The 72,089-nt window shown below is 36.3% G+C and overlaps 4 protein-coding genes and 1 pseudogene across 5 annotated transcripts; 1 reads left to right on the top strand and 4 right to left on the bottom strand.

Moving 5' to 3' along the window:
* Nucleotides 1-3,174: 3,174 nt before the first annotated feature.
* On the top strand, nt 3,175-4,137 carry LOC308635345 (olfactory receptor 1Q1-like; the record flags this gene model as incomplete). The annotated part of the gene is made up of 1 exon (XM_081269685.1): nt 3,175-4,137. The coding sequence occupies one exon, from the start codon at nt 3,175-3,177 to the stop codon at nt 4,135-4,137; it is 963 nt and encodes a 320-aa protein (XP_081125811.1).
* A 20,695-nt stretch (nt 4,138-24,832) lies between these two features.
* LOC308640119 (olfactory receptor 1J21-like) lies at nt 24,833-25,771 on the bottom strand (the record flags this gene model as incomplete). Its single annotated transcript, XM_081278446.1, has 1 exon — nt 24,833-25,771. One exon carries the CDS (start codon nt 25,769-25,771, stop codon nt 24,833-24,835), a length of 939 nt encoding a protein of 312 aa, XP_081134572.1.
* A 14,348-nt stretch (nt 25,772-40,119) lies between these two features.
* On the bottom strand, nt 40,120-41,103 carry LOC308640031 (olfactory receptor 1M1-like; the record flags this gene model as incomplete). The annotated part of the gene is made up of 1 exon (XM_081278439.1): nt 40,120-41,103. One exon carries the CDS (start codon nt 41,101-41,103, stop codon nt 40,120-40,122), a length of 984 nt encoding a protein of 327 aa, XP_081134565.1.
* Nucleotides 41,104-50,327: 9,224 nt separating this feature from the next.
* Nucleotides 50,328-51,299, bottom strand: LOC308635334 (general transcription factor IIF subunit 2-like; annotated as a pseudogene). Its single transcript has one exon. The product of its transcript is annotated as a general transcription factor IIF subunit 2-like (transcript).
* A 4,394-nt stretch (nt 51,300-55,693) lies between these two features.
* OR1B1 (olfactory receptor family 1 subfamily B member 1) lies at nt 55,694-56,647 on the bottom strand (the record flags this gene model as incomplete). The annotated part of the gene is made up of 1 exon (XM_081278441.1): nt 55,694-56,647. One exon carries the CDS (start codon nt 56,645-56,647, stop codon nt 55,694-55,696), a length of 954 nt encoding a protein of 317 aa, XP_081134567.1.
* Nucleotides 56,648-72,089: the final 15,442 nt, after the last annotated feature.

Here is a 72,089-nt window from a genome sequence, read left to right as displayed (position 1 = left end):
CATTTTTAACACAAGTCAAACTTATAACTCTGGTTTGCTATGACATGGTATAAATGCTTGTATAAACCTCTCTTACCCAGATAGGCAAGGAAATGATTATTTTAGTTATGGGAATTCTGTTAGAAAATTATAAGAGAAAGGCTAAAAGTATTTTTATGGAAACATTAAAAATTTTTAAGTCATCAAAATATTGGATCTAGAATGCAAAACTTTATTTTAATACCAAATAGCCATTCTTTCATCATTTAGAAATTATAAGTTTTTTGTATTTTCACTGAATTACATAATTTAAGACACTCTCCAATTAATACTGTGGATATGTGTTGTCTCTAAAACCTTTCATAATTACAAAGAACTGTTACCAACTTATGACCTAAAAATTACACTTTTGGCATAGTTATTTTAAATTTTATGCATCTATCAAAGAATAACTTTCAACCAAGATGAAAAAAATAGTTTTAAAAAAAACAAAGTCAAGTTTAAAATAAGAGACTGCTATTTGCCTTCTTGCTTTGTTCAATTGTGTGATATACTGAAAATATTTGTGAAAAAAATATGTTTGGCTTTGTAAAGCAGATTCCAAAAATGTCTCATGAATAGTTTTATTGGAATCAATCAATATATACAAAATGTTGAAATAAATAGAAGACAAATGATCCTATATTGTTTTAAATGCTGATTGATCGACTCAGGGAAGAGTTTTTACTGCCATGTATAACTAAAGCAATTAAAAAAAAAAAGATTTACTATCTTGTTACTCCAGTTCATGATTTTTCTAAACAAAAGGAATGGTTAGTGAATGTTCAGTAATCAAAGACAAAAATGAGGGTGTCATTTAAAATTTTTCACCAATATGCACACTGTATACAAATAAGTTTGAAACACCAAATGAAAAGAAATGATTATCTATAACTTTTGCTTGACAAGTATGAACTCCAGTTAAAATTGAAACTTTCCATAAAACAAATCAATATTAACTATATTACATATTTTCCCAACATGAGTCAATATATACTTTTAATTGTGATTGATAGTATGTTTTGTATATTTGTAAACACTATAAGAAAGAAACATTTGAAGGGAACTGTTTAATATTAATGTTTGCAGTTGGTTTTAAATTTATACAACTCTCCTCTCAATTTTATGTTAATAATATTGAGTTGACACAAAATTATTTAATTCGCTTGGACAGTCTTTGTCTTGAAAATGATGTGGTTTTCCTGCAGTCAAACCAATTTTGCTAAAAGAGACAATCAAATTTTGTCAACGTGGGGGATAATATTAAAGGAAAATGATTTTTTGCACTTAATTCAAGTATTGGGAATAACTTTTTAAACAAGTAGAATAATCCTAACTCTTAGGAAAACTACTAAATCAATTATATTACTTTTTCATGTGTTTCTAATGTGTTGGATATGTAAATCAAATTTTCAACTGTGAAAGTTTTTAAAAAGCAACAAAATAATCCTTAAAAGCTACAATTTTACATCATTTTCTTTCCATTTAAACATGTACTTTGGTACTTCTTCCTATTGTGCATTTTATCCCATTGTAACAAAATTTTATGCTAAAAAATTCTTTTTAATCACCTATTTTATTTTCTACAGTGACTACAAAATTAATATTTAATTTCTGGTAGCTATAATATTTTATGTTAAAAATAATCAGAAATATTTCATCTGAATCAAATTGTTATTATAATTCGTAGTAGTAAAAAACTGACCAAAATTATGATTACAAAGCTCAATTATATGAAATTGCCAATAATTACCTATTTTGACCTACAAATGGTAATTTTTTTTACTTTAAAAACTTTTAATGTTAGTTTTCCTAAGTTGGCATTACCATTTTCTTCATATTCACCTGAGTCTCATCATTATGCATAAAATTATTTTCAGAATCCTGCAAAGTCTTAGTAACATATATTTTGAGAAAGTGGAAAATAATCATCTATTGGTCTGGTGACTCCTACCCAATTTTACAGTCTATAAAATAGCAAAATGGCAATTTCATATGGCAATATATCATACTTTTTAAAAATAACTATCAAACTTAAATATAGTCATTTCATCATCTCCATTAGGGTGTGAATCCAGAATTCCTGTGAATGCCAAAATCTATAGATGCTCAGGACCTTTATATGAAATGGTATAGTATTTGCATATGACAAATTCACACCCTCCCATATACTTTCTCTAGATTACTTATAATACCTATATAATGCCCACTCATCACTTTATTTACATGGACTTAATGTAATATTTGGTACCTGGCAAATTCAAGATTTGATTTTGGGAATTTTATGAAATTTTAAAAAATATTTTTGATGCATAATTGGTTGAATCCATGGTGATAGAACTTATAGATACAAAGGCATGACTTTAAGAAAGTTTTATGTAAAGATACCTAATGGAACAATGCTTTCTTTTTTATTAGTTCATGTATCCAGAAGTGAGTATCACTTATTACTAGATAAATCTAACTACTAATGTTTTTTTTCCTTTGTTACATGGGAGACAGGATAATGCATAAGGAGCCATTATGAAGACAAGATGAGTTTAGAGACAAATTATATGGAAATTATTAGGAAATTATATTCCTAATAATCTGGAAACCTACTCTCTTAAAATAATGTGTACTCATTGAGAAATATTTGGGCACCAGCAAGAATACCCTTGTGTGCATCTCCTAAAATGAAAACTGAATATTCCTTCCTTGATTATAGCTAATCAACAGGTCTACTACCATGAATAAGATGTCTTGGTTTTAGTTTGTAGACTCATGGTATTTAGTGGTTAACAGTGTAACATTTGGGGCCACATATACATGACTTAAATTTTGCTTTTCATGAGTTTAAAGTGTGAAAACCTCAATTTTCTAATTTACAAAACTAATAATAACAACAACAATAATCCTATTCTAAGATTTTAAGAGCATACAGCAAAGTCCCTGCTCAAGGTAAATGCTCCATAAATATTAGCTATGGTGATAGTGATGCTATTAATAGTAATGAAAAATTATACAACATTTTGGGAAACTATAAAGCACTTAATCCCCTCCCTTATCAGCATCATGTGTAGTTTGTACTGGGGCACAACAGTAAGAGTAACTAAATAGCCTACTCATGAGTCTATGAAAATAATCTTTTTTTTTGTTTTGTTTTAATGGCAACAGATGGGCAACACCAGCTGGACCAGTGTGTCCCATTTTGTTCTCTTGGGTATTTCTACTCACCCAGAAGAACAGATCCCACTCTTCCTTCTTTTTCTACTCATGTACACAATCAACATTTCTGGCAATTTTGCACTCATCATACTTATTATCTCCACTCCTCACCTCCACACCCCCATGTACCTCTTCCTCAGTAACTTGGCCTTGGCAGACATCTGCTTCACCTCCACCACGGTCCCCAAGATGCTGCAGAATATATTTTCCCCTACAAAGGCCATTTCCTACATGGGCTGCTTAGCCCAGACGTATTTCTTCATTTGCTTTGCAGCCATGGAAAACTTCCTCTTAGCTGTGATGGCCTATGACAGGTACATTGCCATCTGCCACCCGCTCCGCTACCCCATGATCCTGACAGGAAGGCTGTGTGCACAGATGGTGGCTGTGTGCCACATCCTCTCCCACCTTCATGCCCTACTGCACACCTTTCTCATGGGCCAGTTGGCCTTCTGTGCGGATAACAGGATCCCCCACTTCTTCTGTGACCTCTACCCTCTGATGAAGATCTCCTGCAGCAGCACCTACCTTAACACCTTGATGATCCAGACAGAAGGTGTGATTGTCATCATTGGAGCGCTGACCTTCATCATCACCTCCTATGCCTGTGTCATTTCAGCGGTCCTCCGGATCCCCTCAGCCAATGGCAAGTGGAGATCCTTTTCTACCTGTGGCTCTCACCTCTCTGTGGTGGCCTTATTCTATGGCACCCTCACATGGATCTACTTCCGGCCCCTTTCCAGCTATTCGGTGATTAAGGGTCGCATTGTGACAGTCATGTACACTGTGGTGACTCCCATGCTGAACCCCTTCATCTACAGCCTGAGGAATGGTGATATCAAAGGAGGTTTCCGGAAATGGATGAGACTTTTTACTTTTGATAAAACTCCAAAACACAGTTCTGAGTTTTAACTATGATTCTAAGAAAATTGTTCCATCCCTCAGATCTTCTTCCTTTAGAATGTCTCAGAAATATCTTAATTAAATCCATATTATGAATTTTTTTACCAAATATTTTCCTGGGATGTCTCGTAAACCCAAAGAACATGAAACAAAAGAGACTACTGTATCATTAGTACAAAATACCAGCATGGCTTCAACTGTAATTGAGGGTGTTCTGTGGGCCTACAGTTAAACAACATCTGTAATTCTCAGGAATTCTTAGACTCAGGCAACAGAAATCAATGCTAGTGATTCATTGGAGGAAGAGAGTATCTCAAAAGGCTAAGTGGAGCTCAGAAGTTACCAAGACTGAGGAAACAAGAAAATGGACAAGAATAAGAAAAGTCACATAGTCAAAACCACAGTCAAAATCATAATCGGGAACTAGTCCAGTGAGGATATGGCTGTAGTTTCCAAACTCTGTTCACTGCCAACTTGCAACTTGTACCCCTGCTAGCATTTCCAGCAATAGTCACTGGGTATAGCCCTCAGAGACCTACAAACTGGATATCACCATCTCCAGAAACACCTGCCCACATTTTCTCTTCACCACTACATCTAGATTCAAAATGAGATAGTGCGATGGTGCATCTGACTGGCCAAGAATGGGTCATTTGCCCATATTATATCTGCCAGGAAACTCAGAGAACAATATTAATGTTTGTATTTAATATAAATTTCTGTAGGACAGGTGAAATGGATTAGCTACTTCAATATGGGAAGAGGGACATAAGGACAATGTCTACTCTATGGGGTCAAATGCTCTCAGTACCTTAGAATTAGATGTGACCACAGCTCTCCAACTTGCATTTTCTCAACCTTCTTCAGCTGCACAATGATGACTAAAACTCCCACATCACAGCATGCCTCTGGTCTTTTCTGCAGTTGATATGTGGAGCTTGACTAATACCAGATGATTGCTGACTAATCGATCCTGTGCATGGATAACAGGTTCCGGAGCCAAATCTCATAAGTATAGGGCCAAAAGGAGAATGTGAGAGGGGCCTCCCAGGGCGTGGGGCAGAAGATGCAAGTGCAGGCTGATTTCGATAAAGTTCCCTACAGAATACAAGTAGTTATGACACTGAATTAGAAGGAGCTAAAATTGTGGCAATTTGTCATGTGATAGAAAAAAATTATTTCTTGTAGCGTAATTATATATTAATAAAAATTTATTCCATTGGGGTGGATTTGAGAAGCTATATTTCCTATGTCTTTTTCTGCACCAAGTTAATAAATTCCATCAAGGTAAAGGGTGCTCTGACACTTATAAGTTGATGACAACAAAGAAATCATGCCAGGTTTCGATTAGTTAACTCTGGTTCCTCATATTTTGTAGAAAATATCTTATGTACTTAACATTTTTTTCTGCTGGATTCTTTGTTTCCTCCTACTTTGTATCTCCATCTCAAGGTGGCAGGCAGTTCCATTACTGATCCCTTTTATTCTTTACTCTCTGATTAGACTCGATTCTTAACACTGGAGCCTTTTCTAAGAATCCTCCTTCTTCCATTAAAGAAATGTCTAAAGCTGGAGAAATAAACATGAGAGTATATGAATTCAGGAGTCATGCACCCCATCCATAATTTTGCTTTCCAGTTTCAGCTACCCACTTCAACTGCTGTATGAAAATATTAAATGGGAAATTCCAGAAATAAACAATTCATAAGATTTAAATTGCTTGATGTTTAGAGAAACATGATGAAATTCCACACTGTCCCCCTCCATCTTGCCCAGGACATGAATCACCCCTTTGACCAGCATATCTTTCCTGCATATGCTACACTCCCATTAGTCACTTAGTATCCTTTTTGATTATCAAATTGAAAAAATAACCACATAATATGCAAGTTGGCACTATCCATGGTTCCAGGCATTCTCTGGAGCTGGGGAACATATCTTCTATGATGAAGGGTAGACTAATATGCAACTTTTTTTTTTTTGGTACTGGAGATTGAACTCAGGGATGCTTAACCACTGAGCCACATCCCCAGCCCCTTTTTAAATATCTTATTTAGAGATAGGTTCTCACTAAGTGGACTATACAACATTTTTAAGGTTAATTGAGCAATTGTTACAAATAGCACACATACACATTTTATGTTCAATACACTATTATTCATGACAATGAAAATTAGAAATAATCCAGAGGGGAAAGATGGCAGAGTAGAGGAAGGGTGTGATTTTCACTTGCTCTGGGACTCCAGATTCAGGTAGTGGAAATACTGCTTCCCAGTAAGGAGGATGACAAAGGAATACACCAAAATTCAATATCAGAATAATAGAGATGCATAAATTCAGGTGCTTGGAACATAGAACAGGAAAGGATACCTCAAGAACCCAGCCCATAATGCTAGCTCCAGGGAGGGGTGACGCAGGCAAAAAGAGAGACAGAGTCTGGCATTAGAGCAGATTATGCTAAGTGAAGCCAGCCAATCCCTAAAAAACAAATGCCAAATGTCTTCTTTGATATAAGGAGAGTAACTAAGAACAGAGTAGGGAAGAAGAGCATGAGAAGATGACTAACATTAAACAGGGATGAGAGGTGAGAGGGACAGGGAGAGAGAAGGGAAATTGCTTGGAAATGGAAGGAGACCCTCAGGGTTATACAAAATTACATACAAGAGGAAGTGAGGGGAAAGGGAAAAATAATACAAGGGGGAGAAATGAATTACAGTAGAGGGGATAGAGAGAGAAGAGGGGAGGGGAGGGGAGGGAAGGGGAGGGGGGATAGTAGAGGATAGGAAAGGCAGCAGAATACAACAGACACTAGTATGGCAATATGTAAATCAATGGAAGTGTAACTGATGTGATTCTGCAATCTGTATACGGGGTAAAAATGGGAGTTCATAAACCACTTGAATCAAAGTGTGAAATATGATATGTCAAGAACTATGTAATGTTTTGAACAACCAACAATAAAAAAACAAATAAATAAAATCAGAACTAAAAAATTCACACCATTTACATCAGCATTGTACCAGATTTTCATATTGTTTATTCCATTAAAATCAGACAAGGAAAAGACATTTAAGCCATAAGGATTAGAAAAAGAGAAAATAAAATTTTCTCTACTTGCAGATAATGTGATAATTTTCATAGAATATCCAAAAGAATCTCCAGATAGATCATTGAGAGGCATGTTACAGAGAAAGAAACACACGTCAGTCAACACAGTAGTAGATGTTCATTTAAAGAGTAACAGGTGAAGCAAACCAAAACTATAGTAAGGGATCATTTCATACAAATCCTGTGGTCAAAAGGAAGAAACATAATAATATCAAATGATGGAAGGAAAACAAAGCTTTGAAGTTTCTCATGCATTACTGATGAAAGTGCAAACTGGGACCATTACTTTGGAAAATGGGTAAGAATAATTTTGTAAATATTAAACATTTCCATATCTACAACTAAGGAATGCACTTTGGGTAAATACCCAAGAGAGATTAAATGCACATAGTAAATACACACAAGAATCTGCAAAAAATATTATCATGTTTGTAACAGCAACCTAAATGCCTAATGAAATAAGAATGAATAAAGTGTGATATATTTTGAAAAAAAAATAATAAAAATAAAAAAGCCCAACACTTATGTTCAGAAGATATATATATAGATATAGATATAGATATAGATATAGATATAGATATAGATATAGATATAGATATATATCTGAGGAGCCACATGAGGACAGAGCTTGCTGTTAAGGACTTTGGCTTATTCCTTGCTTGAGGGGGAAAAACTCTGAAGTGTAATACTCTACTTAGCTGCTTGCTAGCTTTCTAACAATGTGAGCAGCTCATAGTGCTTGGCTAAGAGGAGCCCCCAAAAGGTTGTCATCTTCCATTTCATTCCTTAAGGCAGGGGGTTTATAAAGAAGCAAGATGAAAACCTCCTTTGTTTGGTGAACCAAGCTGAAAAGAGGAGTTAACAGGTAGACTTTAACTATTTAGAAAGATATTCTCATGACGGTTTCAAGCTGGGCTGATTTTGTAGCACACCCAATAAAGCACAGAATGCTCTAAGTTAAAAAGAAATAAAGAAAGAAAATGTGGCATGGGGGAAAACCATGGAAGAGAGGGGTGGTCTGAACTTGAGTGACCTGAGGCTGGGTGGGGAGTTGGTGTGGGAGGGTCCTTGCATTTGACTGGAGGGCAGAGAGCTGAGGCAAGACACCATCTCCAAGTGGCCTCTTGGGGACTTTCTGTTGCAGGAACAGGAATTCACAATAAGCTTAGCCAACTGCCCCTGCATGCACCTGCCCTGAGATCTAGGGTCCATCTGGAGGGTGCACTAACTTAGCACAGAATGGATTTCCCACCAGGGAATGCTCAGGCTGGGGGAGTGGAGCAGGATGAGGCTCACTTTCCCTTGGGGTTAGGAGGCTTGTGGAATTAGCCAGAGAGAACCTAGAAACTGAACAAGTGGCACATTTGCACTTGGGTCAAGACCAGTGGAGAGTTGGTCACTTTCTTCCAACAGTAAATAGGGTCCTGATGCATATTAAAAAAATAAAAGTATGATCTGTGGGTGAATAGGTGTATACCCACATAAGAAACAAGTACATACAAAAAACTTGAAATGATACAATTGGCTTTGCAGAGAAGTGGACAAAAGATGAATTATTAAAAATAATTCTACTATCATGTATAACTATTTAAAACAAATTGTACAAATGTTTAAAAGAGTAAGTTGACTTACTTAAAACAAAATCACTTACCCCATAGTAGAAACCCTTTCTACACCTCGAATGCTTTGCTTTTTAGTTGAGAGGTTATGCCATATTGCAATGCACTGTATAGCTAATTAAAACAAATTTAAATTAAAAAAAATTAAATACTTTATGTTAAAAAGAAAGCATTTAAATGAGTTTGTACCTCAAACTACATTAAAAATAACCACCTCCCTTCATTTTTAAGACTTTCAAGGACCAAAGGCAAAGTTTAAAATTTTACATAAAAATATGGAATACTATCCTGAGGTTTGTAGGACAAGGGAATTGGGGGTTTTTTTATTCAGATATATTTGGTTAAATATACACAGAACACTGCATTTATGTAGTTGGGTTAGGAAGTAACTATTTTCATTTTAAAACAAAACATAGTTGGATTAAACTGAAATGAAGACCTGCTTGAGCTCACTGCATGTTGCCCAGACTTCCTGATCTCCTGCCCAGCCATTCTCCAGTCCACAGCCAGAGAGGCTGAAACCCTTACTGGAATGGGCCCATCTCCCAAATAACATCACCACCTGAAAGGCCTTTCAAAAACCATCATTCTCACTGCCACACCCCACACCCACATGGCCCCCGTAGGGCCTGGAGGTCTCCAGTGAACTTCCTGTTCACCACTTGAGTCCTGGGCCCATTCTATGTAGACCATTGGGCTACTCTCAATTTGTGACAAGGGCCATTCTATTTGAGAAAAAAGTTACATGCCTACTTATCATCACTCTAATAACACACACAAAATAATTGTTGACAACGATTCAGAAATAACCAACAGTTTAGGAAAATAGAAGAAAAGGTAAGGAAAAGCTAGTCGTCTGGTACCAAAATAATCAAAAGTTCTACTGTCCTACTACTTGGTACATTGACTAGAGACAGTAATGCTAAGTTATGTACTTCTAGAAAGCTATAATAAAGGCTTTTGAATGTTTCAAAGAAATAGAAAATAAGGAAATAAATATGTTTGCCACCATTTGAACATTACACAATTATCAAAACTTCACACAGCACAGCATGAATATGTATGATTTTTTAGGAGTAATTTAAAATAAATGAATGAATAATGGGCCCAGGTTATAGCTCAGTGGTAGAGCACTTGCCAACCACGTGTAAGTCCCTGGGTTTAATCCTCAGCACCACATGAAAATAAATAAATAAAATAAAGGTATTGTGTCCACCTACAATTAAAAAATGTATTAAAAAATAAAATAAAACAAATGAGTGAATAACAAATTAGAAATAAGAATGACATTTCTTATTTCCCTTACAAAAGAAAATAAAATACAAAAAGCATTACAAAATTATACACAAAAGTATAATCATAAACCCACCAGTAGTAAAATTATAATCATCTTCAGAAAGCCAAAAAAAAAAAAAGCTTTGCTACAACCAGTGGGGGTGTGGAGAGGGGGGAGACAAAGATAAAAGCTGAGACTACATAATAATTTTAAATGTATTTAGGATGAAAACAAATGAAAAAGAAAAATTAGGAGTAGGTAATTAGGCAGTAATATTTATAAGATTTTCAACATTAACAATTAAACATAAGACAAAAACTATGTTCCTTGTATAACACAGTTGAATAAAGTATGTCACATCAAATTCACTAAGGAACAGGTTTGGGGGTGTAACTCAATGGGCGAGCTTACTTAGTACTGTGAAAAAAGATTTGCTAAGAAAGAGTAATTCAGAGAGGAAATGATACATGTACAGTATCAAAGAAAGTCTCACATCCGGCAATTGTGAAAACAGTGGCCGTCACGCTGAAAATATTCCCCTACTCAGGACGTTTCTCAGAGTGCCTCTCATATCCCAATTCCTCAGATTGTAGATAAAGGGATTCAGCGTGACGGTGACCAGAGTGTAGAACACAGACACAATGACATCTTGTCTTTACTGCTATTGGATGAGGGGGGAAAGTAGAGTGCAAGAACTGCTCCATAGTATAAAGAAACTACTGCTAGGTGAGAACCACCTGTGGACAAGGTTTTGTAGATTCCCTTGACTGAGGGTCTTCTCAGGATGGTGGCCGCAATATGGCCATAAGAGACCAGAATGCATACAAATTGCGCAGAAATGGCCACAGTTCCTACAGTGAGGATGACCAATTCATTGATGGTGGTATCAGAGCTGGACAGCTTAACCAAGGCAGCAAGCGGAAGTGGTGGAGAGTGTTGTCTCTAAGGAAAGAAAGATGGGCTAACAAGAGGGTGTGCACAAGGGCACCAGCAAAGGACAAGACCCAGGACATAATGACTAGCAGCAAACAAAGGCTCTGACTCAAGATGGTGGTGCAGTGGAGGGGATGACAGGTGGCCACATACCTGTCATAGGCCCTTGAGGTCAGAAGGAAGCTGTCAACACCTCTGAATAATAATTTTTTTTTAAATCCTGGCAAATGCACCCAGAACAGGAGATAAATTTATTTTGCATCAGCATGTTCATGAGCATTTTTGGAGCCATAACTGAGAAGAAAGAGATGTCAGTGAGGGCCAAGTGGCTGAGGAACATGGGGGTGTGCAGGCGAGAGTCCAGCCTGATGAGCAGGTTCCCCAGCACCGTGGTCAGGTACATGCCCAGGAACAGGGCATAGAATATGCCTTGCTCCTCGGGCTGGATGGGGAGGAGGAACTCAGACACACTGCTCTGATTATCCTTCCTCGTGCTCTTCTTGTTAACTTTTTCTACACACAGAAAAGAGATGGAATGTGAAAGAATCATAAATGATTGTGACTATTATGTAATAAAAACACGGCTTTAAACTAGTCAGTAAGTGCATTCCAAAACTTGAATATCTCAAGTTTTTTGCCACTCTAGTGGACTAGTGATATTTTGGAGAAAGGATGTGATTTGTATACTTAGGAAGACATAACATCTTTGAAAAAGAATCCATGAAACATCCAAAGGAGCATAATATCAGGCCAAATCAACTCAAGGACTCATGATGGAGATCTGAGATTAGGAAGGGCAGGTCAGTAATCAATTAACAGAAAAATGAGTGGACGATCTCTAATGATTTGTTAGCTTCTCTGTCTTAACCATCTCCTTGCCTCTGAAATACACTTTGGCTAATGCTTTAATTCCAGGAACCAGATCAAATGCAGAGAATCAAGTGGGAAACTTTCAATCTGTAAGATTTCAGCATGTACAGAGGTGGTGGAAATATCCTACGGACAGACTTAAGGTGTAAACATGAGTCAATAACAAAATATCAAATGGTATACCTTGTCATACACCCATCAGTTCTTTCTTAAAGAAAATTCTTTCCCATTCAACACATTCAATCTTTCATTGCCCTTTCTACAGGAATTTCCAAGGAACAAAGAGGAAAAGTAGGTTTCTCTTTCAAATTCCCATTTTGGTTGCAACTTGAACTAGATCATTTTTATTCAAGTCCTTTGAACAACAGTACATACTTGCCATTTCAAGTTAGACCCAGGATCTGCCAGAGAACAGACACTGTAAATGTCTATCTAGCATAAGGAAATAATAACTTCTCCATTTTTTTCTCTTCTTAACCTAGTTTTTATGCTGAAAATTCTTAACTGATAGATTTCTTGTCATGATCCTAAGATTTCCTACCTTATAATCATCAATCCTCTCTCTTTCTTCAAGTCAATTGGACTCACACATACCCACATGAACAATTATAAAGAAATAAGGACAGAGAACATGATGTCTGTCTATTAAACAATAGAATCCATGTTCTATACAAAGTCCTATTCAAGCTGACCATCTATAGGAGAGCTAGAGATTTAAGTAAATAACATAAAAAATTTTAAAATAGCTTGCAGTTTACTGGGTCAAGATCAGATTATAGCAAGACAGGAGGGTCATCAGGAATCAAAATTAAAGGTAATTACAGCAGTTTAAATACAAAGCAATATTTGTCTACACCTGGATTATGGCAATGAAGATGAATAAAATTCCGGAGATTAAGTATAAAATTTGGAAGATATCACAAGATCTAATGAAATTTGAAGATAGACAAACAAAAAGTTTTCCAAAATCCTCTCAAAATGAAATATAAATCAATTTCAGATAAATAATTCTATACAGATATTTGATTTTATCCTATCTTTTCAAAATTTGGTTAGATACTCAGCTGGAGATAAAATACCCTTCAGGGAACCATCTGTCAGGTTTCAGTGTGAGGAGGTGTAGAGTCTAGGAATGAGAAGCACACACTGGATACACACACATATATAGCACAGAAACACAAACAATGATATTACCAAATGTAAATTCCATTCCTGTTGTGACTGGGCCGCTCCTATGATGAGCACAGATACCTTCAGCTGATAGCCACAGGAATGTTCTTGCATTTTTCTCTAGCAGACACCGAATGCAGAGAAGCAAGTGGAGTCTCTAAGGGGCTTAAATTTCCAAAGCAACAGGAAACCGAGTTATCAGTTCAGAATCAAACTACACACACACACACACACACACACACACACACACACACACCTGTTCACAGCTTAACTATGGGGAGGTTATGGGACGCCATACCTCTATCTCCATCTCCAAATTAGAGGGGGGAAAAACAGATACCTTGCTTTATTGCTTTCTCTTCCCTTGGGAGAAGACCTAGATATTGCAGCAGGCCTAAGGGATTTAACTCTTGGAAGAATGCTGAGATTAAGGGCAAGACAGCTATTGGAAACCTGGTGATGCACAAGGCTTTTTGCCTTCCCAGTTTACCTTGGGGAAAACTCGAGTCAAAGTGCATCATAAACCAGGGTAAAGATTGAGCATGATAATCCAAGGATCTTGGTGATGAACTCCATATTATTTAAAAAGCACCAGAAACACTCTACTACCTTCATTCTCTGACTAAAAGAGTGAAGAAGAATATATGTCATGGTCACCACTGGACCCTGAGGAATGGAATAGAATTTCTGTGAATCTAACTCGGTGGAAAACTATCATGTCATCATTAGATTTCAGCAACATTCTTACAATAACATAAAATGACCACTCAATATACACATTCTACTAATTACCTTCCAAAACTGATCTCAAGTCCATTAAGTACATTGCCAGTTCCATTTCTTCCTGGTAGAAAATGAATATCATGTGCTCATTGTTCAAGGTGAAGATCTATGAATATTTATAAATATTACTATTCAGATTTCCAGTTTTCCCAGCACCATTTTTGAGGGGATTATCTTTTTTTCCAACACATGTTTATGGCACCTTTGTCTAAGATGAAATAACTGTATTTATGTGGGTTTGTCTCTGTGTTTTCTATTCAGCACCATTGGTCTTCATGTCTGTTTTGGTACCAATACCATGCCATTTTTGTTATTATAGCTCTGTCGTGTAATTTAAGGTCTAGTATTGTGAGGCCTCCTATTTTACATTTCTTGCTAAGTATTGCTTTGGCTATTCTGGGCCTCTTATTTTTCCAAATGAATTTCATGACTGCTTCTTCTATTTCTATGATGAATGTCATCAGAATCTTAATAGGAATTGCATTAAATCCATATAGCACTTTTGGAAGTATGGCCATTTTGACAATATTAATTCTGCCTCTCCAAGAACCTGGGATATCTTTCCATCTTCTGAGGTCTTCTTCAATTTCTTTCTTTAGTGTTCTGTAGTTTTCATTGTAGAGATTTTTCAACTCTTTTGTTAGATTGATTTCCCACTTTTTTTGAGGCTATTGTGAATGGGATAGTTTTCCATTTAATTTCTTTTTCAGTTGATTCAATGACCATGCCAGTGATCGTTCTCTTTCTTCTCTCCTCCTCCTCCTCCCCTTTCTTCTTCTTCTTCTTCTTCTTCTTCTTCTTCTTCTTCTTCTTCTTCTTCTTCTTCTTCTTCTTCTTCTTCTTCTTCCTCTTCCTCTTCCACTTCCTCTTCCTCTTCCTCTTCTTCCTCTCTCTCTCTTCAGTGTGAAGATATAATAAGTTACCTATCTGAAAACAAAGACAAGAGCATCAAATCAGTTAAAAATTTGATCTTGGATTTACAGCCTCCATAACTGTGAGAAAATAAATTTCTGTTTCTGTTGTTTGAGCCAACCAGAGTATGGTGTATTTCTGTCAAACCAAGAAAATGGAGTCATGTATGTACATATGTACAAGTATATATTTTAGAGATGCATATACATAGCAATAAAATGAAAATGATCAATAAAATAAAATAATTAAATTCTGCCTGGTCATTTCCTCCTGAGGAGAGACAGGAAGATAGTATGTGGATAGCTCAAAAGTAGATTCAAATGAATCTTTTTAAAAAATAAACATTTGTTAATGGAAGTTAACATTCATAGATAAACATGAGCATGCAGGAAATGCACAAGTTCATGAATTATGACAAGAGAAATACACTATGTAAATATCAGCTGGATAATGAAATAATCCTCCAGATTGTCCTCCTAGTCATTTCTTCTGAATGTAAATCTTATTCTACTACCACAATTACTCTTGGCTGATTTTTACCTCATAAAATGAAATGCAAACAAAGTCTGTATTCTTTTTATATTTTAAACCGTTTTATATAATTTCATGTAAGTATGTGCTCACATACCAATGAACCAGTCCATCCAATTGGGGAAATACATATCAATACACAAAATATCGACATCACTTCAAAAAGTTTTGTTGAGCTCCTTCTCAGCCAATATCATCCAGAAGCACCAGAAATTTTACTGCTTTAACAATACATTAATGCATTAAAGGTGGGGGGGGGTCTGTGGCTCTGGTACTGGATGTAGAATTTGTACTGGAGCCAGAACTAGATCCATATATAATACTATAGTGATGCCAGGCTTGGTTCTAATTTGAAACTACAATTACAGTTGACATGACATGAAATAAGGAAATTCATACCCAACCAAAGAACCCTAGAAAAATGCTTGAGGAATACTATACTCAGAAGAAAGATAACTAACATGATAGCATAAAAAAGTATAAATCCCACAAAAGGAGTAGACATAGAAAACAGGAATAAAAAATAATCAAACATTGTCAATACAGTAAACCATCAAACACAGTAAGAATGGAAAAATGAACAAAGCATATTCAAAACAACTGGAAGAAAATCAACAAAAAGACAGGCAAAAATCCATACATTTTAACAATAACTTTGAATGTAAGTGCTCTTGATTCTTAAATTAAAATTTTCACAGTGGCTGAATAAATTTTAAAAACAAGAATCAACAATGTGCTGACAATAAGAAAGTCACTTTACCAGTAAAGACACACTCAGAGTAAAAGGGAGAATAAGGAAAATAATAATCTAAGCAAATGGAATTCTAAACCAAGCAGGAGTATTTTGTCATATACTTATATATAACAAAACAGATTTTAAGACAAAAAAAATAAGGGACATGAATACATAATGATCAAGGGATCAAGAAATCTATATGCAGCAAATGTCAGAGCACCCATTTTTATAAAACAAACACTATTAGACCTTAAGAGAAAGATAGGCTCCAATAAAACAATAGTGATCTACCTCATTATCACTGATGGGTAAACCATCCAGATTTTTAAAAATCTACAAAAAACATTAGAATTAAACTATACTATAGATCTATAATTCTTTTTACACACATATAAAAATAAGACACTTATTATGCTAAAGAATAGATTTTATTCTCCATTTTCCTCAAACACTAAAAATAGCACATGGCACAGTAATTCAACACACAATATAAATTGACATATGCAATCAGTTATCCCACAAATAACTCTTTTAAGTCCTTAAAAACTTATACTTTTAAATGACCTTTATTAATAAAATTATCAATGAACAACCAAAGAGTCACTTCAAAAAAAAATCTTACTGTAAAAGACCTCAACACTTAGGACTTTTGTAAAGAAGATTCTTGCTTTGCCTCTCTATGTCTGAGCCAGAGCAAAGAGTCTCAAGTTCCTTTTTGCTTAAAGTAACACTGCTAGGTTCCTAGTTTGAGAGGATTCAATTTAATATTGCAACTTTCACCATAGAGCCCACATTTAAACAGCATTTCAAAGTGGAAGGAGTGTGAGGAAAAAAACTCAAATTTTGCTGCAGATCAAAATTATTCTATGAGATGCAGAAATGGCAACCGCTTGCCATAAGCTCAGCAAGATTCAATAAAAGTACAGTGGGTAGACTTTACAAACATTCGCGTGCAGGAGGTGATCAGAGACAAGCTGAGGATACAAAATGATGTCTGGGACAATAGTCCTTTGGAAAGAGTAGAGATCTCAAGATGCATAAAGGATTTCATGTTAAATCACCATGTGCTCGTCTGATTTTAAACTGGCTATATCAATAATCACCTGAAAGGCCTTCCCAATTCTGAGTGTCTTTTAAGCACAATTTCAAACATGCTAAAAAAAATTTCCTTCTGCATCGATCAGCTTTTGGTGAGTGAACTCGGCTTACAGGGATCCCTGCCTGGTCACACAGAGCTGAGAACCGACCCATGGCCTTGGTTGGAGCAGCTGCGGGAGCTAAATTTGTTCCCATTGATTTCTTCAAATATGGAAGCTCTTTGTTGCCATGGTGAAGCAGGAGATTAGTGTCACTCGGCTCGTTTTTCATTTCCAATGATAACGACTTACTCTGTGAATTCCCATTTACATCAACCACAGACTTATCCATCCAGATGGGTACATCTGCAGGCAAGGGCTCCCCTTCAGTGATCTTTCCTTAGGGGTACGCAACTGTTTGTCACAGTCACCTCCACCCTCCCCCTTTGCTTCTGTCAGGCAGGTGCCCAGGGTCCCTCCTCCGTCCCTCATGCTTTGTGTTCTTTGATGGAGTGAGCCCAGAGTGACACCTTGTCAATCAGGAGAGGGTCTTCCGGGGACCTCAATGACAATCTGACCATTGAGCATCATGGAAGCCAAGAGTAGAGGTAGGGGAAGTTGATCGCAGCCGCGAGGCCAGGTGGAAAAAGATAAGTGCAGTCAGCCCCTTGCACAAGACCCCACAGGAGCCGGCGACTGGGCCCTACAGAGCCGCAGCCATATAGAGACTGGAGCTCCCACCGCCCGCCAGCCTGCTGTCCCTGTGCCCTGTTCTCCAGGGCCTCCGCCCCCGCCCTGGCTTGCTTGCTGGGCACTCAGGGAGCCTGGGAGGTGGCAGTGAGGCCAGCAGGTGGCCACTGGGCAGCCATCCTTGGGTCACATTAGGGGAGCGCCTCTGTGAGCCGCCATCTGGTCAGATCTGGCAGATCAAACCATCTTAACAAGCATTTACAGAATATTCCATCCAACAGCTTCAGAATACAGTCTTTTCATCAGACCATGGAACTTTTTCTAGAATAGACCATAGGTTAGGCCACAAAATAGGAATTAACAAATTTTTTAAGATGAAATCATGTCCTGGGTCTTTTCGAGTCACAATGTAGATCTAGAAGTCAACAGCAGGACAACCTTGAGAAATTATACCAACATATTGCCATGGGCAACACACTTTTGAACAAGCAGTGTGGGTCATTGAGGAAGTGGAAAATTTTCTTGGGAGAAATGAATGTGAAAAAGGAACATACCCAAACTTGCAGAAGCTCACATTACACTAAAGAGCTATAGTAATAAAAACAGCACGGTATTGTCATCAAAACAGACATGACAACCAATGGCATAGGAGACAGAGACAAACTGACATGTATACAGCCATCTGATACTTGACAAAAGTGCCAAAAATAGCTGGGGTTGTGACTCAGTAGTAGAGTACTTCCTAGCACATGTGAGGCACTGGGTTCAAGTCTCAGCACCATATATAAATAAATGAATGAAATAAAAGTCCATCAACAACTAAAAAAATTTATAAAGTGCCAAAAATATGCATTGGAGAAGCCATAGCCCTTTTTTAATGAATGGTGCTAGGGAAACTGGATATCCATATGTAGAAAAATGAAACTAGGTTCCTATCTCTCACTCTGCAAAAAGTCAACTCAAAGTGGATCAAAGATTTACAAATTAGACCATAAATTGCAATTGTCAGGGGACAAAAACAACATCCCAACATACTGGAGCAGACACTAAATTCCTTAACAAGACTCTAAAAGTGCAAGAAATAAAACCAAGGATCAAAAAGTTGTTAGAGTCTGTAAACAAGTCAGGATGGCGCCTGGCATTTTGCCAGGGGGAGTGGTTTGTGAGGTGGCGCCATGAGCCATTAAGTGTGGAGATTCCTTATCGGTTGACTGCTGTATCTAGTTTATGTTAATTAAGATAAGCTGTGTGGAATGAGTATATACCCCTCCTGTCCTACAATAAACGGCTCCCACTCCTGCTGTATCAATGTATACAAGTTGCTCGTCATCCCCCGGTTATTTTCCTGCAGCCGGACTGTGGCAATAAGTGGAATGGCATCATATTAAAAAGCTTCTGCACAGCAAAGGAAACACAAACACACAGAGAGATCCTGCAGAAGGAGAAGATCTTTGCCAACTACTCCTCCAACAGGGGATTAATATGCAGAACATATAAACAACTCAAAACACTTGACACCAAAACACAAATAACATAATCAAAAATGAACAAAAGAACAAAACAGAAATTTCTCAAAAAAAGAAATACATATGGTCAACAAATATGTATTAATATGTTTTTAAATTATAGGAGACTTGAAAGAAGAACACATTTGTTGTTAATATTGTTTTCTACATTTGAAAAATCTGTTGCTATGAAAAAGAATACACTGAGTCATGCTATGGTAATAAATTAACACGACTACCAGCTTTGAAGAGTAATAAGAGGTTTATTATATGTATGTGCATAAAAATACATGCAATTTATTACAAAGCCTATAGTTTTAAATTCAGAGTGAAAATGTTGAGTCATGGTATAAATTGTTCAGCGTTAGTCATCTTCCCACATATTAAGATATCATAAATTCCCTTTTTAAGCAAATTAAGGCGTAATACATATCAAAATATAAAAGCATGATACACAGATTATACAGAAGTATACATACATGATAAATAATTTATATACATGAATTTTTAAATGATAGTGTTGGCATTATAAAAGAGTGGAGAAATGTTGAAATAGTAAAATTAATTTGAGGTCTTTCATTATGCATAAGAAAAAATATTTAAAGGAATTTTTACCTCACACTACAGTAAAAATAATCAACTCCTTTATTTCAAAGACTTCCAAGGACTAAAGATAAAGTTTAAAATTTTTACTTAAAAATATGGCACACTATTCATTAGGTACATAGGCTAAGGGAGTACCTTTGTTAAAAAAAAATCTCACATATATTTGGTTAAACAATAGTTCAAATCACATTATTTTACTAGCTAATGCCAGAACAAAATTCTTTTGAGGTGGAAATCTCAAAGTGATATAATCACGGAGTCTTGTTGAATTGTTACCAAAGCAGATACTATTTATGTTCAATTTTACTAACTCCTGATGACATCTAGCTTATTTCTTATTACATGGTATTGATTAGATCAAGTGCATGTGTTTTACTCTAGGGACACAATCGCTTCTATTTTCAAAAGTTACAAACTTCCCCTTGATTCTCAAGAATCTGTTGCACATATAAACTGTCTGTCATTGTGTGTGTGTGTGTATGTGTGTGTGTGTGTGTGTGTGTTGAATTGGTATTAATATGAAATGTTCTAGAGGGGATTCCACTGGGGTATTCCTACTACTGAAGCAAACAATGTGCCCGGTATTTGCATAAATACCAGGAATATAAATCTACCCTTCCTCAGCTTCTGCATTTCTCCTGATGCCACATCCCTTACTTATTGTCATGAAAATATCATGATTGCCATTGCCAGGGTGATTTCCTTAAAAAAATCACTTTAAAAACACCAATTCATCATAAAATGATGTATTAATAACTTCAAACACATTAAAATTAACTATTTTTACTACTGGTAGATTAAAAAGTCAAAATCTTTATATGAACACACTTGGCAATATAAAAATAATGACTTTATGACTTTTGCCAGTAAATGGATGGATCTGGAGACTGTCAAGCTAAGTGAATAAGCCAAATCCCCCCAAACCAAAGGTTGAATATTCTCTTTGATATGTGGATGCTAACATACAACCAGGGGGGAAGAGAAGTGCCACCATCAGCATAACCATTAATTGAGAAACCAGAGGGTGATGAGGGGATGAAGAAAAGACAGACAGACACACATAGAGAAAAAGCTGGGACCAGGTGGGTAGCCACACCCTGATGAGGCTTGACTTACATGTTTATTATATAGGTTTTGTCATCAGGTTATTTGTGAGAAAGTTTTGGCCAAGCAAGCAGTCTGAAGGACACAGGAAACTTGTAAGACATTGAGGTCATCTTGTTATGCCCAGAATTCCCTACCCCTGGGAGTTGGTGTCTGAATCCAAGGTTCCAACTGTTAGAGCTGCTCACCTTTGCACATAGCTATCCCTGGATGGCATTACCATAGCAACTGGAGCATCTCGCCCCACACTATTACATAAGCAGCTCCCACTGCAAATGCAGTCATGAAGAAATCAGAGACCACGGTTCGAATCACCACTCTCCACAGGGAAGAATAGAAGTTCAGTGGATTAGACAAAGGGGAATGAAGGGAAGATATGGGATAAGAATAGGAAAGAGAGTAGAATGAATTGGACACAAATTTCCTGTGTTCATATATGACTACACCACCAGTGAAACTCCACATCATGTACAACCACAAGAAGGGGATCCTAATTAGAATAACTGATTGTATGTAGAATATGTCAAAATCTACCCTACCATCAGGTATATCTAAAAAGAACAAAAAATAAATTAAAATTTTAAAAATGGACAAAGGACTAATTTCCAAATTATGTAAAGTCTATATGCAATAAATAAAAGACAAACCACCCAATAGAAAAGCAGTGAAAAAAACCATGATCATGTATTTTACATGAAGAAATTCTAGAACAACAAGGATAATGGTGCTTGTTCTCATGATCCAGTGTGAGTCTCCCAGTAGGCTTTTCACTATCTGGCAATTCAAGAGCCAGGCTCAATTTTTCTGAGAGAAGCAGGTAATTTGTTTCCTCTCAATAGAGAAGATCCATCTGCTTCTTCTAAATTTTGGCAAGAAATAGCACACATTTTTTTTCCACTATTGAGAATGTGTTTCTTAGACTCCCTAGAACAGGGGGGAAAAAAGATGTAGCAGCTTCTTCCCAATGACAAATTTACAGATCATGAGTTGGATGGGCAGTCAGTCATCTGTCACAAATAGACAGGAAACATAAGATTAGAAGTTTTATTGCATTAATGATCATGGGAATAGAAAGTAAATGTAATTTGCCATTTGCTACATTTGTAAAAAAATCATAAGTAAAATCTTTGTCTTTAAAGTCTTAAGAAAAAAAGTAATAGGAACTCTAAAGCCCTGGAAATACATGTTTAAATTAGTGTAATTTAACAAATAGAAATGGTCCTAGTCTTTTGAGGAATCTCCATCCTGTTCCCAAAGTGGTTGTATTAATTTACATTCCACCAACAATGTATGAGTGTAACTTTCCCCCACATCCTTGCCAGCATTTATTATTATCTGTATTCTTGATGATTGCCATTCTAATAGGAGTAAGATGACCTAACTATGCCACCTCTTGGTATTTATCCAAAAGAACTAAAATCAACATAGAATAATGATTCATATATACAAATATCTATAGAAGCACAATTCACAGTAGCCAAGTTATGAAACCAACCCAAGTCCCCTTCAACAGATGAATGGATAAACAAAATGTGATACACACACACAATGAAATTTTACTCATTCATAAAGAAGAATGAAATTATGTCATTTGCTGGTAATGGATGGAACCAGAGAACATCATGCTAAGTGAAATACGGCAGACTTAGAAAATCAAAGGTTGAATGTTTTCTCTCATCTGTGCAAATGAGAGTGAAACAAGGGAAAATAAAGGGGAGTGGAGGTCACATGAAAATAGGAGGCTGATAAATGGAGCAGAGGAAGGAAACTGGAGGAGAGAGAAGAAGGATGGAAAAAGGGAGAAACTGCAACGAATTGACCAAATTATGCTGTTTCCACATATGCACACACCACAGTGTATATCTATAAAGCACCAATTTAGGGGGTGGGAGGGGAAGGGAGGAGGTATGGGGTTCGAAATGATGGTGGAATGTGATGGACAATATTATCCAAAGTGCATGTATAAAGACACAAATTGGTGTAAATATACTTTATAAAAACCAGAGATATGAAAAATTGAGCAGAAAATTTTCCCTATTGGCCTATCATTTCCATGATTAATATTTTACATTGGTATAGTGACTTTGTTACAATTGAATCAATATTGGTAAGCTAAAATTGATGAAAGTCCATAGTTTACACTAGGGTTCACTCTATTGATTGACTCTCTCTTAGTTTGGTTTTCACAACTGCATAATTACATGTATCTAAAGTTACAGGGTCATACAGAATAACTTTTGGCCCTAAAAATTCCCTTTGTTCTACTTATTCATCCTGCACTTTCCCATACCAAACCTTGGTAATCACTGATTGTTTTACTATCCCTGTTTTGCATTTTCTAGAATGTCATATGTAGCTGTAATCATGTCCTATGTAGGCTTTTCAGAACGGTTTCTTGGTATAACTATTTTCTAGAAGAATTTAGTAGTGATAATTTGTATATACACTTGCCCTACAATCAAGTAATTCTTCTGTATATATAATTTACATAACCCTTTGCATATACACACTGTATGAATGCACCAATTTACGTGCAGGATTTGACTTTACATACAGTAGTCTGATTTCCAGTTTTATGATATTGCTAACTTAGCTCCAGATGCCTAGTTAAAAACAAGCTTCTGATAAATTTGAATTGCCTCTTTCATACCAAATACTAGAGTTAAATTAAATAATAAATGCAAGCATGTTTGTCACAATAATCAATTTATAGCAATGAAGTTAAGTAAATTTGCCTTGAGTAGAGGCAGTTTCTCAAAGACTAAAACAACACACTACCATTTCAGATGGAAACAGAATATTTAGATAGTTGAGAGAGTGAAATGTCTTTTTTCTTTTCATAATAAAATATAGTGAATTAAATTACACTGAAGCCTGACTTGAACTCGGTTCAGGTTGCCTAGACTTCCTAACATCCTTTCTAGCCATTCTCCAGTCCCGACCCAGATTCGCTGAAGCCCCTGATCTGAATGGGCTTCATCCCCCAGGATTACACCACCACCTGGAAGGACTTTAAAACTCTCTCCTCTCACTACTTTGCCTCACACCCACACAACCTCTGAGACCTCAAGGGCTCCGTTCAAGTTTATGTTTGACATTTGGGGCATGCGCCTGTTGTATGGGTACCATTGTCCTGGCATTCCACAGACAGAAAGCCATCCTCTGTAGTTTGTGAAAATGTTTTGAAAAATGAATATGAAATTATAATCACCCAGAAAGATTAAAAGGGAGAGGATGAGGAAATATTGTTCAATGAATATTAAGCTATAGTAGGAGAAATAACTTGTGTCCTATGGCACAGCATAGTAACTGTTATAACAATACAATATTATGTATTTCAAAAAGCTAGAAGAAACAGTCCTGAATAATTTAACCCAAGAAAGTGATAAATATTTGAGGACATAGATACACTTTCTTTGATTTGGATAGTATACGTGATATATATCATGTATGAAAACATCATATATTGCCCTATAAATATGTACCATTTTTATTTGTCAATTAAAAATAAAAACATGTAAAATATATATTTTTATAATTAAATATATAAAATAAAAATATATCAAAAATACAAAAAGTTATTAAAAACAAAAGTAAATCTAGATTTCTAATTAAGGTTACACACAAAAATTAATTCAAAGGGAATATAATTAAAGACAAAAATAAAATTATAAAGCTAGGATAAAGATGACTTATTATTTAAGATATGAGAAAACTGTCACAAAAGTCTACAAACTATCAAATTTTCAAAAGACTGATACACCTGATAAGGAAGATAATGCTCATCATGTTGAAATGGTTCCTCTCCTGATGATGTTTCTGAGAGCTCCTTTCATATCCCGATTCCTCAGACTGTAGATAAAGGGATTCAGCATGGGGGTGACCAGAGTGTACAACACAGACACAATGACATCCTTGTCATTAGTGCTATTAGATGAGGGGACAAAGTAGAGTGCAATAATTGCTCCATAGTACATAGAAACCACAGAGAGGTGAGAGCCACATGTGGATAAGGCTTTGCAGATTCCCTTGACTGAGGGTCTTCTCAGGATGGTGGCCCCAATGCGGCCATAAGAGACCAGAATGCATATGAGGGGTAGGGTAACAACTGCTGACCCTACAGTAAGGACAGCTAACTGATTGATGGTGGTGTCTGAGCTGGACAGCTTGAGTAAGGCAGAGAGGTCACAGAAGAAGTGGTGAAGAATGTTGCTTCTAAGGAAAGAGAGACGGGCTAGAAGGAGAGTTTGGAAAAGGGCATTGGCAGAGGATAAAACCCAAGACACAATTACTAACAGAAAGCAGAGGTTCTGACTCATGATTCTGGGATAATGCAGGGGGTGACAGATGGCCACATACCTGTCATAGGCCATTGAGGTCAGAAGGAAGCTGTCAAGATCTGCAAACACTACGTAAAAAAATTCCTGGCAAATGCACCCAGCATAGGAGATGGATTGAGTCTGCGTCAGCATGTTCATGAGCATCTTTGGAGCCGTGACTGAGGAGAAAGAGATGTCGGTGAGGGCCAAGTGGCTGAGGAAGAAGTACATGGGGGTGTGCAGGCGAGAGTCCAGCCTGATGAGCAGGATGATGAGCAGGTTCCCCAGCACCGTGGTCAGGTACATGCCCAGGAACAGGGCGTAATACATGCCTTGCTGCTCTGGCTGGATGGGGAGCCCCAGGAGGAGGAACTCAGATATGCTGCTCTGATTATCCCTCCTCATGATCTTCTTGTTACCTTTTTCTGGAGACAAAATAAGAGATGGAAATGTGAAAGAATTAGAAGTCCTTGGGAATATTATACAAGAAAATCATGGTTTTGAACTAGTCAGTAAGTGCATTTTAACCTGAATCTCTCAGGCTTTTTGCCATACTGATTGGCAAGTGAGGGTCAGGGAAAGGATCATATTTGTCCACCTATAAAATAACTGAACATCTTTTGGAGGTACCATGAAACATTAGAATGAATATCGAATCACACCAAGTTCCACTTGAGGAGCTCAGTATGGAAATTTGAGATTAGGTAATTAGTGTATATGACCAGGTCAGTAATCATCTAATGGAAAGACTATTAGATGATGTGATGTCTAATGGTTTTTGACCTCTCTTAGCCTTCCCCATGCCACTGAAACACACTTTGGCTAAAGATTTGTTTCCATGGACTGAATCAAGAGCACACAGTGGACTGCTTTGGATCTACAGGATATTAAGATCTGAAGACTTATTGAGGCATAGGTGCTAAGTTATGAATCAATGTCTATAACATAAAATATCTAATGACACACCTTGCAATAGGTTTATCTGTTCTTCTTTTAAGAAAGTCCTTTTCCACTCAAGGTTCTTAACTTTCCATCTCTCTTTCTAATGGAATTTTCAAGGGGTGAGGATAAAACTTCTGTTCATGTTATTTGTCCACCTAGAAAACCCAAAATTAACCACCTTGGGAATTCCCTCAATCAAACCAAATCACCCTGCTGAAGTCTTTATAACACTGGGAAATACTTGACTTTTCCAGTCACTTCTTGAATCTGCCAAAGAGTTTCTTGGTGTCTGTCTAGCAAAAACAAATGATACAATTCTTCTTCATGATTCTTAGCCTAGGTTTGATGCCAAAGATTCTTTTTAATTAGCACATTTTAATTATATATAATAATAGGTTTCATTGTGGCATATTCACACATGTTAAAACATACTATACATCCTTTATCCATTCATCCTTTGATGGCATACCAAAGAATCTTAACCAGTATCTTTGTTATATTTCAATATTTTCTACATTGCATATATTATCATTCCTCTCTTTTTCTCCTTCAGATCAGTTTAGTCTTGGACATACCCATGTAAGCTAACACAAAATAATACGAAAACAGATTATAATAAATTATAATTTATTACAATAAATATTCTTTATAATATTTGTTTAAATTGCAATGTTTGTAAAACTTGTTTAAATTGTTGGGGAGTGATATTGGCTAAATTTTATTCTTATATTGTATGCATGTACAAATATGTAATGATATATCCTATTAATACACACAACCATAATGTACCAATAGAAAATGTGGGGGAAAGTTGGGAAATTATCATTTGATAGCTAAGGAAGTGTCTCACTATCTGATTTAACATAAACTCATAAACTCATTTGGGGAATTTAACTAAAGTTTACATAAGAGCTCTCACAACTTGATTGAAATTATCTTTAAAATTCTTATATCCTTCAGCACACTATGTTAAAAATTATATTAATGTGACCTTGTAAGCTGACATGGATTATACTTTTGGTTGTTACTTATCACCATGTTAGTAACAATCAAGTTTATCACAATGAAAATAGTAATTAGCTCTCAGTTGGGCATATCGATTGTTTCTAATATTTTTCTATTTTCAGCATATGATAAACATTGTTCTTATATCATTTTTCACAAACAGCATATATATCTGGAATAAATATCTGGAATTCTCAGGAATGGAATTTGAGGGAAAATATTCATGGTTTTGATAGAGTGCCAAATTACCAGAGGCTAACATGAAAAGGAAGTCAATTCTTATTATTGTTAAAAACGAGTCTTTAATAGAAGAACATATAACCAGAAGATTATGAAAATGGGAATTCCAGTTTAGTATATGGAGTCAACAGAGTCGGAGCATTTAAGAAACAGAAAATAGTAGACCACAGTCAGTCTGGGAAATACACAAGGTGGAGAATTGAGAAGTCAGAGTATATAAAACCCTTTACACTATCACAGAAATTTTAATCTATTCTAGAACAGTAGTACACTCAAGTAAAGAATTAAATAAAGAAGGGATTAATCTTGCTGCCGTCTAGATAGGGATCAGATTATAGCAAGGAAAGAGTGTCAGCAGGAATCTGAATAGGAGGTGATTACAGCAGCTCAGGTACAAAATAATACCTATCTGTACTTGTAATATGGCAGCAGAGATGAAGAAAATAATAGAGATTTATGATACAATTTGGAAGAAACCCCAACAAACCTAATGGGGTTAAAGTTAAGAAAACAAAGTATGTTTTCCCACATCTTTCTCAAAGCTTAGAGATAAACTATGCTATGTGAAGTTTTTTCCTGTTATCTCAAATTTTGGATCAACACTCAATTCAAAATAAATCACTCTACATGGAGCTGTCTGTCAGAGTGTGCTATGAGTGGGGTAGTGTATAGGGATCATTTGTACAAACTGGACAAACACACATAGACATAAAACCCAGAAGATTGTACTACTGAATGTAAATTCTATATCTGCTATGACATCGTCCCTTACATGATGTAAAGAGATACCTTCAGCAGCAAGTCTTAAGAAGGTTCTTCCATTTCTTCTGGAAGGCACAAAATAGAGTAAGCAGGTGGCATTTCTAAAGAGCTTAATGGTCCATTGCAACAATCGTTTATTCTAAACGATTTAGAATGCGCATAGGATATACATTTGTTCACAACTCCTGAGAAATCAGTGTAAACTCTGATTTTCAAACCATGGGGAGGACCTGGGGAGGGGTGGCAATCCCCCATCCCAGATCTAAATTAGAAACCAATAAGATCTAATTGCTTCATTGCCTTTGGCTCCCTTGGGGTCAGAGGTTGAAGCAGGCGTCAGAGTTCATCCTTGGAGGAATAATGACAATAACCACAAAACAGGCGTTAGGAACTTGGTGATTCATAATTCTTTTTGTCATCTCAATTGACCTTGGAGAAAGTAGTTTAAGATTCTATAACAAGGGCTGGGGATGTGGCTCAAGCGGTAATGCACTCATTTGGCATGCATGGGGTGCTGGGTTCAATCCTCAGCACCACATAAAAATAAAATAAAGATGTTGTGTCCACCGAAAACTAAAAAATAAATATTAAAAATTCTCTCTCTCTCTTAAAAAAAATTTTAAAAAATTAAAAAAGAGAAAAGATTCTATAACAAGCCAGGCTGCAGGTTGAGATTGAGAACAAAAGTTTCTTGCTTTTGACCCTATGCTATTTCAAGAACTTCAGAAAAAATCAAATACTATCACTATGATTAAAAGAATTTAGAACATTAAATATCATCATTATTAATAATGTATTAAAAATGAATAAAATATAGTTTCTATAAATTTCAATCTCTTTCTTAAAAGCATTCTAGTCTATTCAAGAAATGTACATTTCTAGATACCATGAACATGCACATTTCCTATGATAACATGAAATAATCTTTAATGCTTATTTTTTCACCCAACTTACAAAATCAATCCCTAATCCATTTTTTGTAATCCTAGAATTTCTTCAATGCTGGTAGAAAATGAATATCATGCATTCATTGTTCATGTGAAGATGTTTGAATATTTATAAATGTTGTTAATTTTGTTCTATTTATGTTAAATTCAAGTTTTACTGAGAACTTCTATTCAAGTATAAATGTCCTATAAGATATTTAAACTTCCAGAATGGTTTCTGGCTCCTGTCAATCATGATTGATCATCTGTTTCCCTTATGATAATACTCCAGTTAATTTGTCTGTTTTGTAGAAGTCAGGGGTTGACAAAAAAACTTTTATCTCAAACACAACAATATCATTGACACCTCCCTCTTTTCTGACATTAAAGAATATATTTTAAAAAGTTCATGAGATGGCAGATTAGAGGAAGGGTGTACTCCCCAGCAGGTCCACAGCGGTTCTGTAGCTCAAGAATTTAAAAGTGGGAAAAGTGCTCCTCAGCAAGGTGAACGACTAAGAGAATGAACTGAAATCTGATGTTGGACAGCAAAATAATCACAGAGACACGGAAAGTTAGAAACTTTGATCATAACATAAGAACGGTACGTTACAGATGCACTTCCCACCACTGAGGGATGGGAAGCACAGAGAGAAAGAAAAGCTTGGTGAGTAAAATTGACTTGGGAGAACCTGTGGAGTAGAGGGAGGGTTTGATCTGAACTGATACAGAGATGGTGGGAGAAGTTGGGTGAAGAGTATTTCAGTTCACAAAGGGCAGATTGTCCACAGGAGTCAGAGTTCCTGTGCAGGAACCAGTTCTGAATAACCATGTGACAGTGAGCACAGTGAGTTGTGAGATTAGGGAACCATAGGAAGACACCAGCCTGACCCAGCAGTTGCTGATTGTGGGGTCCAGAGTGTGCCTGGGCCAACGTGATTGAAGCAGCACAGAGAGGACAGTGCTGGGTGGCACCGGGTGGGCATAGTGAGGAGAGAGCCCATCTTGGTGCTGGCATCCCATATGAGCTCTACAAAGATTCCAGTAGCCAGTCTGACAACTAGGTCTGATGTCCAACTCACCACTCCTCTTCAATGTAGTTTTTGAAACTCTCATCAGAGCAATCATACAAGCAAAGGAAATTAAAATGATACAACTATGAAAAGAGTTCAAATTATCGTTTGCTGATGGAACATTCCTCTATCTAGAAAATCCAAATAACTCCACCAGAAGACTTCTAGAGCTGATAAATAATTTCAGTAAAGTAGAAGAATAAATGATGAACATTCATAAATCAATAGCTTTTCTCTACTCCAATAGTAATTCTGCTGAGAAGGAGATCAGGAAAACTGTCCCATTTGATAACATCAAAAATAAAATAAATCATTTGATGATAACATCAAAAATAAAATAAAAGACTTGGGAATGAATTTAACCAAGGAAGTTAAAGACCTCTATAATGAAAACTACAGAACACTGGAGAAATAAATTAAAGAAAACCTTAGAAGATGGAAAAACTTCCAAGTTCTTGGGTTAGCAGAATTAATATTGTCAAAATGCTATACAGAGTTAATGTAATCTCCATCAAAATATCAGTGACTTCCTTCACATAAATAGGAAAAAAACAGTCCTAAAGTTCATTTGGAGGAATAAAAGATCCAGAATAACAAAATAAATCTTGAATAAAAAGAACGATCCTGGAGGCATTACAGATTATACTACAGAGCTATAGTAATAAAAATAGCATTGTATTGTCATTATTGTCATTGTATTGTCCATCAAGCACATCTGCCAAAGAGGTTGTGCCAAGAAAGTGGCATCCAAGTGATATTTGCCAAATTACACTGTTATGTTGTGTGCATGTATGAATATATAACAACAAATTCCTTCATATGTTCAACTATAATGCACCAATAAAAATGTGGAAAGAAACAAATAAATAAAAGTTATTTAGCTTCATTTAAAGAGAAAGGAAGGAAGGAAGGAAGGAAGGAAGGAAGGAAGGAAGGAAGGAAGGAAGGAAGGAAGGAAGGAAGGAGCATGCATGCATCACCAACACTGCAGCCACAGTGAGAGCCTCGGGTAGGGAGGGTCAAGCTTTGGAAGCTTCACACATCTACTGAGGGCCTCCTCCAACCCCAGAACCTCTTCTAGGGAGGGCTGAGATTGCAGAGAAGTGCACACCTTGGATGCTGACAATCACTGTAACTACCTCTGACAGGGAGAGCCTCGCCTGGGAATCAGCATGCACCACCACTGCCTCCCTCCCTCTGTGAGTCTCCACTAGGGAGGGAAAAGACCAGAAAGCAACAAGCAACTCTGCACCTTTGTATGGTGCTTTGATAGAGCACAGCTGCCAGAGTGGGCAGGGCCAAGAGATGGCTCAAATATCTGATCCCTGAAGCCACTGCCACAACCTTGTTCAGAGAGAGCCATGCCTGGGGATCTGCATGCATCTGCTGAGGGCTTCCACCACACTCAGCACCTGGCACAGGGAGGGACGAGTGGGGGAACAGAGAACATAGCTACCACTATCTCCCAGCTTGCCTCTTCAGCAGACCTCAGCCCTGAACACATCCCTGAGCTCTGCCCTCTTGTGCCCGGCAGCTCCTCTTCACCCCAGGTGCCAGGGCACCCCATGCCTGAACTTGGGGTGAAAACCTAAACAAACCAGTGACCAGCAACAACACTAAAGCAGTAACAAAAAGTCTTCTAACAAAGAAAAGCCCAGGACCAGACGGATTCTCATGAAGTTCTAACAGATCTTTTAAGAAGAACTAATGCCAATCCTTCTCAAATTATTCCATGAAATAAAAGTTTAATTTCTCTCATATTCTTGAATGTATAAGTATTTATGCAATTTTATTTATCTATAACAATGCTTCTAGGGGCTGGGATTGTGGCTCAGCGGTAGAGCGCTCACCTAGCATGGGTGGGACCCGGGTTCGATTCTCAGCACTACATAAAAATAAAGGCATTGTGTTGTGTCCATCTACAAAAAAGATTCATATTCTCATATTCTCTTTCTTTCTCTCTCTCTTTCTCTCTCTCTCCTTTAAAAAAATAAAAGAAACAATGCTTCTAAAAACCGTTTTATGTATTCAATGTATTCAGCACAAGCACTCAGTTTTTATCTCTTTATAGCCAGCAGTAGAAAGGATGAGTCATAGAGTCTACACTACTTTTCAGTCATTTTGCCTCATAAGAGAAGTTATCATAGGTTAAAAGTTTTTAAGAGGGTAATAATGCATATTAACAAATTAGGATATGGTATAAGAACCATGTAGACATAACAGCTACATTAGAAACAACTGATACATCTACAAAAATCAGATATGTTGCAGTTGGCATATCAGAGGAGTGAGGAAAGATTAAACTATAAAATTAATTTTAAATACTTCATTATTAACATTTAAAATTATTAAATGACTTTATACTTCACATTACACTAACAATAATCAACTACATATATTTTACAGATTTTTAAGGCCTAGAAGGAAAGATTTAAAATTTCATGTGAAAATACAACTTACTCTCATTAGGTACATAAGACAAGATGTCCTATATTTTTATTTTTAATACTTCAGAGATATTTGGTTGAAACAATAACATGATTCACTGGGCAAAGCTACTCCAAAATTCTATCCAGGGATGGAACTGTTCAAGTGCTGTCATAAATGGGTAATGTTGAATGATTATCAAAACATATGTGTAGTGGTATGCTAACTGATGAAATCTAGCTCATTTTCATGTCACACAGTATTTATTAGGTTGGGTGCATGTGTTTCATTCAAGGGGCTCAATTGACTCCTATTTTCCATAGACACAAATATCCCCTAGACTCTGAAAATATCTTGCACAACTAAATTGTTCATAAAGCATTGGGTGTGTTGAATTGGGGTTAATATGGAATTGTGCTAGAAGGGATTTCACTGGGATATGTCTACTATATGCAAATGAAAGGCATTTTCTTGAAAAGAAGTCCATTTTTATCAAGACTGTGCTCTTCCTGATGCCATGTCTCTTCCTTAGTGTCTAGGAAACACAATGGTGGCTATTGGAAGATGATTTCCTCAATGGATCCCATTAAAAATCAAGAACACCTACTAAATAGATAAATTAATTACTTTAAGCACATTAAAATTGAGACATTGTTACATATTTTAAAAGTAACAATATTAAAATAGTGGAAGACTTTGCATTATATAGAAAGGACAAAGGATTAATATCCACATTATAGGAAGACTGTCTACAATACAATAAGTAAAAGACAAACCACCTAATAGAAAAGCAAGAGAAGGATATGATCATTTATTTCGCATGAAGGAATTTTGTAAATAAAAAGGGTAATGATGGCTGCTGTAATGGTAAAGGGTAGATCTCCTGGAGGGTAGATGGATTTTCATCGTGTGGTAATTCAGGAACCAGGCTCCATTATCTCCAAGCACTGAAGATAATCTGCTTCCCTCCAATAGATAAGTAGATCCATGTGTTTTTCAAAATCTTAACCAGGAAATAACACACTTTTTCTTCCACTAGGAACAATGTCACTGAGACCTGGATTAGTTGAAAATGTAGAAGCTCTCTCCTAGTGAAAATTCACAAATGGTGAAATTTGAGTGAATAACCAGCTATCTCTGTCCAAAATAGCCAGCAAACAGAGTCAGATGCTTTATAGCATTGACAATCAGTGAAGTAGAAAATAAAAATACATTGACATTTAATTTGTCATTCATCATACTTGCAGAACATTTTAAAAATCTCCTTACCAATACCACTTGTTTAAGAGGTAAAGTAGTAGGAACTCTGAGGATACAGGTTTAAAATAGTATAATTTTTTTAAAAAGATTTTTAAGATATGTTTTAAATTTATGGAAAAATTGAACAGAAATTGTTCATACAGCTCTTTTCCTAACCCCTAGATGCAGTTGCTTTGTTGATATCTTTCCCCCCTCTATTGACATCTTGCTTTGTTGTAACACATTTGTTACAACTGAACCAAAATTGTTACATTATTAACTAAAATCTATAGCTTACATTAGGATTCATGCTTGGTATTGTACAGTTGTAGTTACTTTCCCTTTGGTTGGTTGTTTCAGCTTTGTTTTTGACTAACGCATAGTGACATATACCCACTGCTACACATCAGACAGAATAAATTTTCTACCCTAACATCCTCTTTGCTCTTCCTATTCATCCCTCCAATCCCCTTAGCATTCACTGATCATTTTATTATCTTGATTATTTTGCATTTTCTATGATGTTATTGTCAGTTACTATGATTTCGTATGTAACTTTTTCAGATAGGCTTCTTAGTGTATCTATTTTGTAGAATAGTGTAGCAGTAATAGTTAAATGAAATAAATGCATATTCTACAATCCCATTATTTTCCTGAGAGTACAAATGACCAGATCTGTTGCACATAACATATTGGGTGCAGATACAGAAGCTGGATTGTGCAGTTAGCAAGAAAATGCAATGGGTACATTGGTATTTCCCACAGACTTTCCAGGTTGGCATAGCAGCAAGCAATCAGAAGGGAAGGGGGTCAAAATGACCCTCATTCAATACACGTTAGAGAATGGTTACTAAGGTCTAGACAATCAATCTCTGACAAGGTACAATGCCCCAGAAAAATGGAAACCAAAGAGAACAATTTTACATTGTATAAAAATTGCTATTTTGTGTTGCAAGTATGTTATACTAGGTAATTATTAATGAGTACAGAGGTGGGCCTTTCCCATGGGAGAAGCATTTCTTACATGATATGAAGTCTCAGGGTAAAATGGAGTCTGTTTGGTCATTGCACATAGAGCTGGCCCATAATAAAGGATACCAAGTGAAAAGTAAAAATGTGCAGACATGTTTGTGAAAACCTTTCATGAGACTCTAAGATCCACAAGAAAATTAAACAGAGACAAAAACTAAATTTAAATTGAAACAAGGCTGAATAAAGACTCCCACATCAGGATTCACCAAGAAACAGAAATTCAGAGAGAAAATGATGCATGTAAGGGACTGAGAAGTCTAATATCCATAATAGGAAACAAAATCCCCATCATGCTGAAAATGTTCCTCTACTGAGAAAGTTACTCAGAGCTACTTTCATTTCAGTTCTTCAGAGTGTGAATAAAAGGATTCACCATGGGGGTGACCAGAGAGTACAACACAGATACAATGACATATGGTCACTGGCATTATTGGATGAGAGCAAAGAAATATAGCCTAATAACTGTTCCATAGTACGGTGAAACCACAGAGATGTGGAAGCCACATGTGGACAAGATTTTGTAGATCCCTTCGATTAAGGGTCTTCTCAGGATGGTGTCCCCAATGTGGGATAAGAGATCAAAATATACATGAATGGCACAGTTTTGACTATCCATTCTATGCTGAGGATAACTAGCTGATCTGACCTAGACAGCTTAAGTAGAGAAGTCACAGAAGAAGCGGGGGGGCTTAATCACAAGGTTGCTGCATTTGTTTGTAATATTTTTCTATTTCCAAGTCAGAATCTGATTTTGAGTATTAAAGGAATAAATCTATGTCAAGGTCATAAAATATCTAGTGACATGTCTTACAACAGACCCATAAGTTTTTCCCCACTAATAAAATTCTTTCATTCAACAATTCAGTCAACATTTTCAATTTTCCATCATTCTTTCTATAATGTAATATGGAAAAAAATGTACAGTCTCTTTCAAATTCTACATCCTGTATTCCCTCATCTCAAAGCAGATCATTTTTATTCAAGTCATCAGAACACTAGGAACAACAAAGAATTCTTTGTAAGTGCCTGTCTAGCATCAACCAAAAAAACCTCTTAATCTCCTCTTGTATGCCACTGATTCTTCACTAATGTTTTTCTTGTCATATTTCTAACACTTTTACCTGATCATTCCTCCATCTTTCTGTGTTGAGTCAGTTGGTCATAGACTTATCCATGTGAACAATCACAAAATAATAGGTAAAGAGAACATGATGATATGTTTACCAAAAATTAGAACCAAAATTCTACACATAGATTAATTTAATCACAATTTTTTAAAAAACAAAAGTGATTCTTTTATTCATTTCTCCATTTGAAAATGAATAAAATGCTCTTTGGTTGGTAAAGAGAACATGACACTCATAATGCACTATTTTCAAAATAGACTCTACTCTCATGTATAACTAAAAAGAATAAATAAAACCATTTAAAAAGAATAACAATAGATTCTCAAGAACATCAGAGAGCTTTCTGAAAGTTACTCAACATCAATCAGAGGAACAAATGCTCAGAGTCGTGGGCTTGTATTTTGGGGGGTTCTTTTGGATAGTGAGGCTGACATATAAGAAAGAAAACCGCACACTAATAGAGCATATACTAGTATATACGTTCTCACTCAACTTTAGTCCACATAAATACTCACCAAGCAAGAGTGATAACAATATTGGGAGCTGAAGGGTTTGAAGGGTCATGGGGCAAATTATTTAAAAATCTAGAAATTTATAAATTCATACAGTCCCTAAATGGGAGAGAGGATTATCATTTGTAGTTTTTGATGATTGCTATTCTAGCTATTCTAGCTAAAGAGAGATTAAAATCTCAATGTAAATTTGATTTCAATTTCCCTGATTTTTAGAAATGTTAAACATTTTTTTCATTTATTTTTTGGCCATTTGTATTTCTTCTTTTGAAAAATGTCTGTTTAGTTCTTTTGCCCATTTACTGATTGCATTATTTGGGGTTTTTTGTGTTTTTTTTTAATATATATTCTGGATATTAATCTACTGGAGGATTTCCTGGCAAAGATAATCTCCCATTCTGTAGGCTCCCCCTTTATGCTCTGATTTCCTTTGCTATGCAGAAGCTTTTAAATTTGATTCTGTCCCACTTGCCAATTCTTGGTTTTGTTTCTTGAGCTTTAGGGGTTTTGTTAAGAGAGTTGGTGTTTGTATTAGTCAGGGTTCTCTATAGGAACAGAATCAACAGGAAGTATAATTATAAAAAGGAGATTTATCAGGTTGGCTTACATGACCAGTTACCTGGAGAGCTAACTGTCTGCAGGCTGGAGAGCTGGAAGAATCAATAGCTGCACAGTCCAAGAGACTGAAGCCCCAGAACAAGAGGGACCAACAGTGCTACCTTAGTCTGAGACTGAAGGCTTCTGGATAATCACTGGTGGATTCTGCTTTGGAAGAGTGATTAAGTGAGAGTCCTATATCCTCAGACAATCACAGCAGCAATCAAGAACCCATTCAAGAAGAATTGAGCTTCCATCTTCTGCTGCTTCCTTATTCTTTCAACTTTTATTCCATTCAAGCCATCATCCTATTGGACAGTGCTGCCCATGTTTAGGGAGGGTCTCCATTTCAGTTGGCTTTTCCACATGCCAATCATTCCTAGACACACCCTCATTGACACACCCATAAGCCTCCTAATCTCTTGTATCTATTAATCCAATCAAGTTGACAATTCAAATTAACTATTACAGTGCATATGCCAATATGTTGAAATGTTGAGTCTGTTTTCTTCTAGCAGTTGCAGAGTTTCTGCTCTAATTCCCATGTCTTTGATCTACTTTGAGTTGACTTTTGTGTGGGATGAAAGATTGGAATCTAGTTTCATCCACTACATATGGATAACCTATATTCCCAGAACTTTTTGTTAAAAAAAAAAATTTTCTCCAATATATGTTTTTGGTATCTTTGTTCAGTATCAGATAACTGTAACTATGTGGATCAGTTAAAACTGTAATTATGTGAGTAGCTGTCTTCTCTTAGTCTTCATGTCTGTTTTGGTGCCAATACCATGCATAGCTCTGTAGTATAATTTGAGAGCAAGTATTTTTATGCCTCCAGCATCTTCTTCTTGATCAGTATTGTATTGACTATTCTGGGCCTTTTATTCTTCCAAATGAATTTTAGGACTGATTTTTCTATTTTGTGAAAAATGCCATTGGTATTTTGAATATGTATAAAACTTTTGATAGTATGTCATTTTGAAAATATTAATTCTGTCTATTCAAGAACAAGGGAGATCTATCCATTTTATAAGGTCTTCTTCAATTTTTTTCTTCACTGTTATACAGAAGTTTTTCATGTCTTTGGTTAGAGTAATTCCAAATTATTTTATTTTTTGAGATTATTATGAATGGAATAGTTTTCCCAATTTCTTTTCAGTAGATTGATTATTGGAGTACGGGAAAGCAATTGATTTATGTATGTGTATCTTATATCCCCTTTCTTTGTTCAATTTGTTCATTAGCTCTAGAAGTCTTCAGGTGGAGTTTTTTGGGTCTTATAGATATAGAATGATACTAGCAGCAAGCAGACAATTTGAGCTCCTAGTTTCCTATTTATATCTCTTTAATTTCCTTCTCTTTCCTGATTGTTCTAGCTAGAGTTTCAAGAACCATGTTTAATAGGAGTGATGAGAGAGGACATCCTTGTCTTGTTTTTTGTTTTTAGAGGAAATGTGTTCTATTTTTTTCCATTCAATATGCTGTTGGCCTTGAGTTTGTCATATATAGCCTTTACAATGTTGAGGTAAATTCCTTTTATCCCTCCAATCTGACCTCTACTCAGTAAACTATAAATTACTTAAATTTGTCAGTCATTTCTTTGCTGAAATTTTTTCTTGGGAGTACTATTGCCCTGAGAATACAATTGAAACTTTCCATTATGTCAGAAGATGTCTTATGTACTCTAGATCCTCAATAATTCACAAACCCATATCCTTCCCGGGCTCCCCAGGGTCTTGAATTTTCTCTACTCCTCCAATGCCCTGGCCATGTCCTCTCCAAACACTGAAGTGCCTGTTTTTATAATCTTCTTGTGACAGCTTCTTCTATTAAGAAAATCTTTTAAAGAACATGTAAAAATAGACATCATCATCATTGTAGTTTTCCACAATTTGACCTTCCATCAAAATCCTGACTATAGATTCTGATTCTATTTCTATGAATTTATCCTACAGACACATATGCTATCTTACAAAATGACATTTAATAACATTATTTATTGTAAATAGAAAAAATATTATAAACAACCTATATTGCCATTTTCATTATAATAAACTGATGGTTAATCACATGGTAATGAGGGAATAACTGAATGTATAATTCATCTCAGGTAATAGATCCCATTAACAGTATTCTTAATATAGTGAGATTACAAGTATTGTGAATTTAAAAAGAAAATTTGAATCACATTGAGGAAAGGGGTATCTTAATGTAAACTTTAATTCACCCCAAATAAGTGATGTGTCTCATAGTGAGACATCTTTGCAGCTTTCAAACACAGAAATTTGTGATTAAATTAATCTATTGTAGAATATTGAGAGTACCTATAAGCATTGATCTGATTTTTGTTATTATCATAAGTCAAGAGGTTGTTGAAATTAAATTCAGTGCATGACAAACCATCACTAAAATTATCAAAGTTCTGCAAGCCATGTGATTGTTTTCATTTTGCTTAGTAGCTCTCTGTGTTACATATTATTCCTGAAATATGAGACATTCAGTCTTAGAGAATATTTAGTGCATTTTTCCACATTTTTATTTTTATAGTTGTACATACAGTAGGATTTGTTGTTACATTTTCATAAGTGCACAAAATTTAACATTATAATGTGGTTAATATCATTCCCCAGTATTTCCCATTCCCTTAGGTTTAGTGACTTTTAAGTATCTTCTCATTTACAATCTGATGATATTCTAAATCAGTTAACAGGGACCAGAAAAAAAACCATTTATTCATGAACTCACTTCTTCCATAATTCAACAAGGGGGTAAACAGTGAAGATTATTCCATAGGAAGGTAATTCATATGGTTATTAGGGGTACAACCCCTCTGTCTGAAACATGCTCAGGTTAGATCTTAACTCTTTGGTCTCAGGAGACATGTTTCCATTCTCTATTTGCCTGGGAACCAGGCTGGAAGTTTCCTGAGATCCAGAGTTTCCTAAAAAGTCTTCTCAGAGCTCCTTTAACTTCCTGGTTTCTGAGGCTGTAGATTAGTGGATTTAGCATAGGGGTGACCACTGTGTAGAAGATGGCAACCTGACGATCCTGATCCAAGTCATAGCTGGAGGATGGCCGGAGGTACATGCGGATCACAGAGCCGTACAAGAGCAACACAACCAAAATGTGGGAGCTACAGGTTGACAGAGCTTTGCGCAGGGCAGCAACTGAGTGCATGTGGGCTATGGCAATGCCAATGCGGGCATAGGAACCCAAAATAAAGAAGAAGGGACTGACCACAACAGCTACACCCTCTGTGAATATTAGCATTTCATTGACCACTGGTCGAGTGCAGGAGAGCTGCAGCAGGGGAGTTATGTCACAGAAGAAGTGGGTGACCTGGTTGCCACAGAAGGTTAAGTGTGTGACTAACACACTGTAAAGAAGACTGTTAAGGCTGACAATCACCCAGGAGGTCAACGTTATGCGCAGACAGAGGCGATGGCTGACAATGGCAAAGTATCTTAAGGGGTCACAGATGGCAACACAGCGGTCATATGCCATCGCAGCCAGCAAGTGGCCTTCCATGCTGCCCACAGCCATAAAGAAGAACAGCTGGATCATACAGCAATTGTAGGAAATGATTCGATTCGTGGATAGTGTGTGCACAAGCATCTGAGGAACAGTGATGGTTGTCAGAAATATGTCAATAAAGGAAAGCTGGCTGAGAAGGAAATACATGGGGGTATGAAGTTTGGGATCTAAGCAAGCAACCGTTACTAGAAGGGCATTGCCCATAACTGCAACTAGGTACATGGCAAGGACTATTCCAAAAATAACTGGCTGCATTTCTGGCCTGCTGGACAAGCCCAATAAGACAAATTCAGTCACTTCTGTCCTATTTTTAGTGGCCATAAAATATGGTTTACATCACCTGCAAAGATGGAGGATCAGAGTTGGAAAGGGATGAGAATGATGTCAAGGCTCAACCAGATCTCAAAGTCTCTACCCTTCAATGGGCCATTGCAGTGAAGATCTATCTGGTCCTAACTTTGGATGTCAAGAAACTGAATTTTTTCAGTTGTATGTGATATGGACTTTCACTGGTCATTTATTCATATATGAATATAGGAAAATTATGTCCAATTCATTCTACTGTCTTTCTTATTCCTATCCCTCTCCCTTCCCTTCATTCCCCTTTGTCTAATCCAATATACTTTTATTCTTCCCTCTCCCTCCCTTTCAAGTAGGTATAATATGTCAAAATAGACTCTACTGTTATGTATATCTAAAAATAACAAATAATTTTTAAAAAAAAAGAAACTCAATTTTGTTCTTTCAGCATGGATTTTTCTATTCCCGTAAGTCAACTAAAACTTATCTGTGATGAAAGTAGAAGTGATTAATCACAGACTTTATTAATTATTAATTTTCAATGAAAAATAAAACCTGTCAATGAATGGGATTCTCATGATTCTCATGATTTCCCCATAGGCAAATCAGGAAAGTAAAACAAAGAGAGAAACTTTGATGTTGCTATACAAATAATTTTTATGAAATACTGTATTTTTATATAAATGTAATAAAAATAATTTTAAAATAGTATGGTACAAGTTTGGGAAAATATAAGTGTAGCAATTTAACATAATTTGATAATATTATTTCTTTCAATTTTTGTCAGATTCATCTTTGAGTCTTTCCATAATGGAAATCAATGAACACTTTGTTGAATGTCAAATTAAGTACTTACAATATATTAAATTCTTCTATAATGCAATTATGAAGAACCTCAAAACAACTTGTGCTTTACATGTAGAAATGTGTTAAAGCCAAATATTTGGCACAATATAAAATAATAAGAAACATTTCTGTTTTCTTTGTTAGATGGAGACTGCTTCTTGTTTTGCTAATGATAGATTTTTAGCTGTAACATCACTGAATGAGCTAAACAAACAAATCATGTTTGAATACATAGAGAAGAAAACAACTCAACTAAAAATGGGAAAAGGATCTGAAGATATTTATCCAAGGAACATGTTAAAAATTTATGTTAAACATATAAACCATCTCATCTAGACCACCTCTTCAGAAGTTTCAAGACTGAGAGTAGTCTTACATCATTAAGACATAATAAAGGAGAAATTCCTTGAGATCACAACTGTGAGGTCATCTGATTATACAAATTATTCATTTCTGTGAAAAATCTGAAGCATATTTACCTTTATTCTCCCAGGTTAATCTTGTCAGTCAACTATCATGACTTAACCCCTTTTCAAGAAACAGACACCAAGATGTACTTATAAAACTTCAATAACCTCAGTACTACAGCAAATGCGAGATGAAGTATCCTTTTGCTCTGGTTCAGGACAACAGGAAAGGTCACAGGAAAGAAAACAAATCAAAATGTTAGAACTAAGAAACTACTCGTTAAGTTTTATGATGGTGCCATCTCCATTTTTATATAAATATGCTGGCATAAATCAAGGTCAATAAATTAATAACTATAGTATTTTGAATTTATCTAGACTTTAAATTATCACCATATTAACAACCAAAATAATTAGATCAAGCACACAGGAAAAGGTAATATTAAACCCACTTTGATAGGGTTGGTTTCTTGACATTTTAACTCTTTTATTTTATTTGGAAAAGGGATAGTGCATCTCAGTGTGCTTACAAGTTAGGAGATTACTTCAAATTCTGTATTTCCTTATGGCATTTGCCAGTAAATGGATGGAACTGGAGAGTATCATGCTAAATGAAATAAACCAATCCTGTAAAACAAAAGGCCTAATGTTCTCTTGGATATACAGATGCTGACTCGCAATACTCATGTTGGGGGTTGGGGGGGAGGTAGTTGAAGTTCACTAGATAACACAGGGAGGAGTGGATGGAATGGAGGGAGGATGGGAACAGGAAAGACAGTAGAATGATTCAGACATAACTTTCCTATGTTCATATATGAATACACAATCAGTGTAACTCCACATCATGTACAACCACAAAAATGGGAAGTTATAATCCATGTATGTATGATATGTCAAAATACACTCTACTGTCATATATAAATAAAAAGAACAAATAAAAAAAATCTTTTTTAAATTCTGCATTTCCTAAATGCAAACAAAGGAGGTAGCACTTACAGTTTATAAATAAACTGGTTTTCAAGCATAGAGCCAGAACCAATGATAATAATACACCATTTAAAATGGCCATTTAATTTTTTAATTAAATTTAAAATTTAAAATCTCTTGAGAAATGTAGATAAAATAGCATTCAAAGAGCAAAGAGTTCACAATAAGTAATAATAATAATAAATAAATAAATTAAATGGCCTAAGGCAATGAATTTCATTTCCAATGTAAAAAAATAACTGTGCAAATAAGCTTAAAGTTACTTTTTATGTGTCTGCAGTATAAAATGTAGTTTATAATAAAACCTTAACCCCAAATGCCAGTAACTTTTAAAAAAAATGGGTGGAGGGGAGAAGTTTGTTTTTTTTTTAAATTAGGAAAAAATTTTTTTTTCCTAATCTTCAACACACAATTTAAACATATAGCTGCTGTAACATTTTATCAATTCCTATGTACTAGAGCAACAATAAGCTCTAAATAAACAATGGGTCAAGGATTTACTTTAAAATACATCCTACTTTCCCTTTCCCTTAAATTTCTAAAATATCACATACTTTCCTCAACATCTGCAGCCATCAAGGAATGTTTAGAAAACTTGTTCATGATCTTAATTCCTAATCCCTGGCTCACTGGGCTCAGTGACAGAGATCAAAACCACCAAAAATTATGGCTCACTTGAGGTTAGTTCAATTTTCTCTTTGGGTGAAAAAAAAAACAGGGCTGCATCAACTGGCTCCATGAAGGAGGGACAGAGGAAGTTGGGGAAATGAGGAGATGCTCGTCAACCAGCATCTGTAAGGTCCAGGTAATGGAAGTTCATGCACCAGCAGAAATCTAATTGGTCCCCATGAACAAGTCCTCAAAACAGATCCCACACTCTGGCATCTTTTGTCTGGTCCATCTCCTCCAGTGTCATGAACTCCTTTAGGCACAGGCTGTTCAAGTCGTGATCTTTGAGCTAGCCTACTGTCCTAATCTGTTCAGCTCCAGTCAACTGAGTTGCTAGCTAAGTGCAGGTTAGATGGTAGACTGGACCTGGAATGTTACTGATATGGCATTGGTGCCTCCTGGTCCAGCTCTGTTACCTCACTGAAGCTGGCAGAGAGTCCTAAAGCAGGGAGATTTCATCTGAGGCTGGGATTTGAGGCAGTTCCCCATCTACCAGGGATATGGTGTATGATCTGTGCACTGTGCTGGCAATCTTCTCATTTCCCCAATTTCTGATGATTATTTTAGTTCTTTAATTCCTGGCTTTCATCCACTTTTTCTTTATATATATTTAAGAAACTACCAAATAATGTAATCATGGCCATAAATCTTTCTCAGATTTTTCCTGTCTAAAGTTCTTTTCATTTTACACTTATTTATAATAGCCATTGGTTCTTATTACTTATTCAAGGTTGATGATGAGAAGTCTGCTGCCAGTCTGACTCCTATTCCTTGTCTGGGTTTCCACCTGGTAATTTTTTAGGATTTTTATTCCTCTCATCCCTAAACTTTATAAAGATGCTGCTGCATGTAGGTGTTTTTCATGAATTCTGTGATGCATTTAGGAGACTTTTGAACACGAAGATATGTGCCCCTCTTTGACTCTCAGATCTTTTTTGTACAGTTTCTTTAACTTTCTACCTAGGACTTTTTAAATCTCTGTTTATTAATCTTTAATAAATCTTTTTTTCTTCATGTTTTCTCTTTGTCTTTCTAGCCTATGCCCCAGATTATAGCCATAGTAATCCATCATCAGTATTTCTTTTATACTTACAATCATGTTTCATTCGTATCCATGAGCTCTTTATCATTTGTGTGTTTCCTTACAGAAGTATTCTATTCTTGTTTTGTGGGTGCATTTCTCTGAAAAAAATACATTTTTATGTTATCCTTTGTATCTTGCATGATTGAAATTTATTCTGGAATCAAGTTTTTCTCTTATTCATACTGTACTTCTCTTTGATGCTGCTGATTTTCCATTTTTGGTGCACTGGAGTAGCTTGTTAGGTAGTAAGTGCCGATTCCTCATGGAATTGTATTTGCATATATGAGCCTATATTACGCTCTCCCAGGAATAAGAAAACTTAATACCTTGTGGGGAGTTTATCCTTTTGCTATTTATCCCAAATATAAATGAGAACTTTCCTTTAAGATATAATGGCCAATTTAATTCTTTCTCATTCCAGAGAAGAATCTTCAAGTTTTCTTTGGGATGAAATGCAAGCTACCATGATCTGAGTCTTAGGTTAGGGTAAGAGAGAAGGACATTTGTAGAATGGCTGGCTTAGTTGTATTGTAGTGTTCATTTTGGTTACCACCCCATGTTTCTCACCCTTTCCCCATCCTCCATCTCACTCTTTTCTTGAACTGGCTCCCTCTGGGCCTTGGATTGCTGCCAGGAAGATCAGCCCTCTCCTCCACTGAAATCCATTCCCTGTATTCTAAGCAATTTTTATCTCATTACTACTTTATTTCTGTCTCTTGGAAACTCACTGAAATATCACATCTGCTAATGATTCCCCTTCCTATTATTATTATGAAACTTTCCCTTTGTTGTTATTTTATTGCTATCTCTAGAGAGTTGGAAGAACAAAAATATATAATAAATCCAACACTCCTAGCTCTAAAATTCTAAGATGCCTCATCTCCACAGTAGGAAATGAGTCACAAAAAGGAGTAGATATTCAAGTCTACTAGTAAGGGGCATTTCCCCTGAATAGTGCTGACGACTCTAAAACAGGGTTGCCTTTTGAACTGTCTTTACTTATCTGCAGGCAAGACATTTGCTTTGTCTTTCATCACAAATATGTGCAAACACTAGACTCTAGCTTTCTTTTGCTTCTGTCACATTTTCCTAAACACATCCTACTTTCTTTGTTTGGACTTTGGTTTACCTAAATCTCCTCAGTCATCATATAAGTTCAGACCATCTTTACTTAATGGATCACATCTTTAAGGTAGGAGCTTAAAAGATAATGAAAACTTACTTTTTCCAGTGTCTATACTTTAGCCTTTACTTCTTCCTGTATCCTTTTGTGTCACTGGGTATAGCTCAAACGATCGATATGCTTGTGTGATCCTATGACTCAGTCAAGACAGAGCCATGCTTAGCTGTTGACACGAACATTAGGAATATGATCTATTAGTGCCTTCATGATCTAAACTCTATTTCTAGTATGCTCACAACCTTTGTATCACAAAGGTTGAATCTGAGATGTATAAATAAGTACCTCCTTTTTTTACTGTCTCATAAATAGGTCATCTAAATTCTCAAAAAATAAAAAAATAAATTAGACCCTCTATTATATATTTCTAGCATCTGGGAACCATAAAACATCTTCCTTATGCTATTCTCTTTGGTGTTCTTGGTACTAACATCATGCTATTTTCTACAAAATGAATATGGTATTTTATTTTCTGTACTTTTCCATTTACTACTAGGGCAGGGTGTAACACTAACCTCACCTGTTCTCTGTACCTAATATCATAAACCAAGTTAGAAAGTCTGGCAGAGCTTTCCTCCCTCTTGCCCATTAGGGATGCCTTTTTTATCATTTTCCACAAAAGCCTTCCTGGAGGGTAGCTCATCACAATGAAGCAGACTCACTTAGATGCACTCACTCTGGGACCCTACTAACCCCAGGAGGCTCCAATTGCATTCAGATGAAATACTAATTGGAGTGGGCTGAGCCCTTCCACCTCCCTGTATCAACTGGGTCTGTGACTCATTCTCCTTCCTTGTACCTAGATATTGCCAAGCAAATCCCATGAGACCTCTGTGAACAACTGGGCCTGCAGGGAAGTTCTACCCTACAGGGGACACCATGGCTTTGTATACTATCAACAGCTATGCAAGGAGAAACCCAAGAGAATTCCCATTTCATCATCTCAAGAAGCCATCTCTCCTAACCTATCCTCTCTTAAAATTAATGACTGATTGTTACTTAACTCAGATGAATTAGATGCAAAGCATGAAGATTCGAAAGATTGCAACAGGAATGCGCTGACCGTTGCTATTGTGTCTCCATCCTACTCTCCAAAGACGTTCTCATTTCCTGTGCTCACCTCATCCTTTGGCTATGTTTAATCTGGCCATTTTGTTATTTTACAACTACCATTCTTAGAAGATCTGACTTAGACAATTCTTTGAGAAATAAAATTAACAGCAGGAGATGGAGGACTTATTGAAAAATGTAGGATTATTTGCAAATGGAGAGATCCTTGGTCTATATGACATAATAATGACATATGCCTTATTGATATAGATTATGTGTCATGGAAATAACCTCAAAATGAAAACAGTGGTATTTTTTCCCACCATTTGCCTGCATGAGAGAAAAGTAATCATCAGCTAGAAAGCCAAATAACTGGTTGATAAGGATGATCAAATTCCAGTGGAAATAAAAAGATTTAACCAATATTCTCCCCACCCCAACCCAAAATGAATTGTACTTATCAAAAGCCATGGAGTGACATTTGTTGTTTTTGTTTGCAGAGGATTTACTTGAGTTTCTGGTAGCACTTTTATTACTTTAGGGAATAAAGTATTACAGTGACTAAATCATAATGTCACTGTCCAACGCCCCCCGCCCCAGAATTCCAGGGAGGCAATGGAGAGATTGAAAAGCCCTGGATGTGGTTCATCTTCACTAGTCTCACTCTGAGCAGATCATCCTGGAGTTTCAACTGTTTCTGAAACAGGATAAACTTGCCTCCTCCCCCCTCTGAATTAAGAACAATATTTTCATGCTAAGAAGAAAAGCTGAAGAGGTACAATCCCCCACTCATTAGAGCGCCAAAGAGGTGAAGAACAGAGATTGCCCCCTGCCCTGGCCTGTCTAGCACAGGCTAACTACATCCCCTAAGTGTAATTCCTGCCTGTTGGCCCATTTTGTCCCTCCTCAGGCCAACTAAATCTATATATGTATATGCCTGGTTTTTGTTTTCATAAATTATAGCTGTTTCTGTGGGACCAGAAAAGAGAAGATAGCTGCTTCTCCCAGTTTGATCAACTGCATAAAGTTCCCTTTTCCTTTTTTCCATCTTTTGTTTATTTCTTATGCAGATAGGCAGGCAGCCAAATCCAGTCATCTGGGATTGAGATAGGGTCCCTTGTCAAGGGGACCAGTTACAATTCTTCTTCCTCACACCCTCTCCACACCCCTGCCCATCTAACAAGGATTTAAGATTCTTCACTTTTGCATGCAAATGTTTGCAGGGTTGCTACAAACAGGATTAAAGATTCAGCATCTCTACCTCCATTTTGCATCTATCTCCTTTGTTCCAAGTCACCTTGGATTCCAGGAACAAGGTCTGATCCAATAAACATCTTGTGATGAATTAAAGTAACTTCCAGAGCAGTAACTTTCGTATCAGGGAAAAGGCCCTGGCTGACAAATCCTGAGATAATGATGGACAGACCACACCTGATCAAGATCACCTGCTTTGGCTGCTGTGAAAAGCCCCCAGCTATACAGACCCCCAAACTCTTCGCCTCAGTTCCCTTTCCATAAAACCTCAGGGTCATTTAACCCTTGAAGGCATGTCAAGGACACGGATCCCCTTGTCTTTCCAGTGTCACCTGCTGATTAAAGTTCCTCTTATGCTGTTCACCACTATCTTTTTGTTGTTGTTGACCTAATTAGTTATACATGACAGCAGAATGCATTTTCACACATCATACAAAAATGGAGCATAACTTCTCATTCTTCTGGTTGTACATGATGTAGAATCACACCAGTCTCACCATTGCCTTTTCTGTTTGTTTTTTGGGGTGAGTGGCCAGACCTGATTTGTTAGATGCCTAGAATCAGGCTTCTGGCCTAGAACTCTGTTAACACCGACACCTATGACTTGATTTTTATTTCAGCTTTAATAAATAGACCTAGATATTAGAGAGAAATAGCTGCTAATTTCACCAAAAAATGGGCCCTATCCAGATATTATGTGTCCTGCTCATGGAACAACACAGAACCACCCTTGACATGTCTCCCTCAAACATGGATCTCATCTGACTTCCAACTTGGAAAATATCAAGTGCAGAGAAATATGTTAAACTACAATGTGGTGACAAAACCAGACAAATTCTGACTGTAGGAAATTCTACAGGAAAATGACCCAGTTTCTTCCACAAATTGTAAAGGACAAAAAGGGAAAGGAGATAAAAGAAAAAAGAGAGAGAAAAAGACAGAATACACTAAAGAACTAATCACACTGTGGGAACCTTATTGGAATCGTGTTTTTTAAACTATAAAAACTTTTTAATTGTATTTTAATGAGAAAATTGAGTATTTCAACACTGACTGGGCCTTTAGTGATATTAAGAAATTGTTAAAATTTTTGTTACGATAATAGCATTGAGGTTGTATTTTTAAAAGTCTCTATCTTTAGGAATTGGTTTTAAATATATATGTGTGTATATATAACACATTAATATGTTTATTATGGATAAAATCATAAAACATGATATTTAGTTGAAAACATTAGGAAAAGGGGTGGGTTGAGGTAGGGAATGATACAATATTGGCAATGAGTTGATTAAGAAACTGGGTGATGATTTTTTTTTGAAATGTTCTTTTATTAATGAAATATGATCATCTTTTTTTTAAAAGCAACTTGATTTTTTACAAATTTCAGGAAAAGAAAGTTTGGCTTTTTATTCCTTTTAATGATTCCTGTAGTTGGCCTTTTTTTTTTCCCTTACTATATCATTTACCTTGGATCCGTGCTCCTCAGAGAGGTAACAAAGACAGAGTCTTCGCTCAGCAAACATTTCCTGATCTTAACATTTTAAAAGTTAATACTTAAAATGAAAAACCCTTTTAATCTCTAACCCCTATCCCCAATATGAACTTACAAGTTTAATACAAGTTAAGTCTATTAATAAACTTGTCCTTTCTCAAAAACACTTAAGAAACTTTATGGAATTATAGAGTTAAAAATTTTACTGAAAGAAACTAAAGGACCAGTCGTTTTACTCCTCAAGCTTCCCGGTGTCAGTGCTGGGTAGCATCACCCTCAGGCTTTTCTGTCTGCCTGCTGGCTTAAGGCCTCTCGATCGCTCTTCTCTTCTCCATGATAATGCCTGTACTCTGGCTTCAGCTCCCATGTGTTTTTGTGGATCCCTTTTACATTCTGAATTCCATTTTCTTTCAAGATGTCCTTTAGGTATCCCATGGGTGGTTTTGTGATGTCCACCAAGTCCTTAAGATTATAATACTGATGTTTCTCAAAGACTGAAAACAGCATGACTAGTATATGTTGCTTATCATGTACTAGCTCACTTTCCATCTTCTTTTTCCTTTCATATTCAATATTATATTGACAATAGCAACAGATTTGTCATTCGTTGTTACAACTTTCTCCAGTTGTTGTGATAACCTTACAGGTTTGGAAGATTCTTCTATCTGCAGTCTCTTTAATCCCATATAGTTTCACTGGCAGCAGGTTGACATTCAGCTCTTTGTACCTCTGTTCCTGCCAATGAGTTTATCTGGTGAGCCTTCAATAAATACTGTTAATGTCTGTCCTCCAGCATTTTGCAAGACAAATGGTGTTCTCCAGGAGCATTGACTGAAGCTGTTTTCTGCCAACATCATGAATATTTGCAAGATCCTCATTCAAAGTAAATAACACCTCAGTCCTTCCTTGATTCTTGGCAATCCGCAATTTCCCAACTTCACCTCTTCCAGGGGCTTTAGAACATTGCAGTGACAAATATTTAGGAACCTTGACCAGCCACAATCTGGTGTTGTGCTTGACACTTGTTAGGTCAAGTTCCCAGTACTCTACCAGGGGTCTACGGAGACGGAGGGCTGTGGGCGAGTGTGCAAAGGGTGAAAGGTGGTAGAAGGCTGACAGAAGCCAGAGTCGCTCACTTGCCAGGATACCAGGAACCCAGGGCTGGGGGATGATTATTATTCTTTTATGGAATTTTTTTACCAGAACTATTCCTTTATTAAAAAACCAAAATCCATAATAATATGGCATATATAAAGCATCCAAAATGTGTCTTACATACGTAGGATTTTCATAAGGACAATTGTAACAGGACCTTGCTACTCAATTTGTGGCCTACTGGTTAGCAGTATTGGTGTCAAGTGAAAACTGATAGAAATACAACTTCCCATAAAGTTTGAGAAGCATGATACAAGACACTAAAAAAAAAAACCTATAAGTAAATAGCAGAAAGATCAGTAGGATAGAGGGAAGGGAACTCCTCAGGGAGGGAGGAGGAGAGGACAAAGGGAAGTCCTGGGGCCTGAATTAGAGCAACTTATATTCCAAGCTTTTATAATTATGTCAAAATGAATCCTAATGTTATATTTAACTAAAAAGAACCAATTAAAAATACAATCAAGGGGCTGGGGAAGTGGCTCAAGCGGTAGCGCGCTCGCCTGGCATGCGTGCGGCCCGGGTTCGGTCCTCAGCACCACATACCAACAAAGATGTTGTGTCCGCCGAGAACTAAAAAAAAAATAAATATTAAAAATTCTCTCTCTCTCTCTCTCTCTCTCTCTCTCTCTCTCTAAAAAAAAAAAAATAAATAAATAAATAAAAAATAAAAATACAATCAAAGTTTGCCAAAAAAGGTAAAGTATAATTGCTAACTTAAAAATGAAATATCAAGGGCTGAGGTTGTGGTTCAGTGGTAGATCACTTGCCTGCAGGTATGGGGTACTGGGTTTGATCCTCAGAACCACATAAAAATAAATTTAAAAAATAAAGATGTTGTGTCCATTTACAACTAAAAAAAATTTTAAATAAAATATCAAGCATCAGCAGAAGAACAGAAGAAGCAATACAATAGAAGAGGACAGAGAAGATAATTCAGGGTACAGGGGCAGGATTTTAGGAAAAGTGTACAATTTGGGGGAAATAAAAAACATAACTTGTTCTCAGTGTTGTACCAATGTTGAATTGTCCAGCAAAAAAGAATCTAGCTGTCAGTGAGCACTTATAAATATCTCCACCTGTTATGTTTATCAGCTGTAAGAAGTAATTCAGAAGTATGTTACATAACCTATTCTATCTTCAAGCACTCTACTCTAATTTCAGAAATGATGCCAATGTACTTGAAAAAAATAGACCATAATAATGGCAACTTTTCTTTACCACTTAACAGTTTACAGAGCACAATCACATATAAGATGTTAGATGAAAAGGTAGTTCCGGTTTTCCTAATATCTGAGAAAACCAAGGCTCATAGATTACACAGACTCAAATAAAATGGTGCAGTTAAAAAAAAAAGTGATACAGTAAGAAAGTGATGGGATTAAGAGCTCATCAAAAGCCTGATGACTCCAAGTCCGATGCACACGGGCTGCTCAAGTGCAGATTGATAGTGTGCTCTGTAGGGTTAACACCATGAACTATGGAGCAGATGGGTAGCAGGGAGGCCCAGTAGTCATTTGTATAGGATATGAGCAAGACAGAGACTTGGAGTACAGTTCCGTTTGGGGAGGCAATATAGCAGCTGCATGAACAGAAGATTTACAGACTCACTGCAAAGGTTTGGCCAAGCAAGTCACTTATCCTCTCTATGCCTCATGAGGATAATAATAGCATATCATAAGGTTCTTGGAAAGAGTGAGTTGATATGTGGAAAGAACCTTAAATGGTGTCTGACACGTAGTAAGCACTATGTAAGTTAGCTACTATGCAAATGCAAAAGGTTTTAGGAGGAGTTTGATAAGTTTCAAAACACATAAAATTAAGACCAATGGTCTCAATTGTAGCTATCTGGGGGGATGTTTTAAAGTTGCTTGTGCCTAAGTTTCACCTCATAATAATTGAGTCCAAATCTCTAGAATCAGGACACAGACAACAGAATTTTTAAAAACTCCACAGGTGATTCTGATGCACAGTAAAGGCTGAAAAGCACTGATATATATAGATAGGAAGAATTGGGGTTGACTTATTGGAACTTTACATATCAGTGATGGTAGTGGAAATAAATTGAGCTTATGGGAATGAACCTATAGTGAGGATTTAATTTCCTATATTGTCATTGTACAGTAATAGTACTCTGGAAGACTTGAAAAGAGAAGTGATATTTTAGGAGAGAACAAATTCTACTTTTACAACATTGGTGGGATTGTGAATTAGTACAACCACTATGGAAATCAGTATGGAGGTTCCTCAAAAGGCTAGAGGCATCGAACCACTATATGACCCAGCTATACCACTCCTCAGCATTTGTCTTGAGGAGTTAAAGTTATCATACAACTGTGATACATGCATATCTATGTTTATAGCAGCACAATCCATCATATGTCATGATATGTTCAACTGTAGAACCAGCCCAGATGAAAGGATAAATAAAATGTGGTATATATACACAATGGAGTTTTATTCTGCCTTAAAGAAATATTAGATTGTCATTTTCAGAAAAAAATGGATGGAACTAGAGACAATTATATTAAGTGAAATAAGTCAAACTCAGGTTAAGGGTCATATGTCTTCTCTCATATGCAGAAGCTAGAGAGGAAAAAGGACAAGAAAGTTGGAGGGAACAAGGTTCTCATCAAAAGGAGACAAGAAAAGGAAAGGGATCAAGGGATAGAAAATAGGGAGGGAGGGGGAGTGATTGGGAGTGATATCAGCCAAATTACATTTTTATATTGTGTATCATGTGCATGTATGAGTATGTAACAATGAATCCCATCAGTATGTACAACTATAATGCAACATTAAAAGATGTGGAATAAAAGAGCAGACAAGTTCTGTGACAGAATAAGACAAGCACTGGCAATGTGGTGAAGACTCAGCGTAGGAGAAGAAATGTCAGTCAGGGATACAGTAAAGGTCTACATCTTTGAAGTCAGAGGACATGAGTAGTGCAATATCATGGGAGCTAGGCCTGTAGCCAAAGGGATTGTTCCTAAAAAATTATTAGACATACAATGCAGAATAAGGTTTGAGATAAGACCACTGGACTTTACAAGAGGTTGAAGAATGATGGGAGGTGTTAAGAAGATGGTATGGTAGGATCAAGGGAGTGTAGGGATTGAACCTGAGTGGAGAGATCTTTGGCTTGAGGCAGTGCCTTGGTATGGGGATCTGGAACCTACAGAGGAATAGAAATGGATGTTGGACAACTCTGAAGCAGGGAAGCAAAAAAGACCAGATCTTGGCTGGCTCAATGATGCTGAAGGTGTCCCAAGTACACTTGGTGATTCTCAAGGTGACTTCTAGAGTTCTCAAAAACTTGGCATTCATAGATATCCTGAAAATCCTCAGCAAAAGAAATTCTTGATTATAATGTGTTTGAGTGACACTGTCACTCTCTGTCTCATATGGGGTGAAGGACTAAAATCAATACATAAAGTTGAAACTAAGTAGCATCAAGGTTACTTTTTTTTTTTTTTTGGTACTGAAGATTTAACCCAGGAATGCTTTACACTGATCTATATCCTCGACCTTTCATATATATATATATTTTTTTTTTTTTGAGACAGTGTCTCACTAAGTTGCTTCAGGCCTCCCTAAATTGCTGAAGCTGGCCTTGAACTGGCAATCCACCTGTCTCAGCCTCCTGAGCTGCTGGGATTACAGGTGTGCACCACCACATCTGGCTCAAAGTTACCATTTTAATCTATTAAGAGAGAACAAAACGGAGGCCAAGGTTCCACCCACCAAAAGCCTAAACAAAGCCATTTTTTTTCATTGTTAAAAGAGTTCCTCAATCCTTCTTTAATGCAACAAAGTCATTGACTTTAAATTTTAGTTTTTACTTATAAAATGAATACTGAAAATAATTCAAAATATGTAAAATAGAATTCAAATTCATCAGAGTGTGAAACTCACACTATGAGACAGACCCACAGAAATTGGGGCTGACATATGGAATCGAAGATCTTGACTATCATCTCATGCTTACTGCTGGATCTACTTGTTTTGAATGGAATAAGTAGTGAACTTGCCAGCCCTGTGTGTCTAAGTTGCTGTCTTTCACTTGCTCTCTGATATGCACCAAGCTGATCCCACAAGAAAGCCCACCACAGTAAACTGTCACTCTAACCAACTTCTCTGTCCTTGTTTTAGTTGATAATTCCACAATCCTATCCTCATATTACTTCAGAACTCTAGAATTAAATCTAACAAGACCTACTGGCTTATTTATATCCACTTTGATAACTGAAGGTGAATGGCCTGATGGAGGATCCCAGAGACATGCAGATAAAGGCATGCAGATAAACATCCTGATCACATGTGTGTATCAATGTGACACATTTGCAGCTCCATCAGAGCACAGCACAGACAAGGGCCAAATCTGGTCAAGTCATCTAGGCCAATCCTCCTCCTGATCTCCCCAAACCAATCATGATAAAATTCCGCCCATACCTTTCCTCACCTTCCCACTACAGCCCACAGCAGGCTGGTCAGGAGTCCACTCTCCCCTGTCTGTGCAACCTGCAGAGTGCACCCTTGACATCCTTATTGCGAAGGCTATAAACAAACGGGTTGGCCAAAGGTGTAATGGCAGTGTACATTACTGCAGCCTCCATATCCTGGTCCCGAGAGTTCTGGGAGGGAGGCTGGAAGTAGACCCAAATGATGGTGCCATAGAGGAAGCCAACCATGGTGAGGTGGGATCCACAGGTGGACACTGCTCGGCGGCGACCAGCTGCTGAAGGCAAACGTAAGATGGTGGCCCCAATTCGGACATAGGAGAGTACAATCAGGGCACAGGGGCCCAGCATTAGGAAGCCACCCTCCAAGAATATGGCCAGCTCATTGGAATGTATGTCTGAGCAAGAGGCTCTCAGAAGTGGTCGGTGGTCACAAAAGAAATGGGGAATGTGAACATGCCCCCCGGCATCTGCAGTCCAAGACAGGGGCAGGAGGAGACCCACATGTAGCATAGTATGCACTATGGACACCGCCCAGCTCAAGGCCAGTAGGCAGGCACAGCGCTGGCGATTCATCACCAAAGCATAGTGCAGAGGGTCGCAGATGGCCACGTAGCGGTCTAGAGCCATGACAGCAATGACAAGTGTATCTGTGACTCCAAACGCATAGAAGAAAAAGAACTGAGCCAAGCAGCGGGCAGCAGGAATGGCTGGGTAATCAGAGGCCAGATGGACCAACAACTGGGGCAGGGTGACTGTGGAAAGCCCCAAGTCTATTATGGAGAGGCCACGAAGTAGATAATACATAGGTGAGTGGAGCCGGGAGTCCCGGGAGATGAGCAGTACCAGAGTCACATTCCCCAATATGGTGGTCAGGTAAATAGCCAGGAAGAGGAGAAAGAGGAGACTGTGAGGGATACTCGATCTTGAGAACCCAAGGAGCAAGAAGACTGGAGAATGTGAAGCATTAGGAGGACAGCTCATGATGAGTGTTGAGGAGCTCTCCTGGAAGAAATTTAAGTCGAAAAGCAATAGGTCAGAGATTAGGGATCATAACATGTGCACATAATAGTTATGTTATTCAAGGTCCTTAAAGACCTAGATTCAACTCTACGTTTCTTTCTCTAGGTCACTCCCTTAATTTATTACAGCAGTTTCTCCAGTATTTCTTCCTTTTATTCACTGCAGAGACAAGCTTCAAGAAATAATTACCTATCCACTGTCTTCAGCTCCTCATCTTCCATTCACACCTGATCCTACAGCCATCCTGATTTATTCTCTTTGAACCTGTCCAGAGCATAATGTACCATTAAAACCCAGAACATGTAAAGAAATGGTTATTTAAAAGTAGTTGACTTCTATGGTGAAATTGCCTTAGATTGTCATAAAATTGTTTTTCTGCTTTATTCCTTATGTTGGCAAATAGTACCATCATTACCATCTGCCTGATGCACAAACAAGAACCTTAAGGAACCCTCCCTCGTCTCCCCACATCCAGTCACTCCTTGCCATCTATGTTTTTCCTTATATCCAACCTTTATTCTTTGTTCCTAAAACTATTTAAGCTTTGGCATCTCTGACCAATACTAATTTCCACGACCTCATTACTACTGTCTCCACTCGTCTCCCCCAATAGGTATTCACACTGATGCCCTGGTGAGACTTTTGATGTGGGACTTCACATTTAACTAGTAGGGGACTTGAGATTCAAATCCAAACTGTTGATCTGTCTTTATGGAATTTTCATTATTAGTACTTAACTAATAATGTATAATATATATTATATAATATATATAACTAATAATAATAATATATATATAATTTAATAATAGTTACTTAACTATCCAGGCTAATATTAAGTCATGTGCTCAAAATTAACGTGTCAAGTTCCCATACCCTTCCCTGCACATGCTTACATTATTTTGAGAATTTCAGCCTCTGAAGAGTTACTAAACAGTAGAAACACCCACACACATATTCAACAATGATAGACATTTAAAGAAAACATAATAATCATCCTTTCAAATTCATAACTGAAAGAACTTTCGAGAATGTAAGGGAAATTTAGGGGCCTATAATCAAAGAAGGATATAAAAATAATATCTAAACTTCATGGTGGTAGAGCTGGTGCTGACATCAGGTAGTTGGGAGAGGACACATTATCAGTCTTCAGAGTCCAAAGCTTGAGTATAAAATCCATGTAGTATAGGAGAGGAGGGCTTAGTCCTGTGTGAGGGAGGGTAGAGACCACCACATAACTGAAAACATTCAAAGCTAAGCTTTCAGGGAAAGAGTATACACAAACAGTAATAGGTACAGATACATAGAGATTATATGGATTTCTTTGGGCTAAGAAAGAAGGAATGGAGGGCTGAGGTTGTGGCTCAGTGGTACAGTGCCCACCGAGCACATGGAAGACACTGGTTTCAATCCTCAGCACCACATAGAAAGAAAGAAAGAACTTGAAAAAATATTTTAAAAAGAAAAGAAAGAAGAAATGGAAACCCAGATCTCTCAGTATGCACTATTTGGAGGAAAAATTACCTCCCAAAGGTAATTATGGGTTTTTACCATATGCAGAGTGATAGTGCTAATTTTCAAATCAAATAAACCCTCAAATAGAAAATTAACATTAAAAAATATGCTTAAATGGGTAAAAACATTGGGGTACCTTATAGAAGCAAACATAAAATTTTTCCTCAGGGACTTACAGATTCCAATCCACAGAAGTCCATAAGTAAAAATCTATTAAAGATAAGCTCATGATTCAAAATTACAAAAGACACATGAAATCTACTAATCATGACAATAATCAGCAATCAACAAACAATAGCATTAACCCCCTCCAACATCATAAAATTAACCAATCTGTTAGGAATTATAAATTATATTTAAAGTGCTTATTGTCCAAAAGAAGAAATAAACATAATAATAATGAAGACATTATAAAGATAAATGAAACCTATTTGAAAAAAGAATTACTAGAAAATAAAAATATTCATATTCAGAAGAAAGATGTAAAACAAAGGAGGGTGACATGAAGACAGTACAAATTAACCAAGGTGTGAAAAGAGGATTAAGAATTACAGAGAGAAAAGGAAAGGACTCATATACATCAAAACAACGTGACTTTTCCTGTATACATACATGAATATGCCACAGTGAAGCTCAACACCAGGTACATCCACAAAACTGAGATCCTAATCAGAATAAGATATATTCCATAGTTATATAAATATATCAAAATAGAGTGTACTGTCATGTATTACTAAAAAGAAAAAATATAAATAAATAAATAAATAAATAAATAAATAAATAAATAAGGGGCTGGTGTTGTAGCTCAGTGGTAGAGCACTTGCCTCGCAGGTGTGAGGCCCTGGGTTTGATCCTCAGCACCACATAAAAATAAATATAAATAAATAAATAAATGAAGATGCTGTGTCCATCTACAACTAAAAAAGATAAATAAAATAATAAGTAAATTAGGCTGGGGCTGGGGCTCAGAGGTAAAGCACTTGCCTAGCATGTGTGAGGCCCTCCCTGGGTTCAATCCTCAGTACCACGAAAAAAATAAAATAAAGATATTGTGTCCATCTATAACTAAAAAATAAATAAAAATTAAAAGAAAAAAGTTTTTAAAAATAATAAGTAAATAAATAAATAACTAGTATTCACATGCAAAAGAATGAAAGTAAAAATTAAATTTACACCATACATAAAAATCAATGCAAATGGTTTAAAGACTTAAACATAAGAACAGAAACCATAAAACTCTAGGGAAAAAATAGGGGGAAAAACTCCTTGACATTGGTCTTGGCAAAATCCTTCAAAAGACAAATAAACAACTGGGACATCAAAAGTTTCTGTATAACAAAGAAAACAGAAAATAGAATGCATAGATGGCCTAAAGATTTAGAGAAAATGTTTATGAACTATACAACTAATAAAATTTAGTATCCAAAACGAATAAGGAGCTCACCTTTGACAGAAAAAAAAATCTGATTTTAAAAAATGGGCAAAGGATCTGAACATCCACAAATGGCCAACAGGTATATTAAAAGGTGCTCAAAATCACTACTCATCAGAGAAACACCAATCAAAATATCTGCACTCACCTGTTCACTGCAGCATGCTTTATAATTGCCAAGAAAGGAAAACTCAAGCGTCTTTATCTCAACTAATTTTTTAAATGCAGCAAATTGTTTCCATACCCTGGCAGGAGTCTATACTGAGTCCCTTCCACAGCGTCCTTTAAGAACTTGAGTAATAATTTGCAGCACATTTTTAGTTTCCAAATGTATTTTCTTAAACTGTCTTTTTATTATTGATCCCTAATTTAATAGCAATCTAAGCAGAGAATTTAACCTCTATGAGATTAGTGCTTTGAAGCTTTTGGAAATTCACAATGTCACCTGATATATAGCTAAATGGACCTGTGACAGGCAAGGAGAGCCCTGAAAACTAACAATTTGTAGAAATATAAACAGGGTTGGCATTCCTTATGAAGGATAAACTATTTAGTTAAATATTGTGCTACAACTATAGGTACATGTCTTAACTTGTCATTTACATACACCACTTGAAAATAGACACATGCTTTCATAAGTGTAAGTCTCCACAACACAGCTGAAAAAGACCATTTGAAAAATTATGGAAAAGTATAACCAATATGAATTTTTTTAACATGCAGAATTATTGTGGTGTTTTTTGTTGTTTGTTTGGTTTAGGGATTTTGTGCCAGGGATTGAACCCAGGGGCACTTTACCATCAAGCTATATCCCCAGACATTTTTATTATTTTATTTTGAGACAAGGTCTTGCTAAGTTGCTGAGGCTGGTTTTGAATTTGTGATCCTCCTGCCTCAGCCTCCTGAGCCACTGGGATTACAGGTGTGCATCACCACACCTGGCTTCTATTATTTTTTTATTTAAAAAAGACATATTGGGCTGGGGATGTGGCTCAAGCGGTAACGCACTCGCCTGGCATGCCCAGGGCGCTGAGTTCGTTCCTCTGCACCACATAAAAATAAAGATGCTGTGTCCACCAAAAACTGAAAAATAAATATTAAAAAAAACTCTCTTCTCTCTCTCTCTCTCTCTCTCTCTCTCTCTCTCTCTCAAAAAGACATATATAATAAAATCTAAAAACATGCATGAGAATAATCACTATTTAGTGTAGTAGGTACCTTTGGGGAAGGACGAAAGACAGAACCAAGGTTGAAATAGCAGCTTGAGTTTTAATTGTATCTGTATTGAAACCAGAAATGGCAAAACACAAATTTTGTTAAAGTTGGGGTTTTGACTTATGTAGCTCATTGTCTTTCTACACATTGTTCTATATTTTGAAGCTTTTCCTATGAAGATATAAAAAGTAAAGTTAAGGAAAGACACTTAGACATAAGAACTTTTATTTTCTAATGGTTCTTTTTATTTATTCCTTCTAAGCACACCTTTCCATCCCAAAATAACATGAACCTCAGTTAATTAAATCACATACTAAGTACATCATGGAAAATCCAGAATTAGGTAACATCTATCTTTGAACTAGTGGAATCAGAGATTTACCTCCAAAGCAATTTTCTAACATATTATAGAAAGCAAAAAGAGGTCCCAATACATGTGGACCACCACCGTGGAACCTGTGCACTGTGCCATGATGCTACCCTAGGTTGTCCTTCCCTAAATCCAGGCATGTCCCACATTTCTGATTACCATTTCCATTCCCCTGTCTTGCTGTAATAAGCTCTAGAGTGAGCTTATGATGGCAGCTCTTACTTCAGCCTGATTTCAGGAATGCAGAGTCAGAAAGAACGTTTTCATAGGACTCTGGAACAGAAGAGAGAAATCTTCTACAAAACTAGAAGAGAGAGGGCTGGAGATGTAGCCCAATGGCAAAGCGCTTGTGTTGCAGGTACCAAGCCCTGAGTTCCATCCTCAGTACTGCAAAAACAGCAATATATAAATAAAACCAAGACTAGAGGAGATGGAGGTGGAGCACTCGTCACTGCCTGTGTCTCTTCAACCTCAGGAGCTCAAGATTGATTAATTGTAGTGTTTGGCTCATGCTGCACCGCCTTTATTGGTTCAAACATTGCTTGACTCTTTCTCCCTTGGTTTTTAAAGAGCATATATTAAACGTACATTAATTTACTGTTCTATACAAACAGTAGAATACTGATGATGATTTCTATCTACTTGTATAAACCTTCTCCATCACTTACCCTTGCTACTCTGCCTGAAGTAACCAATCCTCAGAATCTTGAGGGAGTCATTCTCTTGCTTTGTTTATATATGTCTGTGGTAATATATACCTATGATTTGATACATCTATAGATATTTCAAGAAGAATATTATTAATTTTGAGATGATCCTAAATTTATGAAAAGACAACAAGCTTTAAGCCATTTGACTTAAGTCTCAGTATTATATTACTTAGATTCACTGACATAATTGGATATAGTTGTGCCTCACTTATTTTTCACTGTTACAAAATAGCTGTTGATATGAATATACCACAAAGTATGTAGTCCTTCTCTGTGATGTATGTTTCGGTTTATTTACTGGTTTCTTCTTCCCTGAGGATGGTTATAAGCCGACATAGTTTATATTTCAGTGCTTTAAGTAACTACTTCTCACAGATGGGCAAGTTTCTTGACTTTTCTGAGTCTCAGATTACTGAACCATAAAATGGACATACATGGAAACTACTTTTGCAAAGTTATTGGAAGAATTAAATAAAATGCTTACTAGTGTTTAAAAATTATAATTCACAAGTATAAACAATTTGTCCCATTTCATATATCTAGTATAATTCACTTAGCTTTCAAATTAAGTATTTTATTTGATTTTTCCTTCCAAGGTTATCAGTGAATTGTCCTCACCATATTCAGTGATCTGTAACAACAGTAGCCTTAGATAATAACTGTGGAGCCCTTTTGCTATATGCCAAATACAATGCAAAGCACTGCACATTTGTGACTGTACTAAGCCTTCAATTCTGTATGTTACTTTATTAAATTTTCAATTCTGTGAGGCAGACACTTCTTTATTCTGACTTTACATATAAAAATGCTGAAGCACAGAAAAATCAAGAAATTTTCTTAATGTTATACAGCTAGTCACTGGCAGAACTGCCATCTGGGGCCAGAACATTTGACATCCTGACAACTACTTTTCTGAACCTTTTTCATTTTCCTTCTCCACTAATGAATGTCATTATTAACTACTATCCCCAAACTTATTGGTAATAATTTTTTTCAAACTCCATGATACTTAAAAATAATTAATTTTACCCTCATTCTCCCCAGTGTTATCTCTTTTCCATTCCTTTTACTGATTTTCAGTAATGTACAAAGAAATTATCCAAAATTATTTTTTTTATAAAGCACAAATGTTCTTTTAAATAACAAGTGGCAACTGTAAGCCATGCCTCTGAAAATACTTGAGATGAGATAAAAGAACAGATGCAGTTTTGGATAATTGTTCTGAATGCCTGAATTTGCCTATGGGTGCCAGAAGATAGATTTGGCTGGACCCAGTGCATCAAGTTTCATATGATGTCAGATTTCTCACCTATTTATACATCTATTGATTAATTCATCTGCTCTACTGAGACATTATGGCATATAACACTAATATTCTGCCATAAAGAAGCCACAGCATGGGAAGAAAGAAGAATAAACTAAATACAAAAGAGAGCAATGAGCAATATGATGAATATAAGCAAAGGGTCTTGTGAAGCTTCTTTGGAGCTGGTTCCATTTCAGCCTTAGCTGGGGTCAGGGGTGGTGGGCTGAAGTTATAAAAAGATTGCCAAGGAGGTAGCCCAACCACAAGAGGGTGTGAGATATCAAAACTACCCTCTGTTTTACTCTGAATGAATAATGGTGGGTGTGCTATAACTCTTATGTGCATGTTAACATGTGTGTGAATATTGAATTCTATGTGACAAATTTAAAAAAATAATTTTGAAAAGTAAGAACTTAGTACTAACTGGCTGTGTCTCTTAAACTTTCCTTTCTAAAGTTCTATGCTTCTCAAAAAGAAACTTGTGTGATTCTCTTTGAAAGATGACTAAAAGGCATGGTGAGGTTTCAAAGACAGAAATGAAGACGCAATGGAGGAAAGAATGAACACCAACAGAAAACATAAAAATGCAAAGTGCTGGGGGAGTGAGAATGGGAATGCAGAGCAGAAGAAGAGTGCAAACTGAATGGATGAATTGAAAGAATGCAAGGGCACCCAGAAGTGGAGAACAGAAGGGGGATTCACCAGGGCTGGGGTCAGGGGGAGAGTTTTTGAATAATTTTTAGAAACCATAAGGAAAACAAGAGGAAGAATGTTTGAAATGACAAGAGTCAGAAGTATAATTGAGGATGGGAATTTAAGAAAATTATTAGGGAAGAAACAATTGGAGGAAATTAAGATTTTCAGGGAAAGGAGAAGGGCATGTGGACGATGAGTGGGAAACAGATGGGAATGTGGACAAAAGGAGAACAGAAAGGAGGGGTCGTGGGATGGAGCAAAGGAGAGAAGTGAAGGCAGGGGTGAGAAATGGAGCATCAAGAACAGTAGCAGAAGAAAGCAGGGATGGCAAGAGGAAGGACAAAAGAAATGGCTATGAGGACAAAAAGGAGAAAAGACGGTGTTGAGCATGGTGGGGTCCAGAGTGAGAGACAGGTTGTTGATAGAGAAAGACACGACGTGGTCAGGAGGAAGCAAGCTGGAAGAAGGGGCTGGACTGCTCTCACCAGTCCAGACCTGCTCTCACCCTGGTCTCTGTAGCTCCAGCCTCTGTGGGACCTCAGGGATCTGGCCATGGTGCTGAAGGGCAGTTTGGGGACAGACCAGGAAATTAGGGCTGGTGAGGCCTGGTGACATTTATAAGTCGTGAGGCCCAAGGGATCTTTCCCCTAGAGCTGCCTGGGTGAGGCCAGGTACAATACCTGCCACCCCGTAAACCAGGAAAACATGGACACACTCTCAGGGGAAGGCTAAAAGCTCAAGTGCCTTCCAATGACTCTGCCACTGGTGCTAATGGGATAGAAGGTAATTCAATCAATGCCCAGGCAACCCAAATGTCAGACACTTGTGTCAAACTACCCTAATAAATCACAAGTTATCACCTAGTAATCTTCCTATGGTGTGATAAATAAGGATGACATAATGGTCTCAAGCAGGGCCTTTGAAGTCAAGTAAAATTGAACATGTTCACTATTTACAAGCCTATGAATCTGGCAACTAATCAATCTCTCTGAGCTCCATTCTATGTATGCATAAACTTCAAATAACACTTTTTATAATGATTGTCATGAATACTAGACTATTATGTAAGAAGGGTTCAGCATAAATCCTGACAGATAGTAAAGACCTAAATAATAATTTCTTGTTAATGCCACTGTTGTTGATCCAATAATGATAAATATTGTCCAACCAAAGTGAATTTTTTGGATTTTTCAGATGTAACTAAGGTGCACTATGTGTAACTCAATTCCCATACTTGACCCTCTGCCTCTGGAAGAAAGAGCAGTATGAATTCACCTCCAAATCCAATGTCTACTCCAGTGTCTAGCACAAGGAAGTCACTCAAGAAATTTACCAAGCTGGATAAATAGCTAATTAGTGACAATCCTTCTTCCATTAATCATAATTCCCAAACATAATTAAATGCCAGATCTTGCCAATCATCCTCCCACACAGTGTAGGATTAAATAAACTGATAGTAGTTTTTCTCTTTATTTCATCTGTTTTCAAGTTAATTAACTAATCCATTCTTCCATCTATACAGCAGGCTAAACGCCTAAAATTCTGAAAAATAGAAATCAATGTATTATTAATGTTTTGATAATATTAATATTATTAATATTAAAATGTACTCCTAAATACTTATAAGGTACTTTAATCCTAGCTATATATAAGTGGGACTAAACAGACACAATGCTCATGCAATTAAATCAGGGGAGGCAAAAATCTGACAGCAAGAGCTGTATTTGGCTCTGGCAACCTCTGTTCAAAAACTCAATGAAATTCCAGAGTAGGCATTTATATATTTTATTTACCATAGAAACTAAAACAAAGAATAACATAAAATGAGATCATCTCATTTTAATACTGTTAAGGAATTCTAAATATTATTTTTTACAATTTTCCCATAGCTTTATTGAGGTGAAATTAAAGTACAGTAAAAAGCACATATTTGAAGTATGCAATTTGATCAATTTGACATGTATGTAACCAATAAAATCAATATTAAAAAAGCATTTCTGTTACTTTTATTAAATTTGAAATCATGCAAACTGTGTTACCTGCATGATTTATTACATTAGATATCAATCATCTTAAGGTATATAGAACCCCACCCTGACATGTCAACTATTTCAAAATTAAATGCACATTTATAAATACCTCAGAGGTCAAGGAAGAAAGCACTAGAAAAATAAATAAAAAGAACTTTGAACTAAGTGATAATAAAAGCTTAAAATATCAGGATTTCTGGGATGAAACAGTACTCAGATGAACATTTATACCTTAAAATGCTTATATCAGAAAGAAGCTACAATAACAAATTACTTTCAAATTATGTATTAAGAAGAAAAAAAGAGTAGGAACAGAAATACACAAAATAGAGAAGAAATAATACAGCTAAAATTTGATAAAATAAACAAATCTAATGAAGAAAAAAACAAGAACACAAAAACTAATGTCAATGGAAAGGGGGCTATCAAAATAACCCTATGGATGCTAAAAATATATTAAAGTAATATTATAACTATATGCCAACATATGTGATAGCTTACATACATAGTCTAAACTAGAGAAGGATTCATGTGCTACTAAGAAGAAAGTGTATTCAATCATTAATGGATGAAATATTCTACATATATCTGGTAAGTCTAAATTATCAATTGTATTTTTTTACTTCTATAGCTTCCTTATTTCATTTTTGTTTGGAGGATCTATCCAGGAGTGACAGAGGCATGTTAAAGTTACACAGTATTATTGTGTTGTGGTCAATTTGATTCTTGAAATTGAGATGGGTTTGTTTGATTTATATAGATACTCCATTGTTTGGGATATAGATATTTATGATTGTTATGTCTTGTTGATGTATAATTCCCTTAAGCGGTATTAAATGGCCTACACAATTGTCCCTTCTAATGAACTTTGGCTCAAAGTCTACTTTATCTGATATGAGGATAGAAACCCCTGCTTGTTTACATGATCCATGTGAGTGATATATTTTAATCCCACCTTCACCTTCAGTCTGTGGATGTCTTTGCCTATGAGGTGAGTCTCTTGGAAACAGCATATTGTTAGGTCTTATTTGTTAATTCAGTCTTCCAGTCTTAAGTTTAGTCATTAATGTTGAAGATATTATTGAGATATGATTTATATTCCCAGTCATTTAGGTTTATTTCTAGTTTTTAATTTGAAATAGTTTCTCCTTTTATTGACTATTCCATTAGTGTAGTTCCTACCTTTGCTGATTTTCACTTTTTTTCATTTAATCTTAATGGATTATTTTGTTGAGAATGTTTTGTAGTGCAGATTTTCTAGTTGTGAATTTTTTAAACTTTTGTTCATCATATAAGGTTTTATTTCATCTATAAATCTGAAGCTTATTTTTGCTGGATATAGGGTTCTTGATTGGCATGCACATTCTTTCAGAGTTTGGTATATGTTGTTCCAGGATCTCCGAGCTTTGAGGGTCTGGGTTGAGAAATCATCTGAGATCCAAATTGTTTTATCCCTACACGTAATCTGATATTTTTCTCTGGAAGCCTTTAAAATTCTATACTTATTCTGTATGTTAGGCATTTTCATTATAATATGTCTTGGTGTGGGTCTGTTGTAATTTTGTACATTTGGGATCCTGTAAGTCTCTTGTATTTTATTTTCCATTTTATTCTTTAGGTTTGGGAAATTTTCTGGTATATTATTGAAAAGATTGTGCATTCCTTTGATTTGTATCTCTGTGCCTTCATCTATCCCAATGTATCTTAAATTTGTTCTTTTCATGTTATCCCACAGTTTTTGGAAGTTCTGTGCATGGTTTCTTAACATCTTCTCTCTGTGGTCAACTCATTTTCAAGATTATTTATTTTGTCTTAATTGCCTGAGGTTCTGTCTTTGAAGTGGTGATGTTTTCTATGAATTTTTATTTTGGTTTATTGTTTTCTTCATTTTGAGGATTTTTGCTCGTTTTTTTCAGAATCTCTCTCTCTTTATTGAACTGATCTTTAACTTCCTGTATTTTTTTTCTGATTTCATTTCTTATACCATACTTTACTTCACAGATCAATTTAAATATGTACATTCTAAACACCTTCTCTGACATTTCTGCCAATGTGGTGTTGATGGATTCTGTTATTGTTTTGGTTCGTTTTGTTATTGTATTGGTTTATTTGGGGAAATTTGTTCCCTTGCTTTTTCATATTGTTTATGTGTCTACCCATCTAACAGTATAGATATGAGGCAGTAGAGTTTCTACCCTGTGGACCTATAGTGTCCCTGAAAGTTTCCAGTACCTCACTGTGTAGGGGGCAACAAATAATAACAACAACCAATGCAAAACAGTATTAAATATACATCATTAAACCAAATAGTTCCCACTATGACATCTACAGTGTTAATTATCACAACAAGAAGAAATAATATGATCAGTGATTGCCTACAATAAAAATAGCAAGTTTGAAAAAGGGTTTATAATTTCAAATAGTGGATAGGGAGAGAACAGAAATGATATAGGATGTGATGATTATGAGGGAGAAGGATAGAAGAAGTAGTAAAAAATTAAAGTAAGAGTGAATGATAGAACAATAGAGATTGGCTGTTAGCAGAAGAAAAGAGAGAATCAAGGGAAACAGGAGAAAATATACATATATAAAGTAAAAATTTTTAAAACTTAAAAATAAAAATAAAAGAATATAAAACAAAACTTTTTAGTTTTATGCTAATCAAACATCCTAGTTCACAAAAAACTAATCCATGAAAAAATAACTGGCTTTAAAAATGCTAGAAATGATAAAAAAACAAATATGAATATGTATAAATGGGCACCTTTAAGGTCACAATTAAACAGAGGAAAAGAATTTTTTAAAAATCTTGATGAAAAGTTAAAGAATTCTTTCTCTTGAAGTTCAAAATATTCTCAGCTTCTCTTCTCAGCAGTTTTAGGTGGGATCTTCTCGAGTGTGATGCTCTATCTTCTGGATTGCTGGAGTGAGAGAGGTAATCCCAAGGTGGAATTATTGAAAGCAGGGTTTAGGCTTATGTGGGCTCCAGGCTCTTTGCTGAATGCCAATTGGCCTGGAGATTTTAAATCAGCACACTTCCAGTGTCCAGTACTTGCTGGTCCATGCTGGAAGACTACCCCAGGGATCTCCCCTGGGGTCCACTCATGTGTTGGGGTTCCAATTCTTAGTCTTCTATGTGTTTCCTGATCTCAATTTCATATTCCAAATTCAATCTCTCCCTTCTGAGTTCCCTCCCATATGTGTCTCTCCCAGCTGGTCCTGCAGACAGCCAGATTGGAGGGGGAGGGGTAGAACCAGATGGGTTTCTGTAAACCTCTCTCCACGTTTGATTTTCCCCTGGTCACTTTAGCACACTCTGTGTTATGCAGTGTGTATTTACTGGACCTGTATTTCAGACCAAACTTGGGTTTGCCAGAAATCCACCCCCTCAGCTGCTGGCTTCTGTGTAGTGGCTTCAAAAAGGTTCCTTCCTTAGTCCTCCCCATGTCACCCAGAGAGACGGCAGCTTCTTTCCCCACACACAGATATTGTGCAGCACATCTTCCAGGTTTGCCAGGCAATGCCTTTGATCTCTAAACCCTCCATACCCAGACATGCCTTGGGCCTCCCAAAAATGTGGATTTCTTTAATTCCCTTATTCCTCCATCCACTATCTCACAGAGGGTCTGCTCTGGCTTGTGCTTCTGCCCAGCCATGGCAGTGGCTGTGCCACTGGGGATTTCCTCCTTATTATATCCAATCTCCTGAGTCCCCAATCTGCTTTGAATGTCCACTATTAAATCCCAGTATAGTCCCCCTACCCTTTTGTTCACCTGCCTTACTGAGAAGCTGCCTGTCTCCCTTGTTGGTTTCACTCCATGAAGGAGCCAGGAAAGTGATCTTCTCTATTCTGCCATCTTGAAAACCTCTGAATATTTTTTATAAAGAAGATAAATTTAATTTTTTCATGGTCTAGAGGAGGGGAATTCCAAGATAAAGGCCAAGTCCTTTAAGATAGTACAAAGTAGGCCTCATATGCAGAAGTGACAGAAGGGCAAAAGGGATATCGTTAGTTCTTTCCAGTCTTTCCAAAGGTCACTAGTTCTGTTTCTAAGGGCTCCTTCCCCATGCTTTAGTTATGTCTTTTTGTTGTTGTTGTTGTTGTTGTTGTTGTTTTAGTTATGCATGACAGTACAGTTTATTTTTTAATCTAACATGACTTTTTAACATGAAATAATTATCCAACATCCTTTATAATACATCTGTTGAACACTGGAAATTTCTTCATGGGCACATTCCAATTAAAAGAAAAAAGGAAAGAAATATAAAAATTTATATTTGTTTTAAGTTCAATTTTGAAATAATCATTTCCAAAATTTTATTCCATTCATAAATTGTATAGCAAATTCCATGTTGAAATTAGAAGTGTTTCTCAATACCTTCCTGAAATGAAGATAAATTGAGATATTGTTTTCCTATTACTGATTCAAGAAATAAATTGTGAATAGTGATTACACAGAGTTATGTAGTAGTGCAACTTATTAACTTCTTAAATTAAATTGACATAGATTAAAATTGATTTTATATGTTTGATTACAGAAAAACTCTAGGCTAAACATCAGGTTTTATTATCAGAAACAAAAGCTTGATATTTATACCATTTTAAAATAAACATTCCCTTTCACTGGTGCATATTAATTACATAGAATAATGGGTTTCATTGCAGTGTACTCGTACATGCACATAATGTCATTTGATCAATTTCACTCCCCAATTTCACTTCCTCCCTCTCCCGATCCCCTTCTTCAATCCAAATGGTCTCCCCTCTATTTTCATAAAATCTTTCTTCCCCTTTTTATCTCTCCAGCTTCCACATATGAAAAAAAAAACATGAGACACTTGTCCTTCTGGCTTATTTTGCTTAATATGATGATCTCCAGTTACATCCAATTTTCTAAAGATGGCATATTTTTTTCTTTTTATGGCTAAATAAAATTCCATTGTGTGTATATATACAACAATTTCTTTATCCATTCATCTGTTGATGGTCTCCTACGACACCTATGTTGGTTCTATAACATGATTATTGTGAATTATACTGCTATAAACAAGGAATGTAGGATCTCTAAAGTATGCTGCTTTTAATTCCTTTGAATATATACTGAGGAATGGTATAGTTGGATCACTTGGTAGTTCCTTTTTAGTTTTATTGAGGAAACTCCAAACTGATTTCCACAGTGACTATACTAATTAACATTACCAACTGGACTTGAATTTCAAATCCTCATTACTAATGACACCACTACTGATTTAGTTTCATTTAAACATCACCTTTTCCATGAATTAGTGTTCTTATTGTGAAATATGTCTGCAACATTTTATTTGAATTTGTGTCTTTATTACAGTGTTACAGTTAAACTGGTATATTAGTAAATATATTTGGCCTTATGATTTTCTCTTCATATATCTTTTACTAACTTTAAAATTAAACACTTTAACCCCAAGGTTTTTGTGGGACTCATATTTCCTTTGAAAGTAATCTATATATTGCTTGAGTTTGATGACTACAGTTCCAGATAATTTATCAAGGAGTAATTCAAAATTTACCCTGGTTAGAATAATGATATGGCTTAAATCTCCAGAGACCAGAAAGGTGTGGGGGAATAAATTTTACCTCTTGGTTACTCAAGTTGTAGATTATGGGATGTAGCAATCCCATAATCACCATGAATAAGTCAAAGACCTCTGAGGTACCCGTGAGAGCAGGATGTTTTTCCTACAGAGTAGGAACAACTTTGAGTCCCAGCACTATTATGTTCAAAGCAGCCAGAGAGAAACTCAGGACTAAGACCAGCACCATGCTTTGTGAGGAATAGGAATCGTGAAGGAAAACTTGGCAGATAACATGGAAACTAACCAAGGTTTAAAAGGAACACTTTCCTCAAAGACAGAACAGTTTCTGAGGAATATAAGTGAGCAGGAAATGGTTTCAAAATATGAGTTAATGTTTGCTGAGTGCTGATCATCTGACAGACACTAGATAGGATGCGCTTTCTTCAAGTTCATGCTCCAAATCTATTTTGGAATAGTGCCATAAAAGACATATAACTTAGTGTTTACACTAACAGGGCTGAGGTTGAAATCCCAGCTCTAATACCAACTTTGTCATCTTGGGTAAATATTTTAATTTAT

The sequence above is a fragment of the Spermophilus citellus genome (assembly GCF_964194105.1).
Source record: "Spermophilus citellus genome assembly, chromosome: 2".
Taxonomy (NCBI): Eukaryota; Metazoa; Chordata; class Mammalia; order Rodentia; family Sciuridae; genus Spermophilus; species Spermophilus citellus.
The sequence above is the reverse complement of the archived record's forward strand: the minus strand, read 5'-3'. Positions and strand labels throughout refer to the sequence as shown.